General features: G+C 40.9%; 2 protein-coding genes across 2 annotated transcripts in view; one reads left to right on the top strand and one right to left on the bottom strand.

Moving 5' to 3' along the window:
- Positions 1-2,396: 2,396 nt before the first annotated feature.
- mybpc2b (myosin binding protein Cb) lies at positions 2,397-26,942 on the bottom strand (the record flags this gene model as incomplete). The annotated part of the gene is made up of 27 exons (XM_079487954.1): positions 2,397-2,731; positions 3,510-3,696; positions 4,466-4,602; positions 5,064-5,223; positions 5,300-5,439; positions 5,554-5,749; positions 6,304-6,392; positions 6,472-6,639; positions 7,279-7,413; positions 7,486-7,674; positions 7,840-7,944; positions 8,080-8,239; positions 8,411-8,553; positions 8,647-8,676; positions 8,774-8,880; positions 8,962-9,127; positions 9,232-9,401; positions 11,776-11,881; positions 12,178-12,302; positions 12,387-12,519; positions 12,602-12,768; positions 12,851-12,910; positions 13,054-13,102; positions 13,182-13,299; positions 13,806-13,954; positions 14,204-14,263; positions 26,924-26,942. 27 exons carry the CDS (start codon positions 26,940-26,942, stop codon positions 2,706-2,708), a joined length of 3,294 nt encoding a protein of 1,097 aa, XP_079344080.1. The 3' UTR covers positions 2,397-2,705.
- A 29,269-nt stretch (positions 26,943-56,211) lies between these two features.
- Positions 56,212-60,948, top strand: part of LOC306912207 (tripartite motif-containing protein 16) — an 8,528-nt gene continuing 3,791 nt past the window's right edge. Inside the window, exon 1 of the mRNA XM_079488161.1 lies at positions 56,212-56,480. Within this exon, the coding sequence (XP_079344287.1) occupies positions 56,435-56,480 (46 nt within the window). The 5' untranslated portion in view covers positions 56,212-56,434. The remainder of the gene's footprint in view (positions 56,481-60,948) is intronic.

The following is a 60,948-nucleotide window of genomic DNA, read 5'->3' as shown; positions in this document are numbered from 1 at the left end:
TCTTGGTTGCCCTCGTAACATTTATAAACAAACTCTGCACTAACAGACGGATGACGTGAGCTCCACTGCTTTACTTCTATGGTAGTCGCTCCCGGAAGTTGCTCATCATTTGCATAAAGTTGAGCAATGCTCAACTTTGTGGCGTCGCTAGACACGCTAACTTCCTGTCGCCAAAGGTCACTGTCGCTGGCGGTCTCAACGGGGCATTACTCAGCAGCGAAAAGTAAACAAAAGTTCCTAGGAATTTTTTCATCATGAACTGCTTGTTCAACAGTATGAAAATCTCATAGGTTGAAAGAATTTTGTCTTGTTAAACAGATTTCAATACTGATCATTTGGTTGTTATAGTATTTATCTCTCGGCCATAGACCTTAGTGTGACAAAACGCTTTTATCGACCGATACCGATTATTTGCCGACATATCAGTGCATCTCTAATAATGCTAATTAAATGTTTTTTTGTAATTGCAAGGTTTTCTTTGAAATCCTTGTGAGAATATTAGCCAAAGTTCTGAGGACAGGTTCTGTGTTCAATTGACAAGACGTATGTTGCTTACCACTTTGTTTATTTCACATAAAAAGGAAGTGAATAGGGTTGGCCCATAAATGTAAAAAAATCACAGTTTACTCAACAAGATGCAAACGTTATGTCAATCGCTTACTAAGACAATCCACTTTACACTCTTAAAAAAAAAACGGTAGGTAAATTGGCTTGTAATGGTAGGGGAACCACTTTAAGTGCTATATAGAACCGTATCTGGTTGCTTCAGTTGTTCTTCATAGGTTATTTGGGATGACTGAGGTGCTATAGCACTGCATCTGTATGGTTCTTCAGTGGTATCACCTCAATCATCCCAATAAAAACACTGAAGAACCAATATATGGTTCTATACAGCACTAAAAGTAGTTCCCCTATGATTACGAGCCAAGAACCACTTTTCCTGCTGTACAGAGCAGAATTTTCCTTTCATTGTCTGGAAAATGTATTGTCCATCTGTCCAGTGAAAAGCTCATTGCTCATTGTTCACCCCAGTAAACTGACTACAGTACGACCGTGTGAACGAGAGCGAGTCATTACACCCGTTTCATCCGGTTTACTTGTAGGGGTTAGTCCCAGTTCTGCTTTAGCCTCACCTACAGCATCCTCCACACGCAGACTGCGCACACCGCCTGTTCACGTTGCAGCGTTACCATAGCAACTGTGAGATGTGGGAAACCCTCCGTCCTTCAAACCGGCAGTGGGGGGTGATTAAAAACAGTGATTGAGTATTATCACATCATCGTTTAGAGCGTATATGTTTTTTAAAGACGTGACTTACAGAGAGTGTTCATTTTTAGGTTTGTGAATAATGTATTTCAATAGCTTAGATGATTTTAAGCCATCCACATTATTAATCACAGCGATATGATGCTGAAAACTGCTTATTTGAAAGATTTTAGTGGATCGTGGAGGTGTGTTTTCTGGAGGACCCTTTATAACCCATGAGCCAGTAAACTGGTGAACCCTGCTTTCTAAAGGTTCGTATCCGCACATATTGAATGTTTAATGGTGACCTTTTGCATTTACTAATGCACACCCACCAGTTGTTTTGCGTACCGGTTCTTTCTTGTAAAGCAGTTTCTTTACACACTTTGGAGATGTGCCGATGCTGTAATGTTTACACCAGATTGTAATTGTTTATATTGGATGGTTATCCGGGCTATTGCCAGTTGTTCTTAATCAGATTCAAGTGGTGAACATCTGTGAACATTGGACGTCTGCATCAGTAGAGGCCTCTGTTTCCATGACAACCACAGTCTGAAAATAGCCCCCTCTCTCTTTCCCCCTCTCTCTCCAACATGCATGTATTTATTGTCTCTGAAGACATGCCAATGTTTTTCTCCTTTTCCTTGCGGTCCGACTCTCCTCCGTGCTCCGCTCATTGCCGTTCCCCTCCCCTCTGCTTTGCAAAGCTCACCTTTCTGCTCTCCCCTCTCCTCTGCTGTTCTCCCCTCCATCTCGGCAGATATATAGTCGCTCAGTTGCCATGGAAACCTTTAGAAACTATGGTGACGAGTCTTATAGCATCGCCTCAGCAGTGGCGAAATACAACTGCATGCAATGATTTATGCAAATGAATACAGTAAATTGGCCAGGTCAAACTGAAAAGACATTGTTGAGGTGTGTTTCTCTTTGGTTTTTGATAAGGCAACACATACATACAAATTCTGTAATTATTACAGAATCTGTACACAAATGGAGGATCCAAATGATTCTACTTTACAGCAAACTTGTATTTTAGGCAGTACAAAATGTAATGTAGCTGATGGCCATGAGTGATGTGGTGAAAGGGTTGACACCTTTAGAACAGCGAGACCTCTTAATCTAATAAAAAAAACATTTTGGACAATATTTTTGGCAACTAAATCTTTATTTAACAGTCCGGTGTTTTTGTTCCAGTGTTTTGTCCGTTGCACAACATCACTGGTTGCTATAGTTCTGTTAAAAATACATCTCACCGGGGCTGAATGCAGTCAACCAAGCGTTTATTCAAATCCTTCAAAAGCTACAAAACCATAATCAGAGTTAGGCACACATGACCCAGCGTTAGAATTAAGAGATGCTATTTCATGGGGAGTCTGGCAAATACAAACGATTACTTTTAATTCAAATGATGTCATTTCCCTTCCATCTCATCGCCATTGGTGAAGCGGTTTCCATCCGTACTATTCTTTCTTCTCTGTGGGGGCAGCTGAGTTCAACAGAGAGAGAAAAAGAAAGAATGTGTAAAAATAGATCTGATTTTCTCTGGCTTTTTTCAATACAGTAACCAAACCATCCAGGAGTCCTGCAACAGATCTGGAATACGTAATCTATCTTTGATTTGTTAAAGTGCCTCCTCATATGATTACTTGTATTAGTCAGAGTAGGTAAATTCACGTATATTATACAACGTTCTTGTATCAATAACAATAAATAGTCATTTGCTTCCATTTAGCTGTCTGACAGATAAATCAGCATTTTTATGAAAGCTTAACCTAAACATGCAAAAAAATTTTACTTTTTAGTCCTTCATTATAGTACAAGCAGTGTGATAATTTTCAGTGATCCAAATGATTTTCTCATGGATAAAAAACGAGATTCATAACCTCATTACGTCAGAGAGCAGCAAATTTACTTTCTCATATTTAAAGCCATGCAAGGAAATACATCTTTCTTCTTGTTTCCTGTTTGTAGGCTACAGCTTGCAGTCAGAATGACATATAATTCATTTACTAACTTGAAAACCCATTTGCCTAAATATGATTCTTTGCAATGCATTCCTTCTTATTCAAGGTCTGCGTTTATGAAGTAAAGTGCTGATAACGCGTTTTAATATAACACAGAGTATCCTCATCACTCTGCTGGATTGTGACACAGGCCTGCTAGAAAACACGATGCAGCACTTTCTTTAAAGATGAACCATGACTACTTTTAGTTCACGCGCCCTCTAGTGTATAAAGGAAGTACTGCGCTTATGAACACGTTACCTCTGATTTCCAGTTTACATTCCACCACATCTTCTCCGAGTGCATTTACAGCCTTGCAGGAGTATTTTCCGCCGTCAAAGGTGCTGGGTTTACGGATGTTCAGAGTCAAGACTCCCTGGTAATTCTGCATCAGGAACTTTGGATCATCACCTATTATCATCTTGTTCTTCATCCAGATAATCTTTGGCTGTACAGACGGACAGGTGACTTCTTTAAAATGCAATTGTTTTGAACAGATGTGAAGTTAATTGTTTATTAACTTATTTGACTTTCAGTAGCTGATGAATGCAAAAAGAAAGTATTCAATTGTAAAGACTGCATCTTTATAAAATTTCTGAAATGAATTGATGTTAACCTGTTTAATCTCACGGTCTGTGATAAGAAACATTTGCTAAAGTCATTCCATGACAACTCAACTAAAAATATACCAAAAGGCACGTTTATTAAAGAATCTTAAATATTAACACTAAGTATTTGATTAAATAGGTTATTCTTATTGTAAACAATACTTTTTTATGTTGTGTACTTCTAATATTACTAAATCCAGATGTTATTTCTGGGTTTGAGATGGGCACTACTCTAAATCCTAGGTGTTTGTCCCTCCTCTACAACTAAAAACCATATCATATTTGGGCATATTATGTTAGCAACTGACAGTTCTGAGGCACCATTCACTTCCAAAGTAGGACAAATGATTGTAACATTTTTTGTGGGTTCTGTTGAAAACAAAAGAAGATATTTTGAAGAATTTAGGAAAGCAGTCAATTCCAGGCCACCTTTGACTACCATTGTATTTTTTACTAGGGTAGTTAATGATGTCCCAGAAATGTCAGTTGCTAACATTTTTCCAACAATCTTTAATAGAACAAAAACAACTAGAGACATCAATTGAATCCACAAATGAAACCCTTTTCCTGCATACTGTTCGTGTTTTGAGAGGATCGTGTTTTTTTTACCTTGGGGAAGCCTCTGACTGAGCAGCTGATGGCTGTACTGTATCCAGTCGTGACGGATCTGTCCACCAGCGGGGCGGTGAATTTCGGAGCAGAAGTCATATCCTTCTCTTTGTATGGAGGACGTTTATGCTCCAAACCTGACGGCGAATGGGTGATGAATGTAAAAAGAATTACGTATGCCAAACGTAACCCTGGCACTTTAATATAGTATGCTGTATAAAATCTGGTCAACAATAGTAAGTTTTTCTTGTAATTGCTTCTATTCAGATGTCGTTGGCTTTGGCTGATTTTTCATAACCTTCTTAACAACTCTGCATCAAATAATTAAGCGATAAGGTACGAGAGGCTATTATATACTTACTGCTTAAGGCTGTAGTTAGACACAACACTCAGAAGTGCTTTATTACTTATAAAACAATATCTGGATTATAACCATATTGAAGATGCATTCATTAGGTATAGAAGATACAGAAGATATCAACAGGTTAAAATTTGAGTCCCACAATAGATTTTTCTGTATACTATGTATTGGACCACAGAGTTGACCAATCCGAATCTGTGGCCAAAATAATCCATCAATGCAGTTGATGAGACTGACCGGTTTTAGGAATGATGGCTGTGTTCTTGCTCATACAGGGATCTTCACTGAGGCCGCAGAGGTTCTGGCTGTAGACGCGGAACATGTACTCGTTTCCAATGACCAGATCCGAGACCGTGCAGTTGGTACGGCGATTGTGTTCATACACGGTAAACCAATCCTGCGGGAGTAGGATTACAGACATTTCAATGACGGAATAATTCAGTCCAAAATCCTTGTAATGAATCATCGCTCACCTTGGTTTTTTTGTCAGCCTTCTGAATTGTGTATCCGGTGATTTCTGTGTTGCCGTCATCTTTGGGAGGTTTCCATTCCAGAGCGGCGTTGAATCCCCAGATGTCGGTCACGTGGACTTGGGTTGGAGGTCCGGGTTTATCTGAGGACAGATAATTAATTTATTTTATTTGGTTGTTTATATTAAAATAGTCGCTCACATCTGCGTTTCATATCTGGGTGAACTAATACTTGAAGATCTTGTGTTTTGTCTTACCAACGATGCGGATGTCAATATTGGCTGTGTCCTCCATGTTCTCGATTTTCAAGATGAGCGTGTATTTTCCAGAGTGATCTCTTTCAGCAGAGCGGATGAAAAGGATGGAGTCCACGTTTGAGTTCCTGACTCCCACTTTCTTTTCGTCCACGGGCTGTCCGTCCTTTAACCACTGAGCGTTGGGTTTGGGTTTTCCCTGTACACGCACACAAATCCTTTATTTTGTATTATACACTCTTTAAAACAAAAGGTGCTTTATAAAGAACCTTTAACATGTGAAGAACCTTTCTGTTTCACAAAAGGTTCTTTGTGGCCAAAAATGTAAAAAAGAGAGGGTTCTTCAAAGAACCTTTGTATTTTTAAGATTGTACATCATTTTTCAAAGCTGCAATCTAAATATCTAAAAAAAAGTTTAAATGAGTGCAAATTTAATTACGTTCTAAATATGTAAAGGTTAGTGCTTGAAGTAAGTTACAGTTTAATGTTTCAACTATAGATGGTGATATAGAAACAAACGGTTCTGCTTTAAAGTCCCTGTGAAATTAAAAATAACAATTCCAATTTTCTTTTTAAATATTGCAAAAAACATTTGCCCAAAATTGTTTTTTATTTGACATTACGTTTCACTCTGAAATGTGCCCGATAGGGAAGTATACACGATCATAACTTCTGGTTCACTGGGACTTTTATGTAAAAAATTCCATTCTCCAATTGCGCAAGCTTGATACATATATTTAAAACCACGCCCACCTGGAATGGGATGACCAAGTTGATCTTCTCTCCAACTCTTCTGATGTATTTGGTTCTAAGCTCACGAGGCAGACGAATCTTGGGATGTTCTGAAATAGAGAACATTTCTTTGAAGTAACATATCTACTAAAGATACACTTTTTTAATTCATTGCTAAATGTATTTTACCCATAATCTCTCTGATGGTGACAGGCTGACCAAGCAGGGCGGGGGGACTGCGACCCGCGATGTTTACGGCCACCACACGGAAGTTCATCATCTCTCCGGTGGGCAGATTTCTCACCACGAAATTCTGACGGTCAATCACATCTGTGTTAGCAGGATGCCACTCCGTTTCTGATGGATGAAATCAGCATCAGATGAGTTACAGCGTCTGGTTAATCACTTTAGTATCATTGAAATGTTTTAATAAAAATATGTAAAGGTGAATTTTCCTTTGTATTTTCATTGTTATTCTAGTTTATATAAACGAAAGTGATTAAATATCAGAGTGTAATGCATTTTTCATGTTTTTATGTTTAACATAACAAAATATTCTTTATTTTCTTTTTTATTTTCTTTTTTTACTTTTAATATATTTCTGAGCATGATTCTGCTTTATAAAATAATCTATATAAAAAAATATATATAATTCAAAACTTTATTGAAATGTATTTCAGATGTAATAATACAATAATGATATATGTGTTTCAATATACATTTTTAAATATTGAATTTGTTGCACAATATTTGTTGTAGAAATAAAAATAATAAAATATTACATTTTTATATATTCTTTATGGAAAATAAAATACTTCTACTTTACCACTGCTAGTATCTGCGCCGCCCAAATACTTTGACTATACATTACATATGACTGTACCTAACCATGTACAGTATTAAATTCATTGATTGCAAACTGTGTGGAAATAGGAAGAGTTTTACCATGTTTTCCTGTATGATGATGATGAAATGGTTTAAGATTTAAACACCCACCTCCCTCTTTGCAGAATTCTACCATGTATCCATCCAGACCTCCAGCTCCGATCTTCTCAGGTGCCAACCACTTCAGCGAGCACGTAGTGCCTGTGACATCATCCACCGTAAGCTTGGTGGGCTCGCTGGTGGGCGCTAGAGAATAAGACAGAATGAGAATATCAAGAGAAAAAGGCAGAAAACATGACGAAAAGAAAGCATCCTCACCAATGGGCATGAAAGATTTGGAATTGAGACTGGGAGCTGAAATCCCGATTCCGTTGACTGCGAAAACTCTCATCTCGTACAGGACGCCCTCAATCATGCGCTTGGCTTCGTATGTCGTGCTCTCATAGACGTCAAAATTCAGCTTCGTCCATCTCGACGAACCCTTCTTCTTTCTCTCCATCAGATAACCTGAGAAACAGAATCAGCAGATGTTTTCCATTGGTTTTTCGCCTCAGGGGCTTCTTGCAAAGTGTTACTAACTAAAAGAGATTACCTGCAACAGGTATTTTTGACAGGTGTGTGTGTTGGAGATATCAGGTATGTGTTATGTTACCTCTAACAGGTGTGTGTTACCCTTTAAAGGTGCTCCTCCATCAAACTTGGGAGGCTCCCATATGATTGTGGCACAGTCTTCACCAACTTCAGTACACTTCACATTCTCTGGCGGGTCAGGAACATCTGCAACACAACAAGAACACCATCACAGATGTGCATAGTGCAAGTTTGATAAATCGCCCAAATAATTCCTTCCACAAACAAAATGACACATTTGTATGTTTTCGCTCAAACGCGTGGAGAAAGCGATGCACACACCTACGATTTTGATGAAGAGATTTGCTTTGTCTTCTCCAGCTGGGTTGGTGACGGTGATGGTGTAGTTTCCCTCATCTTCTCGTTCAGCGCCCTCAATAACGAAACAGCTCAGATCTTTACGGCTCTCCACGCGCACACGTCCCTCTGATTCTGTCACCGGCTGCAACGCAAGGACAAGAGCTTACAGACGCTTTCCTCAAGGGTCCGGACTTCATTTTAGTTGAACTCTAATTCATTTTTATACTGAATATAAATACTGAGGTCACCTGCTTAAGTCGGGCGTTTACATTATATGTAAGGTAGTGTGTTTTACGTTACATTTTACGAGTACCTTGTCTCCCTTCATCCAGCAGATGGTGGGTGCTGGCTCTCCGGTGATTTCCACATCCAGACGCAGCTTGTTTCCGGCAACAACGATGATGGTGTTCTGGGAAACCATGTTACCGGCTACATCCAGATGAATCTTCGGAGGATCTTTAGAAGATGAAACCAGGTAGTGTTAAAGAGCAAAGCGTCACATCTGTGCTTCTCTTAAAGAGAGACATTCATCACAGAAACAAAACGCACCTTGTCTGGGAACGTAGTCGATCTTGATTTCTGTGTGAAAAATACAGTGCGATTATGAACGTGCCGGAAAGGATGGATCTTGATCATAAAGTATGAGCAGTGAACTGATTTTCGGGTTTCATCTCACCCAGGAAGTTGAGTTTAGCAGATATTGAAAGTGCGTATCCTTCTGGGACAAACGTGTAGTCGCCGGCATCTTCTGGCTTTACATTATCAATAGTCAAACGATGAATCCTGGAATGAATCAGTGAATGTGTTTCAAACATGCAAAACGACATATAGGATCATTCATAACAAATTTATCAGGACGCTAACCTGCCAACATGAGAAATCTTGATGCGATCGCTCGCTTGAACCTCCACGCCGTCTTTAAACCATTTTCCAGTGACCTTTTCATCCGACACCTCGCACTTAAATATCGCCTGCTCCGCAGATTTGACTGTAAGATCTGCGATACTTTGCAAGACCTCCAGTTCCTTCTCTGTGTATTGAAATGAAATAAAGATCATTGTAAAAAGGTTTTTAAAGAGAAACCGAGTTCTGAGGATTGTCTGACTGCTGTGTGGTGATAGATCAAGGTGTTACCTTCAACGATGAGTTCTCCTTTTGAATGGCCTCCATTAGTGTAGACGAAAAACATCCCGTTGTCCTCGAGTTGAGCCTCTTGGATTATAAACCAATGACGTTTGCCATCTTTCTTAAAGCGATACTTCCCACTTTTATCTTCACGTGACAGCTCCACATCTTCAAACATCCTACATGAAGAAATCACAGACAATGTTAAGATTAAGCTAAAGATCCATTCATTAATAACTATATGCGCTAAGAAAGGGTTAAAAAACAAAGAAAGAGCACTATATGGCTCTGACAGACAGATACATCCGACTATTAGACATTTAACTGGCCATTTTGATGCTTTTATATTACTGAATGACAAGAACTTAAAAAATATTGACATACTTTTACATTTGGCTGACGCTTTGACTTACAAGAGGCGAGGAAACAATGAAGCGTTCAATCCTATAGAGGTAAAATGTCAAAGCAAATATGTGGCATTTTTATCACCTAATAATCAAATTTCATATTTATAAAATGTTGTAAATTCAGTACCACTCTTAAATCAACAACTTTCCTGACTCTCGTACTCTATTTAAAACCTTCCCTGCTCTTCTTTGTCCGCCTGCCCCCCCACCTTCATCGGATTTAATAGCTGATGATTTCGCGTCTTTCTTCGTAAAGAAAACTACCACCATCAGCAGTCAGTTCTCTGCACCGCCGCCTCTTCAACACAACCAAACCCCAGACACATGCTTACTCCCCTCTTTCTATCTCCTATCTGAAGATGACGTTTTCAAGGTCATTGCTTCTAGCAGATTCTGTATCTTAAATAATCGACTGACTCTTTCTTCTCTTTCTATCACAAAAATATCCTTAGCTTTGTATACTGTGGTGTACAGCGCACTTCTGCCGCATCATGTCATGTTTCTCTTGGTTTAGTGGCAGGATCATGACAGAGTCTCATGTCTTGTGTGGAGAGAGGCAGTTATGGCCCTTATGGCCTTCCATACACTCTCTCCGGTCTCGGCTCTGTTCCCATCCTCTCGTTTCCTCATTATTGATTCATGCCCTACACCTGTTCCCCTCTTGATTTGGTCCCTTATTTAACTCCCTTGTGTCTTCTGTCTTGGGCTGGTTCATCGTGGTTGTGTGATGAGTTCACGTGTTTGTCAGTTCAGTCAAGTGTAGTTTATGTCAAAAGTTAATTTAAGTTTTGTTTCAGTGTAGTTAGTCTAAGTCCTGACTTGTTATTATATTTCCCTATTTTGTTATGTTACCCCCTTGTGGGTGTTTGTTTTATCATTTATTATTACAAATCTGTTAACCCCTTACCCGCTGTCTGCACCTGGGTCCTCTGTCCGTGTCTCACCCCCGTGATCATTACAGCAGTTGTGCATTTTGTTGTCCTTATGCTGTTCCAATTGCTTCTATTGTTTACCTCATTTGTAAGATGCTTTGGATAAAAGCGTCTGCTAAATGATTAAATGTGAATGTAAATTAAATAAATATGCTTTATTGTCTTTAATACAAGAATGTGGTTTAAAAGTAATATGTAATAGTATGATGCATGCAAAGTCAAACAGTTAAATCTGAGCTTTTATAAAGTTTAATGTGTTTTTTTGAACAGTTCAAAATAAGTAGAACAAATAAATAAAAATATTAAATAAATAACAAAATAAGTTTAAATAATTACGTTTTTGAAGTTGGAAAGTAATACTTTCACATATCATAATATACCTGTTTTTGGTGTGCAAAGATGCTACAAGGCTAAAGCCATTTATTTGTTTTTAAAGCCTTGATCACTAATATTTACAGTATAAATATGACTGATGCCACCTGAAAGGGTCGGTATTGGGGTGGTTTGCTTAATGGCCGCTCTACTAGAGGTCTGCATGCGGGACCCTATAGCAGTATGAATTCTTTCGCCGATTGATTACATTTTCGCATAGAAGGTCGGGTTCTGTGCCTACTTTGAATGGGATGAGAGCTTACTCCTGACATCCTTCTAACTGACCGCATGTACACCTGGATCAGTTCTCCGTTATAAGTTGAATTTGCACGCGTCAGCCCCCCGACAGAGGGGGCACATAGAGAAGTATAATTTGAGTGAAAGGTTGGGTCGGGACATAAATCATTGCGGGTGAACACGAAGTGAATTATCAGCGAGAGCGGGTGAGTGCAGACCAACCCAGTTATCCACACTCAAAAACAGGGGGAGGAGTTTAAACCATCAAATAACAAATAAGTTCACACATGCATTAACAAAGTGACTTTACATTTAGAACATTTCTTTATATTCTCTTTGTTTTATGGTAAATCTGGCAAAGTGCAAGCTATATTGTATATATTGTAAATGCCATGATAGTTTGTATAAATGGGCCTGAAGGACTGTTGCTCCCCCTGTTGGTGACCTTTGCAAGAGTTCATAAAAAACATACTGTAGCTACTGTAGTAATTTTTTACCGTTTTTTACAGATTTATTTACAGTGTAGGTTTAAGGGTGGGGTGATGTTAGGGGGTTAGATTATACAGTTTGTGCGTGTGTGTGTGTGTGCGTGCGTGCGTGTTTACCAGATGACATGCGCCCCCTCCTCAGAAACTTCTATCTCAAACTCCACTCTCTCTCCAACCACAACATGATAATCATCCAACAGTTTGGTGATGGTGATTGGAGGTTCTGTGAGACAATATCAGCAAATCATTCTGTTGATTTCTTCTCATTTTTTAAACATTCTACAATATAATTTCTGTCACCAAATGTCTATAATTCTAAGGCTAAATGAAACCATTTTATCAATGTCCAGATATAATAATTTTTTATGCACATGAAGGACACAAATAGCACCCGATCTCTTGCTAGAATATTCTGCTCAGCCTAATTCTGTCACAGATATCAACTTTCAGATGAGAAGCGTGGTTCTCCTAACCCAGAACCAGATGAATTTCATAATAAAACACTCGATTGAGACGCACCTTTAACAAAGACCTCAGTGAAACATTTATCATTTCCCACCACGCATTCATACGCTGCGTCATCCGCCAGACTGCATTTGTTAATCGTGAGAGTCCGAATGTTGCCGTTGGCCTCCATGATGTATCTGACAAACACAAGACCATTACATCAGTCAATATAACCCATAACAAATGAATGGGTTGGTTGTTTAGTGGTGCGTGTTTCTCACTTAGTGGAAGGTTTGATCTCCTGGCCGTTCTTCAGCCATTTGACCTCTGCGCTAGGATCGGTCACCTCCACAGACAGGACTATCTTTTTTCCCTTATTAACACTGTACGCGGACTCCAACCGTCTCAGGAATTCTGCAGAAACATCCATACAATCACAGAAAGAAGAAACGACACTCTGCTATATTATGTTTTCACGTCTCTTGTGTTTTCGTACCATCGCTGACCTTGGGCTCCACGACCTTCATCTTCTTCAGTCTTTTCAGCATTCCACGCAGGTCAGTGATGCCGTATTTAAACGCAATCTTCTCGTACTCGCTGGGGTGAGCGCTCTTCAGAAGCTCCCAAACATCCACCTCCAGCTCCGGATCAGGCCTCTTTTTTCTAAAATAGAAAGTAATAAAGAAGTGTAAAACCATACCAAAAACAATATATATATATATATTATCTGTAGGTGAGGTTTTACTTTTTGGCGGCTTTGAGAAGAGCGCTGAAGTCCAAATCTCCATCATCTTCTCCAGCATCACTGAACAGAGAATACAACAACATGAACGGAAATGACTATTTCTCTACAAAACTAATTTCTCCAAGCCATTACATCAAAAGGTGATAACAAACATTTACTCAATCAAAAATGATCAAGTAATCTGTTGTTTTACACACACTTACGATCTTTTGAATGCAGACAGAATATCTGTTGTCTGCTCTTGTTCAGCAGCTACAAGAAAGAAAGAACAAATAAATATTCACAGATTCCGAAGAGAGAGAGAGAGAGAGAGAGAGAGAGAGAGACTAACCCTCCATGGTGATCTCAAAGGTAACGCTGTCACATTTATCTTTAGCAGATACTTCACACCTGTATCCACCTGCATCTCCTTCGACCAATTTGACAATCTTCATCTCATAGGTGTAGATCTTAGAGAGAAGGTGTACGTGAATAAAAAATGATTTAAATAATATAAACTCAATAATTATTAGGGATTCATTTTGTTTTCAATAATAATAATAGTTATGATATTATCATTATTACAACAACAATAAAACGTGATCACACTGTCGGTCTTGGACTGTTTCATAGCATCATCAAACCACAAAATCTAATTAAAGACAACATTTAACAAAATAAAAGTTAATTTGAGCACTTATATTACAAATAATATTTACACTGTTATTTTTTCTGTAGAAAATTAAATATTAATAAAAATATAAAATGCTGATTTTTTTGAAGCATTTTTTTAGACAATTGTTATATTTAGAATGATATACCAGCTTTTACTTGCAATGATTAAACGCTAGAACCTAAACAACATTGATGAACATTATAAATTAATTATATTATAAATGCATTTTATAACATTTATATAATATTATAGTTGTTCAATAACGTTTTGTTTCCCTGGCACAGGTTCAGAGCCTCTAACCTTAGTGTTTCTGTCATATGTCTCTTTAAACTGAAAATGTTTTCCTGCTTTACTCCCGAGATCCATCCACTTCCCCTTCAACCACTTCATGGTGGGTTTCCGGGTTAGATTAGTGGAATCCACCTTAACCACAAACGCTACATCTTTACCTATGAACACAACAAATAACACAGAACATTTGATCACAACTCCTGACTGATGAGGCACTGATACAATTTGTTTTGGAAAAAGTTGTAAAACGTATAATTTTATAAATGATCATGCTTGAGATAGAGGATGGAAACGTGGTATAGAAACAATGCAAGTCTATTGTCCTCACTACATAGTCAAACCTATGTGTGCGTGTGTGTCCGTGTCCGTGTGCGTGCCCGTGTGTGTATCCATGTGTGTGGTTTTACCTGCGGTGGCTGTAACACTTTCTGGCTTTTCAACAAACAGTCCTGTTAACTCCTGCGGCACTGCAGACCAAAATATATTTAAACGTTAAACAAACATGTGCAGGAAAACATGAATTGTTTTATCGCATATTCTGAAAAAGAATCTGAATATTCTCTCTTTAAAATAATTGAACGGATCAATTATTTCAACAATCATTTTAAAATATTGGAAAACAAACGCAGTCACAAAAGATGCTACAAAAGGTTCTTCACAGTGCCAGGTGCCAAAGATAAAACCATTTTGGTTCCCCTAAGAACCATTTAACATTCACATAAAAACATTCTTATAAGAACGAAGGTTCCTATAAGGGTTCTTATACAAACTTTCTTATTTTTCATAATCTGATAAACCCTTTTCCACTACAAAGTAACATAATAGTCCATTCTTCCAAAAATGGTTCTTCTATGCCATGGCGAAGATTGTAATTCAAGCATTCAATACATCTACACCACAATACCACATTGCGTTGTTGTGAAAAATGATGATGGAACAACATGAGTAGTGATATCGTGAAACCTGGAATGTCTTTCACATTCCGCTATGAAAACGAAAACATCAAATCAACTGAGAAATAGAGAAAGAACACTCTCAAGTCCTGCAAAACCCATTGACAGATAAAGTGCAAACCTCACTTTAAATATAATCATCATCCAAGTACTCAATCAAACACATTTTATTAAAGGTAAAGGAGCTTCATGCACAAGGAAAGATTCAACGAAACATCTTTCCTCTTCTCATATTAATATCATATTGTTATATTATTGCAAGCAAATGATACTGATACGTTACACCATTACATGTGTAATGTACTTGTCCCATATTATAACACAGAGAAATAATATTATTTCCCATCATGCACTTCTGCTTAGAACATCTGAGTTCTAAGTGATGCATGGTTGAATTGTTAGTTAGTTCAAATCGAAGTATTATAGAATTGTAAGAATGTTACAATAGAGTTTTTTATATTCCATTTAAAATGTTTACCATTTTCTCCTGTTCCTTCTGCAGATAAAAACAAATATAACAGACTAATGAAACCAGCAGACACAGTTGACATTACTGGACGTGTTTGAATATTGAAATATCTGATGCATTTGAGGTGATGCAGGTGGACGGTCACTTACCCTCCGCTGGAGGCAGCTCTGTGAATATAGAGAAGAAAGTTTCACCAGAAAATCATCTACATTTTAAATGAACTTATGAAACAAAACTATTTATAATGAAGGCAAGACATCATTCAAATGACGTCCCAACTCATTCAGTTTCAAAAACATCCAATGATGGTTTTAATATGAATTGTTATATCGTCATATTTTGAACATACATCCCTAGAATAAAATAAGAGAGCTTTCTAAATGTTCATTTAATCAGCATTATTTTATGTTTTTGTTCAGTGTCTGTCGAATGAGTGACAAAGTCATCCAACAGCAACGTAAAAGACCGACAGCATGACAAGACACATAAAAAAGTTTTTCAACTTTTGCTTAATATATTTAAAATATTACTGTTGTACTTAAAGGTTAGTACACTGAACTTGTTTTCTTTGCCGCCTTTGAGGTCCGAAAAATCCAGAACATCTTTTCTGTCTTTTTCATCTATTTCTCCAGAGCAATATTTTTATTTGAAATGTGGGAGAAATAGTATTAGTCGTTCACAGAGTGATATAAAAATGAGCATTTTATCTAAACACATACCTATAAACAGTACATTAAGAAATAAGGAAATCAATTTGAACTTCAAATTTCATTCATTTTCCCAGTACACAATTGTTTTTCGTGGAAATGAGCATGTGAGATTTTGGATTTAATATTTCATGTTTGACGTTTTGACATCATCTGCCCTGATGCCATATTATATTAGCAGCAGATAAATATATTCCAAAGCTGTAAGCCGATCTGATTTAGGAATCTTCAGGCAGTCTTCCATGTGGAAGGTCTACACTCCTATAAATATAACACCCTGTCTTCAAAATACTCTGCCAGAAAATCACCTCTGAAATTTTAAACTATTTTAAACGTTTTTTAAAGATTTGGTGCTGATTTAAAATGACCTAACATTTAAAGTTGTATTGAATTAACACTGCTTATAGGACTTTATAGTCTGTTTAATATTTGACCTGTGTTTCTCTTTACTTATCTTGGGTGTGTGGTTCTAAGTGATGGCACCTGTGCGTGTTCGTCTGTGTGCGCATTTGTGTGTGTGGGTGCGTGTCGTGGGGAGTGTTTTGTGTGTGTGTCTGTGCGCGTTTGTATGTGTGTGGGTGCGTGTTGTGGTGAGTATTTTGTGTGTGTGTCTGTGTGCGCGTTTGTATGTGTGTAGGTGCGTGTTGTGTTTTGTGTGTGTGTCTGAATGTGTGCATGTTTGTATGTGTGTTGGTGCGTGTTGTGGGGAGTGTTTTGTGTGTGTGTCTGTGTGCGCGTTTGTATGTGTGTTGGTGCGTGTTGTGGGGAGTGTTTTGTGTGTGTGTCTGTGTGCATGTTTGTATGTGTGTTGGTGTGTGTTGTGTTTTGTATGTGTGTCTGAATGTGTGTATGTGTGTTGGTGGGTGTTGTGTTTTGTGTGTGTGTCTGAATGTGTGCGCGTTTGTATGTGTGTTGGTGTGTGTTGTGTTTTGTGTGTGTGTCTGAATGTGTGCGCATTTGTATGTGTGTTGGTGCGTGTTGTGGGGAGAGTTCTGTGTGTGTGTCTGTGTGCGCGTTTGTATGTGTGTTGGTGCGTGTTGCGTTTTGTGTGTGTGTCTGAATGTGTGCGTGTTTGTATGTGTGTTGGTGCGTGTTGTGTGTGTCTGTGTCTGAATGTGTGCACATTTTTATGTGTGTTGGTGCGTGTTGTGTGGAGTGTTTTGTTTGTGTGTCTGAATGTGTTCGCGTTTGTATGTGTGTTGGTGCGTGTTGTGTGTGTGTGTCTAAATGTGTGCACGTTTTTATGTGTGTTGGTGCGTGTTGTGTGGAGTGTTTTGTGTGTGTGTGTCTGAATGTGTTCGCGTTTGTATGTGTGTTGGTGCGTGTTGTGTGGATTGTTTTGTGTGTGTGTCTGTCTGTCTGTGTGCGCGTTTGTTTGTGTGTTGGTGCGTGTTGTGTGGATTGTTTTGTGTGTGTGTCTGTCTGTCTGTGTGCGCGTTTGTTTGTGTGTTGGTGCGTGTTGTGTGGAGTGTTTTGTGTGTCTGTCTGTGTGCGCTTTTGTATGTGTGTGGGTGCGTGTTGTGTGGAGTGTTTTGTGTGTCTGTCTGTCTGTGTGCGCGTTTGTATGTGTGTGGGTGCGTGTTGTGTGGAGTGTTTTGTGTGTCTGTCTGTCTGTGTGCGCGTTTGTATGTGTGTGGTTGCGTGTTGTGTGGAGTGTTTTGTGTGTGTGTCTGTGTGCGCGTTTGTATGTGTGTTGGTGCGTGTTGTCTGGAGTGTTTTGTGTGTGTATGCGCGTTTCTATGTGTGTTGGTGCGTGTTGTGTGGAGTGTTTTGTGTGTGTGTGTGTCTATGTGCACTTTTTTATGTGTGTCGGTGCGTGTTGTCTGGAGTGTTTTGTGTGTGTGTGTGTGTGTGTCTGTGTGCGCTTTTGTATGTGTGTTGGTGCGTGTTGTGGGGAGTGTTTTGTGTGTGTGTGTCTGTGTGCGCTTTTGTATGTGTGTTGGTGCGTGTTGTGTGGAGTGTTTTGTGTGTGTGTGTGTGTCTATGTGCGCTTTTTTATGTGTGGCGGTGCGTGTTGTCTGGAGTGTTTTGTGTGTGTGTGTGTGTGTGTGTCTGTGTGCGCTTTTGTAGGTGTGTTGGTGCGTGTTGTGGGGAGTGTTTTGTGTGTGTGTGTCTGTGTGCGCTTTTGTATGTGTGTTGGTGCGTGTTGTGGGGTGTTTTGTGCGTGTGTCTATGTGCGCTTTTGTATGTTTGTTGGTGCGTGTTGTGGGGAGTGTTTTATGTGTGTGTGTGTCTGTCTGTGTGCGCTTTTGTATGTGTGTGGGTGCGTGTTGTGTTTTGTGTGTGTGTCTGTGTGCGCGTTTGTATGTGTGTTGGTGCGTGTTGTGTGTGTGTGTCTGAATGTGTGCATGTTTGTATGTGTGTTGGTGCGTGTTGTGGGGAGTGTTTTGTGTGTGTGTCTGTGTGCGCGTTTGTATGTGTGTTGGTGCGTGTTGTGGGGAGTGTTTTGTGTGTGTGTCTGTGTGCATGTTTGTATGTGTGTTGGTGCGTGTTGTGTTTTGTATGTGTGTCTGAATGTGTGTATGTGTGTTGGTGGGTGTTGTGTTTTGTGTGTGTGTCTGAATGTGTGCGCGTTTGTATGTGTGTTGGTGTGTGTTGTGTTTTGTGTGTGTGTCTGAATGTGTGCGCATTTGTATGTGTGTTGGTGCGTGTTGTGGGGAGAGTTCTGTGTGTGTGTCTGTGTGCGCGTTTGTATGTGTGTTGGTGCGTGTTGCGTTTTGTGTGTGTGTCTGAATGTGTGCGTGTTTGTATGTGTGTTGGTGCGTGTTGTGTGTGTCTGTGTCTGAATGTGTGCACATTTTTATGTGTGTTGGTGCGTGTTGTGTGGAGTGTTTTGTTTGTGTGTCTGAATGTGTTCGCGTTTGTATGTGTGTTGGTGCGTGTTGTGTGTGTGTGTCTGAATGTGTGCACGTTTTTATGTGTGTTGGTGCGTGTTGTGTGGAGTGTTTTGTGTGTGTGTGTCTGAATGTGTTCGCGTTTGTATGTGTGTTGGTGCGTGTTGTGTGGATTGTTTTGTGTGTGTGTCTGTCTGTCTGTGTGCGCGTTTGTTTGTGTGTTGGTGCGTGTTGTGTGGAGTGTTTTGTGTGTCTGTCTGTGTGCGCGTTTGTATGTGTGTGGTTGCGTGTTGTGTGGAGTGTTTTGTGTGTGTGTCTGTGTGCGCGTTTGTATGTGTGTTGGTGCGTGTTGTCTGGAGTGTTTTGTGTGTGTATGCGCGTTTCTATGTGTGTTGGTGCGTGTTGTGTGGAGTGTTTTGTGTGTGTGTGTGTCTATGTGCGCTTTTTTATGTGTGTCGGTGCGTGTTGTCTGGAGTGTTTTGTGTGTGTGTGTGTGTGTGTGTGTCTGTGTGCGCTTTTGTATGTGTGTTGGTGCGTGTTGTGGGGAGTGTTTTGTGTGTGTGTGTCTGTGTGCGCTTTTGTATGTGTGTTGGTGCGTGTTGTGTGGAGTGTTTTGTGTGTGTGTGTGTGTCTATGTGCGCTTTTTTATGTGTGTCGGTGCGTGTTGTCTGGAGTGTTTTGTGTGTGTGTGTGTGTGTGTCTGTGTGCGCTTTTGTAGGTGTGTTGGTGCGTGTTGTGGGGAGTGTTTTGTGTGTGTGTGTCTGTGTGCGCTTTTGTATGTGTGTTGGTGCGTGTTGTGGGGTGTTTTGTGTGTGTGTCTGTGTGCGCTTTTGTATGTTTGTTGGTGCGTGTTGTGGGGAGTGTTTTATGTGTGTGTGTGTCTGTCTGTGTGCGCTTTTGTATGTGTGTGGGTGCGTGTTGTGTTTTGTGTGTGTGTCTGTGTGCGCGTTTGTATGTGTGTTGGTGCGTGTTGTGGGGAGTGTTTTGTGTGTGTGTCTGTCTGTGTGCGCTTTTGTATGTGTGTGGGTGCGTGTTGTGTGGGGTGTTTTGTGTGTGTGTATGTGTGTGTGCGCTTTTGTATGTGTGTTGGTGCGTGTTGTGGGGTGTGTTGTGTGTGTGTGTGTGTGTGTCTGTGTGCGCTTTTGTATGTGTGTTGGTGCGTGTTGTGGGGTGTGTTGTGTGTGTGTGTGTCTGTGTGCGCTTTTGTATGTGTGTTGGTGCGTGTTGTGGGGAGTGTTTTGTGTGTGTGTGTGTGTCTGTGTGCGCTTTTGTATGTGTGTTGGTGCGTGTTGTGGGGTGTGTTGTGTGTGTGTGTGTGTCTGTGTGCGCTTTTGTATGTGTGTTGGTGCGTGTTGTGGGGTGTGTTGTGTGTGTGTGTGTCTGTGTGCGCTTTTGTATGTGTGTTGGTGCGTGTTGTGGGGTGTGTTGTGTGTGTGTGTGTCTGTGTGCGCTTTTGTATGTGTGTTGGTGCGTGTTGTGGGGAGTGTTTTATGTGTGTGTGTGTGTCTGTCTGTGTGCGCTTTTGTATGTGTGTTGGTGCGTGTTGTGGGGAGTGTTTTGTGTATGTGTCTGTCTGTGTGCGCTTTTGTATGTGTGTTGGTGCGTGTTGTGGGGTGTGTTGTGTGTGTGTGTGTGTGTGTCTGTGTGCGCTTTTGTATGTGTGTTGGTGCGTGTTGTGGGGTGTGTTGTGTGTGTGTGTGTCTGTGTGCGCTTTTGTATGTGTGTTGGTGCGTGTTGTGGGGTGTGTTGTGTGTGTGTGTGTCTGTGTGCGCTTTTGTATGTGTGTTGGTGCGTGTTGTGGGGAGTGTTTTGTGTGTGTGTGTGTGTCTGTGTGCGCTTTTGTATGTGTGTTGGTGCGTGTTGTGGGGTGTGTTGTGTGTGTGTGTGTGTCTGTGTGCGCTTTTGTATGTGTGTTGGTGCGTGTTGTGGGGTGTGTTGTGTGTGTGTGTGTCTGTGTGCGCTTTTGTATGTGTGTTGGTGCGTGTTGTGGGGAGTGTTGTGTGTGTGTGTGTGTGTGTCTGTGTGCGCTTTTGTATGTGTGTTGGTGCGTGTTGTGGGGTGTGTTGTGTGTGTGTGTGTCTGTGTGCGCTTTTGTATGTGTGTTGGTGCGTGTTGTGGGGAGTGTTTTGTGTGTGTGTGTGTGTCTGTGTGCGCTTTTGTATGTGTGTTGGTGCGTGTTGTGGGGTGTGTTGTGTGTGTGTGTGTGTCTGTGTGCGCTTTTGTATGTGTGTTGGTGCGTGTTGTGGGGTGTGTTGTGTGTGTGTGTGTCTGTGTGCGCTTTTGTATGTGTGTTGGTGCGTGTTGTGGGGTGTGTTGTGTGTGTGTGTGTCTGTGTGCGCTTTTGTATGTGTGTTGGTGCGTGTTGTGGGGAGTGTTTTATGTGTGTGTGTGTGTCTGTCTGTGTGCGCTTTTGTATGTGTGTTGGTGCGTGTTGTGGGGAGTGTTTTGTGTATGTGTCTGTCTGTGTGCGCTTTTGTATGTGTGTTGGTGCGTGTTGTGGGGAGTGTTGTGTGTGTGTGTCTGTCTGTGTGCGCTTTTGTATGTGTGTTGGTGCGTGTTGTGGGGAGTGTTGTGTGTGTGTGTCTGTCTGTGTGCGCTTTTGTATGTGTGTTGGTGCTCTTTCATCATTTACTAACCCTTCTTTCTTTCATCTGCAGAACACAAAAGAAGATATTTTGAAGAATGTTGGTAGCCCCATTGACTGCCATTGTATTAAGCCAAAGGCACTGAGAAGTTTCTGAAAATATCTTCTTTTGTGTTCCACAGAACCAAGAGTCAGGTGTTCAACCACATGAGTGTGAACAGATGAGTGTTTATTTAAGGTTTTGAAACTTTGCGACAAATGAAAAGACAGAACGATTTTTCCACCCTGCCGATGGTAAATACGATCATGTGGTATGAGAGAGCAGCACACCAAACATCTGCCCCACCTCAATCCCAGCAGGACATGCTGTTGCCATGGCGCCCGCTGAAAGGCCACGGCAACTCATAACATCTCTAATGTCAAGCCAAGAATCTCTTGATGTAGCACATCAATATCACATGACAAAAAACTTAAGATCAGACGGCTGCACAGCCAGACTAATAAAATACAACAAGTGACGCACCTCTCAGTCTAATGCCTTGTGCAGCCGTTTATTTTCAAGCAATCAAGAATGCGCGACATGGGATGCGGGGTTCACGTTAACTGATTTTATACAAATGTCACTGGAAGACTTAATGAGTCATTTCCCCCGTTCTGACTTCATTATACTTTACGTTATTAAAGGCGCAGTTTTTGATTTACAGCGGCCACTAGTGTTATATTATAGATTTGCAACGATTCTCTCAGTCCAAACACGACGGTGGCCACCACAGGACAAAAAGATGTGTCGGTTGCGACAGCGTGTCCTTGCATTTTGACACAGGGAAGAGTACAACAAGCACAACGCTCAAAGCACAACAAGTATAAGTATAAAAAGAGTGATAAAATGCAGTAGCTAGGACCTGCGTTAATATTATAAAGACTTTCCAGCAAAAACAGGTTAAAGGCTTTTTTTAGCGGAGATTCTCATTTAGATATAAATCTAACTCATTACTCATAGATATCTATGGAGATACTTTTCAGCAGAGAGACGTTGGAGAGAAAGATTGTCTAAAAATTTTAATATTAGCTATGTGACAGAGCAGTTTTGACGTCATTGTTTATCTGGAACCGTTATAATATTGTAGTCGTCCAGATACTGGAGAGAGATAGATTTACTCTTTTACTCAATGATGAATAAATGTTGTTTATCCGCGGGTCACATGCATTCTGATCCTGTACACAATCCGTACAGATCATCCGTGATCCGTTTCACCACTATACCACAGGGGAGAGGGAGAGGAAACATGTGTTGTAGAGTTGTTTGTCCGTTTAGAGCCGCTGTGCAAAACATGGCGGCGAAATCAATGTATGTAGGCCCGCTCTGTGTGTAGATATAAATAGCTTATTCTAAGGTATAACAAACATAACAGTTCGTTATGTTTCAAAGGTCTTTATACACCTCTGAAGAAATAGTATATTATATTGCTTTTCTGTGCAGGGAACCTCATAAAAACCCCGTATTGTTCCTTTAACCAAAAAGCATAAAACCTAAATTCTGTTTCCTTTTGAAGCATGGTGTAACTTTATTATGTCTATTTATACACACACACACATGAACCCTTAACCCATGATGTAATACAGTATGTCTGTCATCTCCCTATTTATCAAGCACAATATCACTTTCAAACCTAGCGTTGGATTATAAGATTTAAAAAGGAAAATCACAAATTATTGCGTAAAAACACATTTATCTCAAGAGTCAGAACCGCCAACACAGTTACGTTCAAGCCATGACTGCTTTGATCTGGAATCAACATTTATAACATCTCACTCCATCACAAATAATATCAGCAAATACCTCCTGGCTGTCCGGACAGCAGTAAGCACCTTATTCCCAGTGTTTATGGTTTATATGTTCCTATTGAGTATTAACAGATCACTAGGGGAAACAAGATGACGACATGATGTGCATGTGTGTGTCAGAGAGAGCGGCCACTTGAGGTGATAGTAGACACATCGTGCTACATTCTGGATTTAGCACATTAGGAAAGTAAGCTCCCTGTCTTAACACAATTCCACACATGCACACACAACGCACATCCTCAAGCAAGCTAATGACAGATTCCTTGTATACTGTATAACTTTACATACAACTTAATGGATTCAGGAGACACTTTAAAGACACAGAACTTTTGCGCCAAGACCTAGATTTAACATCTAAAAATGAGAAAAGCCACTGTCGTTTCTTCTAAACCTGTATGGTAGGTTCATGGGCAAATCGGACCTTTGACCTGTAAACCTGTTTGTAATGTAAAGTTCGGGCAGCTGTAGGGTCACATAAGGACATCGCTGACATCTGTGTGTTAGCCATATGCAAACTATACTTAGGTTTCAGATGAGGATTTAATTATGATATGAGATTATTAACTTTGTCAAAAATCTGTCAGAATTTCACATCTAGGAATCTACAGAGGTGTCCAACTGGCTATGTTATATAGATTTTTCAAGCTTCAGGCACTTGACTTCATAATGACAGTGACACCCATCTGCATGTACAGTGACTGTTGCAGGATATCAATGTCATTCACTGCGAGGTGTGATGATTCTGCAGATAACAGATGTCAGTAAAGATGCTGATCACATAAACCTTGCGTTGTTAAAAAAACACTCAACTTACTTAACTATAAAGGCATAAGATGATTATTAAGTTTTAAAATCATTCGCAATTTAAGAGCAGCGTCCACACCACAACTATAATAATAACAATACAGCAACAATGGGGTTGGGATGACTTTCAGATGGAACCTGACGACTGAAAAACACATGGACAGCCGACACAAATCCTTTTGGGCTCGCGCATTTAAAACAGGAAACTGCAGTGTAAAGAAACGTTACTGTGCATGGGTATGGATGCAAATAGCTATAGTGATTTATATAGTGAGTTTCAGTTTATATGCCTGTTTATTGAAACTGTACCGAAAAACAGGCGAACGTACACCTTTAAATAGATACATAGACACATAAACTAACTTTGTGTTTGGAGTTGCTCATCACTTCAGTGTGTTCTTTCACACTAGAGAAGTTTGTGATTCGCAGCATATGACGGTATTTTTAGAGCGTGGCTCTCTGCTGGGGCTCTGTGGTATTACCATATCGGACGACTTCATCGGGAGGAAAGCCTTATATGAGTGCTGATGGGTAAATCAAACTGCGATATCACTGACACGCTGATCAGATTTACTGCTGTCAGAAGACGTGCATTGAATAGGTGGGGCGGTGGAGGTTAAAATGAGAAAGGAGAAATGATTTGCCATGGGAAAAGATGATATTTGATATAAGAGCATACTATTTGCTCTGGTAAGCAGCACTTTAAATACCCGGTCCGTGGCGCTCCCAACAGTTGTCTTCTCCGGTTTGAATCTATTTGTTTTTCTTTCACTTGTTACTCGATCCATGTATGATAAAATGCTGCAATAAAATCTGATATATGGATTGACTCGCGTAGTGGATGAAGAACTGAAAATTGAAAGGGCAGAGGTTCATTATGGGTATTTCTAGAGTACTGGAGGAGCAAACAAATATGAACAACACTAAAAATGTTCATCGAAATATCGTCAGCTTTGCCGTGATTTACTGTCCGTCATAATGTGGAAGCCTCTGGCTGTAGGGACAGATGATCCCCGGCCAAGAATGTTATGGCATGACAGTCAAAGTTTGTCTCCACAAATGTGACCTAATGCTGATGTCTGCGCTTTCAAATCCTCACAAATAAGGTGGTGCCTTCATTTATAATCTTCATTTGAAATCTGCCAATGATCTGTCTCATTTGACACACTTAAAGAAGACATTATCACGGCTGTGAGATGAACATTAGTCAATCCCTGGTGACCGTGGAATCGTGCTAAAACCAAGATATAACCGCAAGACATGCTCACATACCAGTCAGAGACCTACTCTACAGAGAGGAAAATGTTATTGCTCGGATGTCTCAAAGGAGATTTGATGTTGCTGTGTTTAGTTGTGTTTAAGTATCAACTTAATCTCAGATGATTCTGTTTAAATCGTGTAGGAGAAATAAAATGAGTAACAAACAGGAAGATAATGGAGGTGTAAAATGAATTTAGATTGTAGAGGTCATCTACATTTGAGTAGATTTGCAGAGAAATGTTGGAGTTTATATTGACGTTTGACAAATCTGAGCTCAGTTTGTGACATTTGGAGAATAGGATTGTTTTATGGAGACATTTGTGACTTATTCTAATGGGAAATATCTGAGACATGAGATTTAAGCAAACATTTTCATTTGCTCTTCATTTAATCTCATTGATGTAAATTATGTAAATATTCATGTAAATACTCATTGATGTAAATAAAAATGTACATGTATTATTATTTAATTAATGAACAAATAAGCATTTAATTAACTAATTAAATGTTTAATATACACTTAATATATTTGGTGAATTCCAATATAAATGTTTACACAATTTAAACTAATGATATTTCACAGCTTTAATATTTACTCAATTTTTTTGTGTAAATTGTTTCACGTAAAATAGCCGTAATTATGGTCAAATATATATTGTCAATGACAAAAAGAGTTTAAAAATCATTTTAAAAATGTCAAAAATGCTCAGGATTGTCCCCTCGGCAGCAGCTATAACCCCTCGATGCGTGTCTCTACAGAGTAACGTCACCCAAGCAGAGATCCAGAGAGAGAGTCTGTGAGGGCTTGTACCAATATGGGACAGGGCCAAAATAGCTGCCCTGTGGCCCTGCATGCAACCTTTCTCTGGCAGTTCTTTTTATTTTACCATCTGTGTAGTTTAATCTTTCTGCACTGACACATCTGCATATCTGCTCCTCACACTTTCCCTTCATTCATTTACACTCGTACCCCTTTCAACCTCTTAAGTGGCTTCTAGTGTTTATTTGAGATGTTTCCATGTGAACTACTTAAAGCTAAATTACACTACAAGACTTTTACTCAGATTTTCAGTCTGGACTTCTGTGCCAGGCTGCAGATTTTATCAGTTAGTGTGTTTATATCTGAAACTTTCACAAAGTCTGCAAATGTATGATGTCTAGTTAAAAAAAAATCTGTTCCGATTTTAAAAGTCTTGTAGTGTATTCCAGCCATCCGTGTAGACAACACCACAGAAAGCTTCAGGACAGTGAAATATTTTAAACTACAGAGTCTTAAACAACTAGAAACAAGAACAAGATGACAACATGCAAGATTTATAGAAAACAATCATATATTGTTTGTTCACCAATTAAAGTTTTTTCTTTTTACCGTATCAGCATTAAATGTGAATGTTTCTTAAAAAAAGACCTCAATATGCGGCAGTTTTTTTATGAGAGAATTAACTGATCAGATCTGATTCTGTCATTTGATCAATGAATACAAAGGTAATGTACAAAAAACGTTATAATGCAAAGAATAATGTAATATACAATAAATCTATGCAATAGTCAAACATTGTGAGAAACCCTTCAAGCACATAACTCCACAGCCACAATTTTGTATGTATTTCTGTAAAATAAGAAAACGAACAGCAAAATAAATAGTAATGAAATTAAATTTAAAGGTGATACCTTCTGTGGGCTCAGGCATGTCGCTGGCTTCTTGCACGGCTTCCTTGTACTGACAGCTCGTGTCACTTTTTTCCTTTTTATTTCACAGTCCCTCTGTTATTCAAAGCGTCCGGGGAACTCATATTACCCTCCAAGCAAGGAGAGAGAGTGAAGGAGGGAGACACGCTGGGGGGTGAGGAAGACACCTGAAACCTCACTTGGATTCTTCTGGTCTAACAACAGAATTTGGAGAGAGATTGACATGAGCGTCTGACAGACGTGTTAAGGTGTTGTTGTATTAGAGAAAGTTAAACACCGGCTAAATAAAATGCCATGATTCCATTCCATTGACACTCTGCAAGATACAAACACAGACCAAACGCAACTACTAAACATCATTTTTGGTTTGTACCTTTTGACCTTTGTGTTTTACATGAGCACTCTTGACACAAAGGCTTTTATGCAATGATTTATTGTGAAATTGTGGTATTAATTAGTCAAGCCAAGTCAAGTCAGCTTTATTCATATAGCGCTTTTGACAATTTTCATTGTTACAAAGCAGCTGTACATAAAACATTGACTATAAGCAAAACATTTAAGGTTATGTGAGTCAAAACACAGGTCAAATATCAGACAGACTGTAAGTTCTTATATGCAGTGTTAATTAAATAAAACTATAAAATTCTAGCAGCCCCCCCGGCCAGGCAAACAGTGCAAAACAGTATGCAAACGGTGGCGAGGAACCCAAAACTCCATTGGAGGAGAAAGCTCAGCTGCACAAGCTTAACAGGGCTTGCACAACAAGGCAAAATAAAAAATAATTAGATTGAAGATTATCATTAATAATTTAGCAGAGTCGCCACGTCCTTTGTCCAGCTCTATCATCACAGCATTTGTCAGGTCTGGGCATTGACTGCCTCTAGTAACCTTGGAACAATGAGACAAGACTGGCTGAGAGTAGAGGACTGTTCTGCACTCTTTGATGCAACAAATGCATCAGTTGTTATTGGAAGTGTTCCTGGTTCCGGTTGATCTCTAACTAGTGCAGCCTAGATCTTTGCAACTTTAATTGCAAAATTATACTCTGTCATGCCAGTCTATGGTGTGCATTCACAAGAGCACTTCCATGTATGCGCATTCGGTTTGTACGGTTGATCAAAAAAGTGCAAGTCTTCCTCAATATCGAAATCATGAGGCATTTTGCAAGATCAGCTTATATACTGCTTGTAAACACAGAGTTGCGCTTCCGTGTTGTCAGTCAGAACCTCAACATCTGTCACCACCGAATGCGTATGTGTCCAAGTGCTCTTGTGAACGTACACCATAGACTGACATGACAGAGTATAATTTTGCCATTTAAAGTTGTAATTTTGGTTTGGTTTTCACACAACGTCATGTCAAAAAACTTCAATTGAGGCCCTATGAGCGGATAGACCAATTTAGCTGGTATTTATCTTTAGTACTTTTCTGGACCTTGAAAACAACTATGACCATGATGTCTCTGAGGAGGCCTGATCTGTTCAACAGAACAATTGATACTAAAATGAGTCAAGACTAGGATATGAACTAAATCCAATTTGTGAAATCATTAAAATGTCTGCATAATGACTGTAACAAGATTTTAGATTAGATTAGGTTAGATTAGATTAGATTCAGCTTTATTGTCATTACACATATACAAGTACAGTGTAACAAAATGTAGTTTAGGTCTAACCAGAAGTGACATTAGCAAGTGCAGGATATACAGTGTGCATAAATTCAGAATACAATTTTAGAAAAATACTATACAGTAAGCATGGACTAAAAAAATACTTTACAGTAGGTATGTTCTATGAGAATTTGACAGTAGATTTGTACTTTGAACAATATATACAGCTGGCTATATACTAAGAGCAGAAATGTACAGGTGACTATGAGCAGATAATAATTTAGACTAAACAGTAGTGCAAGTGCATAAATTATAGACAATAGCTATTAAAGTTGCAGTACAGTAGATGAGTTAATGCAGTTATTGAAGTTACAGTGCAGTGAATGAGTTATACAGCTATTGAGAATACGGTGCAGTAGATGAGTTAATGCGGTTATTAAAGTTACAGTACAGTAGATGAGTTAAATGCAGTTGGAAGTAGTCCAGTAGTGCAAATGAGCATTCAGTACAATATTTCTGGTGTGCAAGTGAGCAGTATAGAGTGCAAATGATGCTGTGTGTGTATGAACAGTCCGGTAGAGCAGATAAACCAGAAGCAACGGAAGCGCCTACCGGAAGGCAGGAGAAACAGTCTATGAGCGGGGTGAGGGGAGTCCTTGAGAACGTTGCCAGCTCGACGCAGACAGCGTTTTCTCTGGATGTCCTCAATGGAAGAAAGTCCCTGTGATGCGCTGGGCTCTTTTTACCACCCACTGTAGTGCATTGCGCTCAGCAACAGAACAGTTCCTGTACCAGACTGTGACACAGTTGATGGGGGTGCTCTCTATTGTGCAACGATAAAGGTTCACCAGGATAGTTGAAGACAGTTGGTACTTCTTCAGTGTCCTCAGAAAGAAGAGACGCTGGTGTGCGTTCTTGACCAGGCATGAGGTGTTGGTGGTCCAGGACAGGTCCTCCGAAATATGGGTCCCCAAGAACTTAAAACTGGAAACACGTTCAACAGCCATCCCATTAATATGGATGGGGTCGTGTGAACCTCCTTTCACCTTACTGAAGTCCACGATGATCTCTTTTGTCTTGGAGGTGTTAAGGAGCAGGTTGTATAAGTACCATTTGGCCAGATGCTGGACCTCCTCCCTGTATGCAGTCTCATCGTTGTTGCTGATGAGACCAATCACTGTTGTATCGTCTGCAAACTTGATGAAGGAGTTAGATCCCTTCACAGGCCTGCAGTGGAGTGGAACAATGGAGGTGGATTTAAAACATGCTGGAACTGCTGCTGGGCGAGGGACAGGTTGAAGATATCCGTGAAAACCCCAGCGAGCTGGTCCGCACATGCCCTGAGTACGCGACCAGAGATGCCGACTGGGCCAGCAGCCTTGCGTGCGTTGATCCGGCTTAGTGCAGTGTAAACCTCTGTGAAATGTAGTGTGATGATCGGGTGGTCAGTTAAGGGGGTGAGCTTGGTAGCTGTTTCCTTTTTGTCTCTCTCAAAGCGAGCATAAAAGTCATTAAGCTCGTTCAGGAAGACGGAATCAGTGGCTATAGGGGTGGAGTGGTTGGGTTTGTAGTCACTGATGGTCTGGATGCCCTGCCACACCTTGATGGTCTTCACTGATGGCTTCACACGATTAATGGCGGTGAATTCCTGGGGGTGAGGAACAAAGAAAGGTGATCAGATCGACCCAGATGGGGGAGGGGGGTCGCGGGCGTAAGCTTCAGCAATGATGGGATAGACATGATCCAAAGTTTTGTTTCCTCTTGCAGTTAAAAAGTATTTTGCTGTTGATGAGGCAGAGTCGAATCTCATCCATTTTGTTCACTAAGGATCGTACATTAGCGAGGAAAATGCTGGGTAAAGAGAGCTGGTGTAGTTTTAGCTTTAGCTTAGCTCTTAGCCCTCCGCGCTTCCCCCGCCTTTGTTTACGATCTCGACGCCGCCGGCAAGCACTTCCGACCGGCCATGTGGGGTGCGTAGCATTGGGTGTTCTGGCGATCTCAGGGACGAGTTGAATGTTGCTGATAAAACTTCCGGAAATGCGTAAACCGATATCCAAAAGCTCATGCCGGGTGTACGATCTTAATGCACAACTGTTCTGCACGAACAGACCCGAGATGAGCAAGAAAAACACTATAAATGCTAAAACTGGAGAGACGCTGAGCCTTACGATGTTCTCGTGCACGCCATCTTGGTCGTAATTGATCCATAAAAGGAAGGAAGAGAACCGGCGAATGTACAAGACTTTTAATAAAATAAACAAAGAAAATGCCGGCAGCTCCCATACAGTCGACTGCTGGCCATACAAACACAACATAAATTCCAGGCCTGGACCTCTCTCACTGACGGTCCGGTCGCTCGTCCTGTTATGCTCCTGATCTCCTCCGCGCACTGCTGAAGCTCGTTATTAGTCACGCAACAGCCCCGAAGACCAGTGCGCCGGCCTTGAATCCCGGCTCGCGTCCCGCCTACCTCACTACAGGCCGGGGGTACCCCGAGACTGTGCTTGCTCCCCCCCTCCCTCGGGGTTGGGGGGGAGCAAGCAGGACCTATCCCCTAGGAGTATGCATCGACAAGACGAGAGAACGGAGACGGGAGCACTCCGAGCGACCGGAATGAGAAAGGGGAGAGAGGACATTTTTTAATAAATTCTAGTCCGGTTCCCCGACATTCTGCCACTCGGTCCTCAACCAGCCGGGGTACTCTCCTTAGCGGTGCCTTGAGGTGGCCCTGGGCACTGGACCATGCACCCCCTGGCAGCTGGTGGTGGTTCCTCTGGTAGTGAGACAGTAGCGGGCCCCTGTCCCCTGGTCCTCCCCCTCGGGCAGACGAACGCAGGCTCTGGCCTCTGGCAGGCAGTGGCCCCTCCCGGCTCTTCCGCCCCTGCTCCTCCCCCTTGTTCTGGAGCAGAGGAGACCTTGCCGCCTATACAGCACCGCGAGGCAACTCGGCGGCGAGGACTCCCCGACAGCATGTCTCTCCTTCCTCCCGGGTTTCGGCACCACTGTAACAAGATCCATAAAAGGAAGGAAGGAGGCGGGAACCGGCGAACCTAAAAAGACTTTTGATTAAAAAAAACTACGAAAATAGCTGGCAGCTCTCGTACGGTTGACTCCAGCCCATACAAATGCAACATAAATTTCATGCCTGGTCCTCTATCACTGACGGTCTGGTTGCTCGTCCTCTTATGCTCCCGATCTCCTCCGTGATACGAGACCGGTGCGCTGGTCTTGAATCCCGGTCCTCGTCCAGCCTACCTCACTTCAATGACTGTTTACAAAAAACACCTTTCATTGTTTTGGCAAACGTGTAATTCCACCCCAGGCTTAAAGGAATAGTTCACACAAATACAAAATTCTGTCATCGTTCACTAATTCTCAGTGTAACAATCACCAGCTGGAGTGCCCTTGAAAACCACCAGAGGGCACTCCACATCAAACTTATCATTCACTCACAAAACTACATCTCCCATAACACACTTCCCGGACTCATCATCACTGATTACATTCACCTGTATCCCATCACCCTGTTAATCTCACTCTATATATACCATGTGCACTTATTCACACACTGCGAAGTCTTGTTTAGCCTGTCTGACATTTCCGAGCGATTTCCCTGTGTTTGTTCCTGCCGTGTTTTATCTTGGACTGTTTGTTATCTGATTCTATGCTGCCTTCCCCGACCTCTGCCTGTTACTGTTTCTGATTTTGGATATACCCTGACATACCTGACACTGTTGTTGATCACTGCCTGTTTGACCATTCTTTGAAATAAAGCTGCATTTGGATCTGACCTGCCTGTCTCGGAGCAGTTTCATGACACTCAGATTGTTCCAAACCTGTACACATTTCTTTGTTGTGCTAAACACAGGGAAAGATGTTTGGAAGGACGTCAGTAACCAAACAGATCTCATCCCCCATTGACTCCTATATTATTTATTTTTCCTGCCGCTGTATATGGCAGTCAATGGGAGATGAGATCTGTTTGGTTACTGAAAATCCTTCCGAATATCTTTCTCTGTGTTCATCAGAGCAAAGAAATGTATATAGATTTGGAACAGCCTGAGGGTAAGTAGCCTAAATGATGAAAGAATTTTCCTCTTTGGGTGAACTGTCCCTTTAAGAAACATTTCTGTAGAAGGATTTGGAAATGTTGGAATTAGAATACAAACACGGGCCGTGTTTAGATCTTAATAAACGGGATCATTTACAGTGACATGACTATTTTTGCTATTCCTCCATTTCCCTAATCCCATGTGAGTTTAACAGTCAACTCATATTCCCAAACCCACAGTGACTTTATTAATAGAGTTCTCATCTCATGACATTTCTGGTGTGTGCGTGTGTGTGTGTGTGTGTGTGTGTGTGTGTGTGTGTGTGTGTGTGTGGTCATTGCGGGTGGTCCCGGCACTGCAGGGATGGGAGCAGAAAAAGCTCTGGTGGAGAGATATAGAGTAGCATCACAGTCTCAAGCTTCTAATACGCACTGAATTAATAACTAGTCTATCAGATCTGTAACTACAACACAGAGCGCTCTCTATCGGACATACAGATTGTTTTCATGATCAGGGCTGCATGCGTTTCCCGAAACCTTCTTAATGCTACGTCGTTCTTATACCTTAAGATGTGTCTTATCGTTAATACGTGTTTCCCGAAACCTTGTTAGTTAAGTGCCTTCTGTAAGTCATACTTTCCTAAGGTTGGCCTGGAACGCTCTTAGCTTTACCTTATCACTGTTGGAGGTTCATTCTACATCACAGTTTAATTTCACACATACAATTTAATTTAATAATTAAATATAACATTTGATTTATATTACATTTATGTTTTTTACTTTAACTTGAGTATTTTATTTGTAAAATTTAAACTAAGTTGTTATACAACCAGTGTCTTGAAGTGTTTTCATTAATAAAATAAAATCGCCATACTGATGGTTGTTAGCTTTTTTAATTATACCCTATTATCCCAAGGCACGTCAAGCTGGCAACCATTTTACAGAAAAGGTTCAGGAGTCTAAAAGAGAATGAATGTTATGGGGAGTTCGGTCAAACTATGGCAGCGAGACAGCGAATAGTTGTCCTAAATCAAATACAGCGCCGTCCGCGGAGCCAGATAGTGTATGTGCACTATTTCATAAGAGAACTGATATGGTCGCAAAGGGACTAATCTGAAGAGACAATTCTACTAAAATGTCACTTGCCACAGTAGCAAAATTCAGCATAATTATTTTTTAACTATTTAACTTACTCAAGACAAATTAAACGAAGCAGCTTCTAAATTCAGATGTTTTTCATTTAAAATTCATGTGTTTTTTATAGTTACGATTCTGTTACGACCTCTAGGGGTCGGCCGAAACAGGCAAAGAAAACCACACTCGTAAAAACAAGTAACTCAATAAACCAAGTTTATTAACATATGGGAATCTCTTCAGGGGGGCAGACAAGGCCAACATAACAAACAAAACAGTCTTATTTTAGAGTGCTAAATAACCTGTGAGGATAAACAATAAAAAAACAAAACAGAGTATCTTCCCTGACTCCCTGAGGATAAACAAAGTAAAAACCGGTATGTAAATCAAAATGGCACCTTACCCCCCCTACCTCCCCAACTTGGTGAACAAATGTAAAAAGATATGTACAGTGTGAGAGTATACTTAAATATAACACAAAGTCTAACACTACTCATTCTCAAGAATTACAAAACTTCATCCAGTAACATCAAACAACATCCCTCAGCTGAACCATCTACACAAGGCACAAGAGTTCAATGGCACACAAGGAACCCCAGGCCACGATGAGTGTTTGGGGCTGTCCTAATAACCACATGGCACCTGGCGTCGGACCAATGACCATCTCCAAGTGATTAGAAGAGACCACGCCCATCTGGAGTAGTGACGTGTCTGCACACATGAACCATGGACAAAGAAAAACACAGGCAACAATATAGTATTATGCAGAAAGTTCTCCAGGTCATAACACAGCATATACTGTATTATGAAAATATAAACGAATTGTTGCCAAACACGGGTATAATGAACGGTATCTCATTGCAGAAAATTTGGAAAAAACACACATTCACTCCCTTTTAGTATTTGTTTTTGTCTTGACATGAATGAAAACATTTAATTGCAATATCAAATTACCACATTTATAGGGCTGAAGAATTATGGCAAACTTGTTTATATTATTCCTCTTGATATTGTAAGTGTGATTCACAATGTTGATTATATTTTAATGTTTTAATAAACGCGGCCATAAGCTACAGGCCTCATGCTGTGACCATCCAGTGTCCAAGCACAATAAACGTGTGAACTATACAAGTTTAATTGTTGCTGGAATAAACTTTTTTAATGCACCGCCACAGCAAGCAGCTTTGCTTGACCCTCCTTACGACCCAAAGTTTGAGAAGCTTTGTTATTGTGGCGTGTTGAGACATTTGGGCATGAGATTGCGGGTTCGCACATTGATTTCACAATTAAACGGTTGGATTTAGTTTAAAATTTTGTTTATTTTTGTCCCATGGGTCCTAATAAATGCAACTTCAACTATTTATAAAGTGCTTATTTTATAAAGAACGCCGCTATCTCTGTATAGAGTGAATCATTGATTGTCAAGCTATCAATATCCATTAATTCAGCACCACCTCAATGGACAGCACCTGTTATGGTGGCACGTAGGAAAGTTACCTCCTAAGGTTTAGTGCGGAAACACAAGTAGAAAAGCTTTACATGTGGTTAAGACATATATTCGAAGCACGCTAAGAGACAACGTTATCGTTCAGCGTACTAGAATGTTGAGCATACAACGACTAAATATTTGACCCCGACGTGATTTGAACACGCAACCTTCTGATCTGGAGTCAGACGCGCTACCGTTGCGCCACGAGGTCTCGTCTTGTTGCTGTGTGATTGTAAAGTGTGTACAGCTCCCAACATCAATGAGCCGTTCAAAATGAAGACGTGTACGTTCTAATTATTTTGAATTTGATCAACAAACTTCTCTGCTTAAGAACTTCTGCATAAGAAAATTAAGCAGAAAGGACAACGGTACCTTTTCTGTTTATTCTAGCCTGCAATCTGATTATGGAAATAATTCATAATCGTAATAATTTATAATGTATAAATATTAACGAACTCGAGTGCAATTAAACAATAAGTCTACTTTTTCTGGGTTTTATTAATAGATTATTTATTATTAGAACATATTTTGGTTTCATTATTGAAATACCGTGAAACTAGGGAGAAGTACAGGCAGTAGATGGCGACAGAGTTCAAAAGAAGGATCATTATGTCAGGATCTGGGTATCCTCCCTGTCTCTTATTTTACACACACGCTCTCATTACACTCCTTTACACACACATTTGTACATATTTATACATCTCTCTTTGATACACTCGGTAGCATTAACATCTACAGCCATCTGTTGAGGTTGGTCTCATCACTGGACTCTGTACAAGTCTCCTCCTCGGAGGTTCCTTCATCTAAGGGGAATTGTTCCCTGAGCCTTTTGGATTATTTTGTGTTTGCAATTTTTTCTGCTGTGAAGCTGACCTCCTCGGGACTGTATTTGTGTCCTGTTTTTTGCCTGTTGAACATTAAAACATCAGCTTTGAACCTACCTCGCTCTTGGGTCTTCTGTTTCTGACCGCATAACACATTAGCCGTCTTATCCTGAGTAAATACACTTCTATTGACATATCTATAACAACAACAAAAAAAACGGCGACAGAAAGAATTGTGCAGCACCTCGTGGTGCAGGTAGTGCGGTCAGAAGAATGACGTGTTTTAATCTCGTCGGTTTCAGTCATTTAAGAAATGCAGCCATTGATCATGAAATGGTAGGATAAATCTAATTATGCAAATAACAATGTGACCCTAGACAACAAACCTTAAGTTAAGGGTACATTTTTCGAAACTGAGAATTTTACAACATCTGAAAGCCGAATAAATAAGTGTTCTATTAATGTATGGTTTGTTGGGATAGGAGAATATTTGGGCAATCATTTTTTTAAATATCTGTGGGTCCAAATATCTAAACATTGAGGAAATGGCCTTTAAAGCTGTTATTCAGAGGCGCTGTAGTAGGTTGTCGCAAGAAAACGTTTTTTTAAGGAATTGTTCACTTTCAACATTTTCATGATAATTTACTCACCCCTGTGGTCATCCAAGATGTTAATGTATTTTTTTCTTTAGTCGATAAGAAATTAAGGTTATTGATAAAAAACAATCCAGGAATATTCTCCATATAGTGGAAGGTCAAAATTAGCAGTTTAGGGACAATTAGGGACAATGACGGGAAACAAGGGGGCGGGGCAAAAGCATAAACACGTGGTGCAATGTCATAACAAATAGCCACCCGTCTCCACACAAGACATAAAACACACAAGACATGATACTGACAAATCTAGAGAACTAGAGAACTCCGGACAAGAAGGACGTTACACCTGACGCAAGGAACGATCCCCTGACGGCCCATGGGAAGAAGCTAGCGGGGCAAGACAGCCAGGAACGAGGACAGACATGACACTCAAAGCATACAAGGATGGGGAACATAAAGGTTACAATTGGGGGTTGGGGCGTTTCAATACAAATAACATTAATGGGAGGGTAAGAGGAGTAATGGGTTGCCCAAAACTAGGCGTGTGAGGGCCGGACTATGGGAGACGGCTTAGGAGGGACTGGGACTCATCAGGTAGCTTTTGTCGAAACTAGTAACTTTTTATTAGCACCCATTGTATTATTGCTCCTGTATGACATATCGCTTAGTGCTCCCTGTACTCTTTGGATAAAAGCGTCTTCTAAATGACTAAATATAAATATCAAATGCAGAGCAATTGCATATCATTACTCTTGTCCTCTTATAAGGCAATATTTGTTGCGTCGGGGCAAAGATAGTTGCGGTCTAATGGTTTTAGAGAGCCAGAATTAAAACGCATAGGTTGCAATCTTGTTATTTGGCAAATGGGCACATGGAGTTTGGCTGTATGTTAATACATTATGTCTGTTAATATGTTTAGCTGTGGCATGCTGTTTGTTTTGCTAATGAACAGTGGGCGAACACTGCAGTTAGTTTTGTTTTAAAGGTCTCAAATCAATTGTCCTTATTCCCTTTTCACACCATTCTTTGAAAACCCTAGAAATGGTTGTGCGTGAAAATCCCAGTCACTGAGCAGATTGTGAAATACTCAGACCGGCCCGTCTGGCACCAACAACCATGCCACACTCAAAATGGCTTAAATCACCTTTCTCTCCCATTCTGACATTCAGTTTGGAGTTCAGGAGATTGTCTTGACCAGGACCACACCCCTAAATGCATTGAAGCAACTGCCATGCGAAATTGAACAGGTGTTCCTAATAATCCTTTAGGTGAGTGTATATATCTAAACTATCTTTAGATTTACTCGTGTTTATAGTTTTAGATATGTATAAAAATTCACAATATTTACTGGCATAAGTTTGGTTTGACTGGATATTCAATATTTTGAAATTAGGGACCATCTCTTGAGTTAGAACCCCAAGTAAGGACCAAACAAATAAAAAGATGGTTTTTAAACCCAATGGTATTTGAAGGGAATGACTTACAGCCAAAAAACTAACGGAAGAGTGTTCATATGTGCCTCAGCTACAATGCACACCTTTTAGATTTTTGATAGTTATTAAAATAAATCGTCAAATCAAATGCAAATATTGCTATGTGTGTCACTACTCCATGGGCTCATACACAAAAATACAAATTTGAAAGCTGAATTGCATTTAAAGCGAGTGACTTACAGCCACAAACACTTACCGTACAGTGTTCATGTGTGTGTCAGCAGTAATGAACACCTTATAGATTTTTGATATTTATTATAATAAATGGTCATATCCAATTAAACAGAATAAGCAGCATGCATGTCATGACTGGTGGGTCTGTTGGTTTCGTATTACTCTACTACACGTACTAGTAAAATATTTGCCATATAGAAATATAATTTCTATCAAAAACACTTTTGTGGCTGTAAGTAATTTCCTTTAAATGTTGTTGAGTTTCAAAAGTTTATTTTTGTGTATGAGCCCATACAGGAGTGAAATACATAGCTATATTTGATAACATTTTATTTGACGGTTTATTACGATAAATATCAAAACTCTAAAAGATGTGTGTTATAGCTGATGCACACATGTACATTGTACAGTTAGTTTTGTGGCTGTAAGTAATTTCCTTTAAATACTATTGAGCTTTAGAAAATATTTTTGTTTACGAGAACATACAGTAGTGAAACACATAGCAATATTTGCATTTGATTTGACTGTTTATATATCAAAAAGATAAAAAAAGAGATGCCTGTTAAGAATGTTGTCCACTCAAACAGGAGCATTGAATATGTCCTTTGTTTCCACACTTTTTTATATTCAGTTTTTCCATTATTTACAAATGATTATATTCATCTTATTTATTTGGTCTAAATTTGCTAAGTTTACCTTTTCCTCATATCTTTAAATGTGATGTAATTAATGTCATTGTTTAAGGCTGCAGGTACCTTTTCTTATACCTTCAAATGTAACTAAATCTATCTTTTTCACAGTTCATGTGTGATTTTGTATCATTTACTTCTCAAATTATAATGCATGTTAATATTGTCTTCTTAAAGGAGTAATTCACCCCTTGGATGAAAGAATTTCTATTCTCGAAATTAACACATTTCTTTGCAATTACCAAAATCTTTAGTCTGGTACAGATTTTCCTGTGTACAACAAATGCAAATAAGAAAGTCAAAGTGAGGAGACAAAGTCTCATGTTAAAATAAATGCTTACAGATTTGCAACTATACAGCTCTTCTGGAACAGGTGCAATTCAATAGCTTCATCAGGTGTTGTGGGTGGATGAAGATGGTTCTCTTCCATAAGAAGACATGATAAAGTAAAAGTATGTCTCATCACATAAGTATGGCCCTCTTTGAAGACATTTCTCTCTACAGGCAACCACAGCCTCCTAAGAGACAGGTTTCAGGTAATCTCTTGATCCAAAAAGTTGTGTAAAATAACCATTTTAAGGTCATTTGGAGCCACTGCATTTCTCCTCTGGCGAATTCTGTGACTGTTCCACAAATGCTGAACTTGTCGTAGCTCTTCCTATGACCGTGAGGTAAACAAACATACTTTACACTATATAACTAGCAGCTGCAGATAACAGAATGATTTAAATGATTTAAAAAAAGTATAAAAACGAGCTAATACTGAATATTAGGTGGTACTGGGGGTATTTTGGTTTTATTTTTAATATAACCTTACCTCAATGATATTCCGACAGGTGAATGATATCAATTGCCTTGTCCAGAAAACCACCTGTGAAAAAATATTTGTCCTTCAAATCCTAGAAAATTATTAATCCAGTACTGAGCATGGTGTTTTCTCATAAATGCTCACCAGCTCTCAATGTGCTTATTGTGATTGCTTGAACCATAAATAAAGCAGTGTTCAGTTTATTCGTCATTGCGCCACATCGTAGGAACTTTTGCATTTGTTCCAAGTAACAATTCTCTGTTCCCAGGTCTGACCTCAGTCTGGCTGGTGTCCCCATACTCTCTCCATCTTCATTGATAAAGTAGCAGGTGATGACCTTCGGGTTAGAATTAGTAGTATAAGCATGCAGCCAAATTAGCATCCTAGAAAATCCATCGATCTTGATGCAGATACCCAAAGGTTTCATGTTGTCATTGGATTATATGTGCCACATTAAACTGGGGCCATTATTTCTCTTTCTGAGTTGCACTCCATGCGGATTTAGAATATAATTATGTCGAATTACACTTTGACTAACAACAAATCCAGACTGAATACATTTCAGTTGTAGTTTATATCCATAGCTCTCCTAACGTTCTAGATAATAATAATACTGTCAACATGGCTTAATGCTAGTAAAATTAATGCTTTGTGACTCAACCCGAGGAAAAAGTTAAATTAAATCAGTTTAGTTAAATGTGCCATCTCGTCAAAAAACGGAATTAATTTTCCATTCATGCATTCCGTTTCGTTTCGTTGAATGAATGAAACCTTGCGTGCGAAAAATATGTTGAGTTTTACCTTAAACAACATATTATCTCCTTTTAACGAGAAAATGTTTTGTTTTAAAGTCATATTATCTTGTTTTGACGAGAAAACGAGAAATTATTTAGTTTTAACGACATGCGATATCAGACGCATGCGTTAACACATGGCGCAACGGTAACTCGTCTGACTCTAGATCAGAAGGTTTTGCGCGTTCAAATGAAGTCGGTTTCAGTCATTTATTAATAAACAGGAAGTCGGATTATGCAATAAATAAAACGTAATGTGATGACTAGTTAATGCATACAGATCCCAAATGAAATGTCTTTAATAATACATTTGTTTCATAAATAGCAATTACCCTGTTTTGTGGGTATTTGTCAGGTAAGTCTATATTGGCTTATTTAAGAACCCTTATATCGTTAAGATCTAAATATGGTGAAAACATGAATACAATATTAACAGTAGTAAAGGCAGGGGGAGCTCAGAAGAGGGCGATACAACTTCATAGTGGGACCTCGTGGCGCAACGGTAGCGCGTCTGACTCCAGATCAGAAGGTTGCGTGTTCAAATCACGTCGGGGTCACAGATTTTTGTATTAATATTATGTGTTATACCCATGTATAATAACGTTTGCGCAGAATGGAAACGCAACCGATTTAAGAAGGCGTCATTTATAAATCTATAGAAAACATCTTACCAATATTCTTGCCTGTTATTTTGTGTGACCAGTCCATGCTGTGCTTTACATGGCTACTGGTTTCTGTGAATCCAAAAACACCGTGTTACTACATTTATAAAGCTTCCCCAAAAACACATAAAAATAGGTTATGGCCTTTACGTCAAACAATATGGAAACGTCACAAAAGGATAAAAAATAGATAAAATTCTACCACTAGAGGTCCGCATGCGGCAGTAAAACACTTGTTCATCAATTTATTGGGAAATGGCTCAGAACCATCAACTCCCCGAAAAAAAACTTTCACAAATAAAAAAGTTGCTTTTAAAATTTAAAATTGCGAAACGGCAGGACATGTCATTAAGAGACTAACAAGCAGGATGAGTCTTTATTTTCTTGGCTCTTCTACGCATGCGTGGTAGCAATTGCTTCGCTCGCAAGGCAGCTACCTGCACGGAACACCAAATATGTTTCACCACAAATGTTTTATTTGAAACATAATATGTAGCCTATTTATTATATGTACACATTAGGAAGAAAGTCCACAAACAATTAGAGTAGGCCTACAGAATATGACTGGTGTTATAAACTGTGTTCATAGGGGCTGTAGCTCTTCATCGTTCTTCACTCTCTATTAGATGCTCATTTTTAGTATGTTACGACACTCTGTCTTCAGGTTTGTTTATTCTTGCGCTTGTCTTTGCACTGTGAGTTACTATAGCAAGCCGTTTTTGACGGCGTTTTAACAGTATTTTTTTCGCGATTCAAAACGCCGTAAAAACCGTGCAAAAAGCGTTTCATTTGCGCCGATGTCTCGCCATATGCCATATTGCCAGTTTTAGTGCACGGAGTACGCATCATTAACAGTGCTTTTTCTGTTGCGTAATGAGTCCCTCCCACTTATTTCCGCAGCCAATAAGTTTGACCTGTTCTCAACCAATCACTGTTGAGCTGAGTCAGACCAGATCTAATTCACCATGGTCTAGTGCAGGGGTCAGCAACCCAAAATGTTGAAAGAGCCATATTGGACAAAACAAAACGGCTGTCTGGAGCAGCAAAAAATTAATAGCCTTATGTAAGCCTTATAATGAAGGCAACACATGCTGTAAGTGTCTATATTAGCTTTATTACCCCCCTAGTATCAAAATGATAAGTAGGCTACAAATACATAATGAGCATTCATGATTAAATGTTTATTTTCCCCTGCAGCGCATCCTGGAGAGAATGACGCACCACGTGACTACTCTGCTGTACGATGGTGCTTTAAGTTTAACTTCCATTATAATTTTAATGTATTATGTTTCGTTGCATTGATGAAATTGAAGAAATACAATAAAGAAATCAGATTTTTGATGTCATTTTTACTTTAGGATTAAAAAAAACAACAAAATGTGCAACGTGCATATAGGCATCCTGTAATTTCAGACATCCCCATGGAAATAAAATGCAGTCCTCTTCAATCCTCAATAATACAATAAAATCCTCCCCCCGTCATTACAAATATATACTGACAAAAATCAGAAATCACTTTATAAAAAAGCCACTTTGTTACTAAATATGTGCCTATGACAGGATTGTGTTCTTACCGGTTTAATGTGACTTCTGTTTTCGGACATCACTGGACAGCTTCTCAACATCGGGCATGTAAGATGTAACTTTAATCTTCACGCAGGACTGCAAGCTCTCATTTGTGAGGCGGGTGCGGTATTTGGATTTGATGTAATTCATGTTTGAGAATATCTGCTCGCACAGGTATGTTGATCCAAAGATGGATAATACTCCAAATGCATATTTCTTCATGTTCCTATAACTGTCAGGAAGAGCATGCCATGTTTTAAACACAAGTTTCTCGATAGTTGGGAGGCTTTCAATTTCGCTCCATTCGTGGCTTTGGGCAAGCTGGGCTTTCTGGCGAGTGACGTCTTCAAGCTCGGCTGTCAGACTTTTGAACTTGGACACCCACAAATATTTGTCAGCTATATCGGCCATTTACATTTCAAGGTCAGCTTGAATTACTCCTGGGAATGTGGTCAACAAGGACGGGTCAATCTCCAGGGGAGTGACAGGGAAAGATAGTGTCATTTTTTCCTTTTGGAACTCGCTGAATCTGCTCCCAAATGCAGCTTGCATATCTACGATCGCACCTTGTAAATAATCACCGTTGAGTGTGTGATCGTGATGGGCTTCTTTGAACTCTCTCAGGGAGGGGAAGTGAGAGAGCGTGCCTCGCTGTACATCTCTGGCGAATACAGTCAGCTTGCGCTCGAATGACAAAACAGCTTCCAGCATTTGCAGTGCAGTGTTTTCCCGCCCCTGGAGACTTTTATTCAGCATGTTTAGGTGACTTGTCATATCCACCATAAAGTGCAGTTTTTCCAGCCACTCTGTATCTTCCAGATGCGGGTAGTTCAGGTTTTTGCTTTTCAGGAATGTTTTCACATGTTCTAAACAAGCAACAAAGCGACGCAAAACCTCACCTCTGGACAGCCATCAGCCTTTGTTGTGTAGCAGGAGATCGGAATATTCACTGTCAACTTCATCTAGCAATGCACGGAACTGACGGTGGTTTAATGCTTTTGCAATTATCTTGTTCACCATCTCGATGACAAGCTTCATCACCTCCATACACTCCGGTGGGAATGTTTGTGCACACAGTGCTTCTTGGTGCAAGATACAGTGAAATGCAAGCAGATTTTGATCCAACGCTTTCTGTAATAAAGTCACAAACCCCTTTTGTGATCCCCTCATACTGGGCGCCCCATCTGTAGCCACTGAAATCAGGCGGTTGGTGTTTATTCCATTATCATTTAAACACTTCAGCACAGCTTCACATATGTCCTCTCCGCGTGTTTGGCCTTTAAGTGGTATTAATTCGATCATCTCTTCTTGCAGCCCATCAGAGTTAACATACCTGCATAACAGTGCTGCCTGTTCAATATCGCTCACATCACACGACTCATCACAGGCAATTGAGTATGCTGGAGCTGAATTAATGTCCTTGATTTGCTGATTGGTGATGTTGCCTGCCATTTTAATGGCCCGTTCCTTCACTGTCTTTGCGGAGAGAGACATATCTTTTTTAATTTTCTGTATTATCTCGGTTTTGTTTTTGAAGTCTGAAAATAGGTGCTCTGATATTTTAATGAATGAATCCTTCATGTAGTCACCATCTGTGAGCCGCGGGTTGCCGACCCCTGGCCTAGTGGAATGAAGATTTTTATGAAAATCCTTTTAAGTGAATTTAAGGTCAAACATTTACATTCAAAATCTAGAGGTTTTAGATGTAAATAAATTAGAATAAGATACATTGGAAATACATTGCTATGTCATGACTATGCCCATATTAATCTAGAGCGCCATGTAGCCTAATATTAATATAATCGCACTTCTCAAAACCTTTCTTAAACCATATTACTGCATCCAATTCCAGCTAATTTGGCACACACCATCTCAAAACCCCTATCTATATGTAAACTCTATGTTTTTATATATGTTTATTTTATTTATTTGATTGACATCGAGAGTTAAGGCCTTAAGACCTGGATGTATCAAATATTTCACCCAGAAATTCACCAAGCATTCACTTGAGACATAACTATGTTTGGGAGATTTGTGAGACTATGTTTGCGCACTTTTAGTCAGAGTAAGATCATTGTTGTGTCTTAACATCTTTGAATAACCCTTAACATCAATCAAGTTCTGCACTTTATCTTCTCAAGAACAGTATGTCAATTCCTTTAATGCAATAGTGCTTGAAGTGGACACATGCTGTCAGGACTCTGTCCTTCCTGTCTCAAGTTTTCTAGCTCCTTGGGCAGAGTCAGGACATTGCCAGTCTTTCGGGTTTTGTTGTGTTATGTGTGGAGACACGTGGCTTTTGTTGTTACTTGGCACCACGTGTCCTCCTGTCATGTTTAGTCTTGTCACCATCCCCGGTCAATCTTCCCTTTAGTGTTTCATTCCACTCACCTGCTCCGTGCAATCCTCCTGTTAGTTCTCCCTTAGTGTTTCATCCTTGTCACCTGCTACCACTCTCCCTATGTAATCAGCCCACGTAAGTGTGTCCCTTTATATTGCCCCAGTTTCCCCTCAGTGCTTGGTCGGGTCATTGTCTAATTTTGTCTGAGATTTGTTCCTGACTGTGGAATAGGGATGTGGATTACCCTGCTTCAATTTCGAACTTTGTTTCATTTTCTCCCCATGTTTGTCTGCTAGTGTTTTGTTCATGTTTTCCCCCATTGTGTTTTTTTTCATTTAATAAAGTTTTCTAAGTTAACCCTTCGTTTGCCTGCATCTGAGTTCTGTCCTAACAACTTTCTGTCACATGCAGCTTTAACAATAATATGTATGGAATGCGTTTTATTTAGCCTACAATAAATCTGGGGTTAACATGTAGTGTATTTCGATAAAACTATGTTTAACCACAGTAAAATGCGTATAATTAATGGTGATTAGCCAAACCTATTTTATAAATGTTACCTGATGCAGCAGAAATGATAATAGCGACAAACTAAATGCACTCATCCAGCAAGTGATAAGAAGATTGTATATTAACTCTAAGAGCATTGTTTTTCCAGGAAAGTAATATTTCACTGTAGTGCAGTACCACTTCAACAGCAGTTTTCGTGACGTTAAGATGTGATCAATAAACAGAAGCAATTGGATCGCACTGGATCGTGGGCGATCCAATGTAATGAGATGATTTTGGGGCGCGAAAACATGTTTCTTTGTCTGGCTCATTTGCATCTATGGTCGCCTGGAAGTTTAGAGCTGTAGTAGTCTCGGACTAAAATAAAATGATTATGGTATATAATACATTAATGTGCTACACACCATTTAAGAAAATGAAGAGGTAAACATTTAGATATGCAACATGAAAGGGTTATAAGTAACATGGGGACAAGTGTCATGATTCCGCTATCATGTCATGTTTATTCTTTGTCTTGCAGCGGAGTCATAGCATAGCCTTAGGTTTTGTGTGAGAAAGACATGGCTTTGTTTTGATTCTGACTTGCCATGTGCTTTCTCGTGTCTCGTCAGTGTTCCCTCCCTTTTGTCTCGTTAACCTTCCCTGAGTGTTTCAGTACCCGCACCTGACCCTTGTTAATTATCCTTTGTCTGTCTCCCTTTAAAGCATCCTCGTGTTCATTGTCCTGTGCTCGTTCATTGTGTTTTGTACCTTGTACGTGAATGCTGTTTTCCCAGAAAGCCTGGTTAAGTCTTGCTTCGTGTCTAGTTCTTGTTAGTTTAGTCTTGTCCTTAGTGTTTATGTTCCTAGGTTAGTTAGTCCGTGTCCTGTTTGTAACTATTGTTTATCCTGTCTTGTTTTACCCCCTCGTGGGTTTTTGTTTTCTGTTTTATCGTATATTAAAGTATATCTGTTAACCCCTCCATCCGTGTCTGCCTGCACTTGGGTTCTTCCACCACGTCCACCCTCCACGTTCATGACAGAATGAACGAGCCAATATTGAACCCAGCAGGCAGATTGGAGGCAAGGCGAGCGACCCAGGCTCGTCGCCTCTTGTGTTCACGTCAGGGGCACTCTGACGTTTTAGAGTTTGCGGACCATTTTTTTGAGGTGGCAGGGGAGATGGTCCACAGTGAGCAGGAACGGATGGTCCTGTTCAATGGCGGCCTCAACCAACCTCTAGCGGGGTGGGAGATGCAAATGCTGAGACCGCTGGGCTTCACTGACCTGATCAGGTATACCATGAATCGGCCGGAGCCCAGTGTCTCAGCTCAACCCAGTCTTTCCCTCCCGCTGGCCGCCATCCCCGAGGGTCGTACCCCTGGGTTGTGGGCCTCTCCTCACCCTCTGCGACCTCCACCTCGTCCACCGCACCACCTCCTACAGTCTCCCCACCGGCAGTCAGGCTTGGTGGCAAGAGGGGAAGGCGAGAATCCTGGGGGTCCTCGTCAGACCCGGAGGCAGCCACGCCATTCACCTCCTTCCTCCAGCCGACCACCAGACGGGTGGCTCGGCTGAAGAAGAAGAGGCAACGGAGGGCGGCTCGAAGTCCGGTGGTCCCAAGTCCGGTGGTCCCAAGTCCCAAGTCCTGGTACCGTTAAGCCTTGTACAGACTGTGCTGGCCTCTACCACCTCAGGGCCAACCAACCCCCTTCACCTAACTGCGCATGTGTACCCTGACCAGAGACATCCATTAACATTACCCCAGTAAGCCTTTCCTCTGGAACAACACAGAGGGAATCTGTGGGATGCACCCCATGAGGAGTGACGTCTGCTGCCCTGCGGAGGCTAAACCCTGTGTCCAAGTCACCTACACTCATGCTGAAATTGTGGGAGAACGCTGGCTAGTCAACACCCCAGCCCAGGTAGCAACTTTTACCTATGACCAGCATGATACTGCCAAATGCATCAGCCTACTCAAACTATGTGGATTCAAGTCCCAAATGATGCAATCATGCACATAGATGACCTGGCACTATAACATTTACCCAGTGAGGAGTAACACATCGAGCTGGAAATCTCTAACTTTTTTAGGGACTATAACTGCACAAAAAGGGGGTTCTTGGGTGAGGACAGGGCTGTTCACCAAAGTGAGAAAATCCATGTGGCCGCCAGAGACTGAGAACATTAAATTCTTCCAAAAGAATGGCTCTTTCTCCTTAGCCACAAAATAATGGTCTAAAGTGTATATACATGTATCTCCACATTGTATGCTTGTCTGTCATGAACGTGGAGGGTGGACGTGGTGGAAGAACCCAAGTGCAGGCAGACACGGATGAAGGGGTTAACAGATATACTTTAATATACGATAAAACGGAAAACAAAAAACCCACGAGGGGGTAAAACAAGACAGGATAAACAATAGTTACAAACAGGACACGGACTAACTAACCTAGGAACATAAACACTAAGGACAAGACTAAACTAACAAGGACAAGACTAAACTGATGTCATTCACAAGGTTGAACAGTGTTCCCACTGAGGCGGCGGCCCCCAGTGGGTCTCCCAGGAAACGTTTGGTGTGCCGGTTTTGCCCACTCAGGTCGGCTTGTGTGACAGTTACCTTCTGAATTTGCGTGAGCATGTGGCTAATGTCGGATTCTGCATGGTCCAGAGCAGTTTGTGTCCATCGTCCGCCAGCTCAGCCAACTTGTGGTGCTGCAATGAGGTAGTGTGCTCTGTTGACGTCCTGTTGAGTCGGACATACACGTCATGTTGAGTCTGACATACACTTTCTGGGTGTGTTCGGCAGTTGGTGACCAGGAGGCCCGGTTGTTCCCTCAAGAGGATGCCTGATGTAGGGCCTGGCGACACGACGTCTGGTTGGAGCAGTCCTCCAGGCAGAGACTCAGGGTGGCGAGCCACAGCAATATCCTGGTGACAGAAGAGATGGAAAGCAGTGGATAAGCGGTGATGTTCTTTAGCTGATCAGTCTTTCATTCGTAGCTTTCCCTAGCGGTGAGTTGGCGAGTTCGGCGTTGATTCAGAAAGAAGGGCGTTCAATCTAGTTAGTGTTTGCCCCCCCCCTTTTCTCTCTCGCCCAGAGGCTAATTATCTTTTAATCTGGTTGAGATGGACCCACTTGAGGATTGGTTCTGTCTGCCCCCTGCTAATCCTGATCCTGAAGGCAAAAAGGAAGAGTTTGTCGACAATCTCATAGGGTCACACCCAGTGTGGCAAAAACGTATTGGATAGCCGATGTGCGGTTATCAGCAGTGGCTGGATGAAACTGTAATATCAGACCCTGTTACCCACATCCAGTGCTTCTTGTGATGCTTTCTGATCGTAGTGTGCTTTCGACCCTTCCGCACTTTTCTGGAGTTGTTGTTGGGCGAAAGCAAACTCTGTACTCCAGAAAATTCCTCTGCGTTGCAGTGGGGCTCTGTGGTTTGGGTTTGCCGTATTGAGTATTGTGGCAAGGGGGGTGTGGTTTAGTGAGGTCTGCACCGAGGGGAAGAGGCGCGGGAAAGACGGTGAGTAAGTAGGTCAAGTGCATATTAAGATCACCTGCGTCTCGTTACAGTGTTTGGTGAGGAGACCCTTTAAAATGCCAGCGAGAAGCTGACAACTCCGGGAGAGAGACCGGCTGAGAGACATCTGTCAACTTCGTTCCTGGAGTGAAAGAATCCCACAGAGGCAGCTACAAGTGAACCTGCTTCTATAAAATTTATTTTGAGTTATCGAATGTTGAGAAGCACAGTGGCGCTACGTTTTCTTTTTGTGAATAAAGACGCATCTTGTCTCTCAGCCACGCCGACCTGCCTCCTTTCTTCCACCCATCTACTAAATATAATACAAGTGTGCCATCTTTTTTAGTGTCTCATAGGTGGCTCTGATACCATGGTGTCTGACACACGGTTCGTCGTGGGCATTCATTAGCATAATCCGCCTTTGGCACTGGGGAACCACAAGCTTTGGTGTTGTGTGGTCATTAGGGACGTACCAGAGGATGTTGTCTGACACACGCAGCATGTGGTTGATGTCATTAAGCCACTTGAGGCCGGGAACATCAGCTAGGTCAGAAGTTTGCGAGACAGCTTGAACGTCTGAAGTATATTAGAGCAGATGCGACAGAGCTACTATTGGCCCTCAATGGCCAATGATGTGCAGACATAGGTGACCCAGTGTTCCCGTGTTCCTGTGTTCCCCAAGATTCGTGCTCCTATGACCTGCACTAACATAACCGCACCTCTAGAAGTACTTGCCATGGATTACATTGAGCTTGAGAGATCAGCAGGGGGCTATGAGAATGTTCTAATACTTACAGACATGTTTACAAGATTTACTGTGGCAGTCCTGACTAAAAATCATAAAGCACTTACTACCGCCAAAGCTCTTGTACGACATTGGTTTGTCTGCTATGATGTCCTGCCCGGCTGCACTCGGATCAAGGGAGGTGTTTTAAAGCAAGTGTAATCAAGGAGCTCCAGTCCTTATTATCCGCACGGGAATGAGCAGTGCAAAAGGTTCAATCTCACAATAAACGGTGTGATTTATGCACTTGATATGCCTGTGGACTGGAGGGCGCTCTAGCTCACTCCCTTGTATGTGGTGTTAGCAATCGTCTCCACGTATCATTGTGTTATATAAAGCACCAAAGATATAACATATTGGTGAGGAGGATAATCCTTATTGAACCCAAGTCTAGTGAGAACTGGCTACTGAATGCTGCAGATCTGATGAATGTAGTGGACTCGTAGAACAACACCCGACGAAATGGCTGTGTTTATCGGTCATATGGATGCCTTTGATGAGTCGGCTGAACAGTGGGCTACCAATATAGAAAGGTTTGAACAATTTGTTGCTGCCAATGACATTGCAGATGAGAAACAAGTCGCGGTGTTATTAAGTGTAATGGGTGCATCTACATACGGACTGCTGCATTGTTTAATTGCTCCGGATACACCGGGTGGGAATTAATTTGAAGATATTGTGAGCGTTTTGAAAGACCATTTCTCGCCCAAACCGATTGTGATTGCAGAAAGATTTAGGTTTCATAACCGCAATCAACAGGAGACAGAAACAGTAGCACAGTATAATGCAGTTTTAAAAAAGATGAATGAGCACTGCGAATTTGGGACACATTTGCTCGATGCATTAAGAGATCGCTTTGTGTGTGGGGTGAAAACGGAGTCTATACAGAAAAGGTTAGTGACGGAAGCAGCGCTCACATTTCAAAAGGCAGTGGAGATTGTGGTGTATATGGAAACGGCCATGAGGGAATCTCAACAGTTAAGTGGCTCTTTGAAAGTGAATGCGATGTCCCTGCTAGAGCACGGAGGCAGCACTTGCTACCATTGTGGAAGAACGAACCACACTGAGAAAGATTGTTATTTCAAAGAGCAACAGTGTCACAACTGTGGTAAAAATGGTCACATTTCCAAAGTTTGTAGAATTAAAGCAAAACACCCGACAGCATATAAAAAGTTAAAGTCAGTGAGGATGAAAAGTACCCAACAGAAAAAGAAAGTTCATCAGATGAATGTGAAAGACTCGTCGAGTGACGACACTACTGATAAGGAACTGGCACTGGATGTGATGTCTAGAAAGGAGAAATTGTCACACATCTGTCTGAAGCCAAATGTGGAGGGTGAAATGCATGACTAGCCCATAAACCATTGGAATCGATAGATGTGATTCTGAAAACCTACTGAGGCTGTGTCTCCAGTAGGAGTCATCGTAGTCAACGTGACAATGAACAAACAGAAGGCTCTATGTCGTGGAAGGAGATGCCCCACCACTATGCGGGAGAGAGTGGCTCAGGTAAATTAAGTCGAACTGGCGTGAAATTAAGAGTGTGGGTAAAGGATCAATGGACACGATGTTATCAAAGCAAAACTATTTTTCAGAGAAGGACTGGGCTTGCTAAAAGGTATTGAGGCTACTGTGTCACTTAAACCACAGTTCCAGCCACGATTTTGTCAAGCACGTAATGTACCCTATGCGATGAAACTGAAAGTGGAGGCAGAAATATATCGCCTATTGGAGTTGGAGGTCATCTCCCCTGTGACGTGCAGCGAATGAGCTACCCCTATCGTACCAGGAATGGGGATGTGAGGATTTGTGAAGATTTTAAGATAACAGTGAATCCTGCCCTTTGTGTTGAGCGTTACCCAATTCCACGGATAGAGGACTTATTATCATCATTAGCAGGGGGCCAACGCTTCACCGAACCGGACCTCTCAAATGCCTACTTACAAGTGCCTTTGGCAGACAGCTGATGCAAATGTCTCACTATCACCATGTCAAAAGGGCTGTTCTGTTAGAATCGCTTACCATTTGGTATTGCGTCAGCTCCTGCAATTTTTCAAAGGGCGATGTATCAGATCTTACAAGGCCTTCCCAATGTTCATTGCTATCTAGATGATATATTAGTGACTGGGTCAGATGACGAGCAGCATCTCAAAAATGTAGACGCAGTCCTCAGCCATCTAGATGAGTTTGGACTGTGTGTCTAACGTTAGAAATGTGAATTCTTTAAAGATTTGCTGGAGTATTTGGGGCACATCATAGATGCTCAGGGTCTTCATAAGTACCAGAATAGCTCAGGGGAATTAGGGAGGCGCCTGCACCGAAGGATGTTAGTCAACATCGATCGTTTCTGGGACTTATAAATAATTACAGTTGATTCATCCCTAATCTTGCATCAGTGTAAGCACCCCCCAATGCTCTTCTGTGTAAAGGAAAGCAGTGGCTGTGGTCTCTTGAGTGTGAGGATGCATTCGACAAGGTACAATTATTTTGCTGTCTTAGAGCGTATTGACACATTATAATCCACAGTTACCAATCAGACTGGCCTGTGATGCATGGCCATACGGTGTGGGCACCGTCATCTCACACATCCTACCAGATGGGCTGGAAAAACCAATAGCCTTTGCCTCGAGAACATTGAGCAAAGCTTGTTACGACTTTTACTTCCTCTAGATGATCAAGTTCGATCGTCTTCTCGGCGCTCAGCCAGGGCCCGCGAGGAGCCCCGACGAGGCCGATCCGAGGACCTCGCTAAACCATCCGATCGGTAGTAGCGACGGGCGGTGTGTACAAAGGGCAGGGACTTAATCGACGCGGGCTCGTGACCCGCGCCTACTGGGAATTCCTCGTTCGGAGCAAAACTATGCTAAAATTGAAAGGAAGGCACTTTGGAGTCACAGATGCAAATAATGTACTCGCCCTGTACGTGAATAGGAAAGTGGAGTTGACTACGCAACAGGGCTATCTCACGTGGGGCTGGAGAGTGGTCATCCCACCTAAGCTCAGATCCAGGGTACTGGCAGAGCTGCACATGGGACATCCGGGTGTCGTAAGGATGAAGGCAGTTGCTCGTAGCTATGTCTGGTGGCCTGGTATTGATGCCCAAATTGAACATTTGTCAAAAACCTGTCACTCATGCCAGCAGACGCAAAAAGCTCCTGGTCCCTCACCATTACACCCTTGGAAGTGGCCAGAATCACCGTGGCAACGGATAGTTCTGGACTTTGCAGGTCCATTTGAAGGACACATGTACTTGGTAGTGGTGAATGCTCACTCCAAGTGGCCAGAGGTGTGTGTGACGAAGTCAACGACATCTACCAAAACCATTCAGGTGCTGAGGGGATTATTTAGTCATTATGGACTCCCAGAAGTGCTGTTTAGTGATAACGGGCTTCAGTTCACCTCGGAGTTCCAGACATTTCTCAAGACTAATGGAGTGACCCACACACGTTCTGCACCTTTTCATCCTGCTATGAAACGCCTTTGCTGAACGCTTGGTTCAGACATTTAAGCAGGCACTACGTTGTAAGGGACCAACTTTAATTCAACAATGGCTGGACACCTTTCTACTGGCATCACGCCACCTCACGCCAAACAACCCTCACGCCACGACAAAGGAATCGCCTGCCATGTTGTTTCTGCACTGGAGGTTGCGATCTTGCTTGGATATGTTAAAGCCTAACGTTGCTTCTGTGGTGAAAAAAGCAAAAAATCAAACTGTCCCAGCAACGTCAAGGGCGTGCTAAAGATTTTCTGTGGGTGACAAAGTATTGGTTTGTGGTTATCGGAGGGGAAAGAAAAGGACGCCTGGTGTTGTTTCAGCAAAGACAGGCCCTGTATCATACACTGTCGATGTGGGACTTTCAGTTCACTGGAGACGTCACTCTTTGGAAGGGAGCCTTGGTTGGTGCCTCCAGGTAGCATGTCTGTGGATACAAGTGCGCTCGTGCCATGAGAGGATGCTCTTCCTGGGATACCGACATGCCGAAGGGGGCTTTCCTGGTAGCCGGGAGCTGAAGGGAGTCCTCAGCGTCTGATGTCAGGAAATCGCCAGCCGATGTTGCAGCCGAAATCCTATCATCTGCACGCCGTAGCGTGGATCCGCTATGAGACTGTCTGGCGACGCCCATAGGAGACAGGTTCCGTGAGCGTGACGGGGCAATAATGTGACGGAGTTACGCGCACCGGGAGTCCCATATCACCACCGCTGCAGCTATCGGGCAGGAAGCAAACGGTGTCGTGGCCGTGTCCAATGAACACGGCCAGCCGTGACCGCAATACCGTTACTGGCGACAGGTGCACGCTGCAGGAGAAATTGCTCTTTTAGAAATATTAGACACCTCCGACCAGCTACAGAAACGCCCAGGGGAATCGCAAATGTCAGGACGAGTTCCGCTGCTCTCCGTCGTAGATCCAGTAGGAAGAATCGAAGATCCCTCAGCATAAGCCTTGCAGGTTCTGAAGAACAAACAGGTGAATGAATGAGTCTGGCGTGCCGTCCCATTCGTCAAGTTCACTAGCCTTTTCAAAGAGTCGGAGATGACTGGTTCTCAAGTCAAAACCCATTCTGTCAGTCTCGACACAACATCGAGAGACCGACAAAAAGGGAACTGTAATTACAGCCTGTCTTACAAAGTGTTAGTACTGATATAATTCAAAACAAAGCATTTGTCTTTGTTTTGGAGCTTGTAAGATTGGTAACCATTGGTCACAATATTACAACTATATCACAAAAATATTACAGCAGTAAAATGTGACATGCAGGTTCCATAAGACTTGTCATAATATAAACAGGTTCTTAACATTAAAACTTTTTTAAAAGGTTGAATTATTTATTCTTTGCGTGTAGTAGCCAGCGTTACAATGTTGAAGTTGTTATTAATGAGGTCAGAGGCAGAGCATGTGAGTACTGACAGCAGGTGATGTTTCTGTCCTTGCTGTCTCGCTGTTTCTCATGCTGTCTGCTCGGCACATGATTTTAAAGGCGGGTGTTATTTTATTACACACAGTCCTCAAGCACACTAGCCATGTGCTATCCATTGACCTGCTTTAGAGTGGGATCATTCATCTTGTGCCGCTTTACATTGAAATCTATAGTGCGAGGTAGTGTTGATGGATGATTTTTTGGGTGGTCTTGTTTAAATTGAATCATGTCATGAATTGCAGTTGGGTTGGAGCAATGAATTAGCCATTTGACATTGTGAAAATATGTTTTTTTGGTCATTTTGTGGAATAGTCATTTATTTAATGCTATACTTTTTTAATTTAATTTAACTTAATCATTATTTGCACCTGTCTTCAAAAGACGAAAGAAAGTGAACACTGGATATACAATATTAAAGGTCAATTTCAGGTAAAAGCTATAAAGCATTATAAAATTATATTTTCCCTACTATCTTCACTTCTGTCAGTATTACAAACACACAAACATCCTTATGTAGGTTAGAGAAGGTCATTTTGGCTGTGAGACACTTTATCACATTGGCATTTTGACTTTTGCACACACTCAGCAGACACATAGCTAAAGGATTTATGTGTTGTCGGATGCTTACTTGTTTCAGTAAAGACAGCTCAATGACATATAACACGCACACACACACACACACACACACGCACACATTATAAACACACACACACACTCACATTTGTGCACGTGTAAAAAAAGTTATACCTAAACTACATTTATTCTAAATGGACAGTTGATGCAAAAACAGATTATTTACTCATGCTTTTACAATCTATTAGAGCTATTATACCATGACAAAAGGACTTCCTTCAGTCCTAAATGAGTGAGGAAAGCCTGGCCGTCTCTTTACAAGCATCTTAAGAATCTGGCCAGAGGGTCGCGACATTACTCAATACACCTTCCTGTCATAGAAAAGTACAATACGTACAATCCAGGTGAAATAAATATCATCCCGGCAGTTATGTAAGGATGCTCATTGACCTATTTCAGGTTTAGAGTGAGGACAGGCTCATATATTGTGAGTTGTGCTTTCTTAACTATGTAACATGTATTTTAAACCTGTTAATCAAGGATCATGTGTCGTACATAGTTGTGTCCACTGCTAGGCAACAGTATACTCAACATCACACACACAAGTTTCTGTTCAGTGTCAGAACGTGTTTGTCACATGACTTAGGTGGGAGTCAATCTGCAGTAATTTGCCTATTAATGGCTTCATTTAAAAGCTGTTTATTGTCCTGATTTTGATAGCTATGTCAGGTGTGTGTGTGTGTATGTGTCACACTTTGTGTTACTAAACCCTGCTTATGTTATGTGTCCCTGTCTTTATTTGGCTAAAGTTTGGCATTGGTAACACCCTCCTCACCGTTTCTGATAGCCACGTAGCCATCTGTCAACACTATGTCATCTATATAAACGCCACAGCATCTAACGCACCATCACATCCATACACACTCTACATAAAGACAAACTCAAGCGCCTAACATAACCATTGAAATGCCTTCAAGCAAAAGAATTAAGAAGCCCCAAGCCAAGAAACCAGGTAAAGATTTACTCTTATCAATTCATCTCTAAGTGCATTTAGCTTTTTATGTATGCTGTGAGTTTGTGGATGTATAACATGAAATTTACTAGTCTGCATGTTTTAAAAAATATATAACACTTACTGTAACTTAATTCAGTCAGTGACCTTAAAATATAACAGTATCCATCATCCCATTACAATTAATGAATTGGTTGTTTTCTATTAAGGTTCTAGTTTTATTCATATTTTAGAAGAGCTTTTATTTAAATTATTTTAGTTAAACTTTTACTTGTTTTGTTATAGGTTTTTTCATTTGATAACTATTATGTAAATATCTCTTACTGTATAAATGTTTTTCATTTTAGTTAAGTTTTTGTTTATTATTTTAATTGTACTATCTTAAACCTATTTCAGTTTATTTCTTAGGCAACATTTCAGTTTGTCATATAGTTTACATTTTTACAATAATTGTTGGGCCAATAATTTATTTGATTTCAATAAACAGAAATGCTTTCAAAGTTTAAACTTTACTGAACTATATGAATAACTTTCAAATATACTGCATTCAATCAAAAGCCACACGAGCAATGGCAATTTTAGTTGTTCTTAAAGGATGTAGTGTTTTCTTGTACATTAAATCTAATCATATCAGTAGTAATATCAATAACAGATATGATACACTCACCAATTTGGTGAAACAAACCTATTAGTGTGTTTTTTTTATAAATCAAATAGCTCAGCTGACAAGGGAAGTACAAACAGTCCAGGGGCCTCATTTATAAAACTGTGCGTAGGAACCTTACTAAAAGTGTACGTACGCACAAAAGCCAAAAATGGCGTACGCAAAAAAAAAATCAGATTTATAAAACCGTGCGTACGCACACCTGCACGCAATTTTCACTTTATAAATCACAGCCTACCTGATAATTTGCGCACGCAAAAAAAATCATTTACCGCCCACCTTCAACCATATATAGACAATGCAAATTACCTCATTAGCCATGCATATATTAAAGGAGCAAGGAAATTTGTGTGTTTTAAAAACAAAATCATGGCAGCAATGGAGAGCAAGGACAAGAAGCGAAATTATATATACATATAATTTGCACATTTTTTGAATGCACATGTTTGCGATTCACATAAATGAATTCATCTACATATGGAGCCCTTTACATATGGAGCAATATGAGTGCAGTCGATTGCGCCGATTACATTTGGGAAACCGGACATTGCTGCAAATTGCCTTTTGATATTGGCCCTCTAACAGTGTAAGGAAACTTTATGTATCGATTGGTCATTTGAATAATCCCTTTCAAAACTGCAGGCATAAAGGAGCTCAGTGATGGCTGTGAAATCCCAGACCTATGACAAAGTAATAGGAATGGTAAAATCACTAAGGTTTTGCTTAAAAAAAAAGGTACACTTAGTTACCTGTCGCCTATTTCCTGCTGATATGTCCCGGTTGCCAAAAATCCTAAAACTGAAAGTACTTGGGTTGGTACCGGGATGGCGCGGTTCCGTGTTATTGGTCTTTGTAATGCTGGGCCAAGTTCAGCACACAGATCCAAGATCATGGCTCTAGGAAATCTAAAGCGGCTTATTAGCCAGTCATCATCATGGGCTAGGAAATCCTCACGGTCCCTGAATACTCTTTCCCTCCGAAGTCTGCCATTGGCATAGTCTTCCAGCAGTGCCAGCGCATCCATCATACAATATGCACTTAAATGTTGCTGCAGTAGGCAATTTATGTTTTCAGCGATCAGATTTAATCATTTACACCTTATCACATTAATCACATAATGAGTGATAGGCCTACATCCATTTAAGAATGGAAGTGAAAGAAATTAAGAAATTAAATTTACGTACTTTCAGCATATAGTTCCTTTTATGTCTTTAAACTAAAAATGCATGTATGTATCTTTAGGACCCATAATGGTGATTTAATGTTATTAAGTTGGCTTGAGAAAGCCAATTTACTGAAATCCTATGTAAACTTATTATTCCTCTTCTTCTTCTTTTTCTTCTTTTTCTGACCCAAAATTTTTCAACTGTAACTCCTCCTAGAGCTTTAACTCCAAACTCGGGTCAGACCTTCAGACTGTTCTGACTTGGTGTGCTATATCTTTTCAAACTGATTTGATTAAAAATTAATATTAAAAATCATAAAAATCCCATAGACTTACATTGCAGAGTGCTCAAATTGAGCCAAAACTACGGTGGGCCATTAGTGTACAAGCCAAAAACTAAAATCTAAAAACTCCCTGAAGCCCTAGACTCAATTAAACTACCATTCTAAATCTATCTAATCTATCTATCTTTCTAACTAACTAACTAACTTATCTATCTTTCTTTCTTTCTTACTAATCCATCTATCTATCAAACTTTAACCTACTTTAAACATCAAACTACTTTAAACTTCTTCAAACTCTCTTGTCCGGCTTTCTCAAGCCAACTTAAAGTTTGTCTCAACAAACAATTTTTCTGGTTTGTATTTTTTGTTGTAACTGGGACCTATGAGCAACTTGTAAATATTGTAAATATAGGAATATGTCAAACTTAATTTTGCCATTTTGCAAAGGGTTAATTCCCTTTATCCGCAGTCAGTTCCTCAACTCACCATCAGTGTCGCCAAACTGCTTTGTCTTTAAAATGTGCGTACGCATGGGTCAGAGTTTGCGTGGAGGTGCGCATATTTTCACGTCAAGTTTTTCTTTATAAATCCCACCTTTTGCGCAGGAACTGGCGTACGCATGTTTTCAGCCCCGTTTTGTGCGTACGCAAGCTTTATAAATGAGGCCCCAGGTGCTTATTTGCAATTTTTGGGCAGATGTGGCGTAGATGTCAGCTTTATTTATATAACGCTTTTTACAATTTTCATTGTTACAAAGCAGCTGTACAAGAAAACATTGACTATAAGTAAAACATAAAAGGTTATGGAAGTCAAATATCAGACACACAATACATTCCTATATGCAGTGTTAATTAATTAAGACTATCAAATTCGAGCAGCCCCCTCGGCCAGGCAAACAGTGCAAAACAGTATGCAAACGGTGGCGAGGAACCCAAAACTCCATTGGAGGAGAAAAAAATTTCAGAGGGAAACCAGGCCTAACCAGGGGATTCCAGTTCCAGATGTAACCTCAGTTCCCCGATGGACGGAACGAGACATTGTGTCCGTCATGCTACAATGCTTCGCTGTCCGCTGCTACTCTAGAGGCGAGATAGCCACCTGGACCCAACGGTATAGAGCCAGGGATTGGGAAATGCTAGTTGATTCAAACTACAGATTTACTATCCCCTTGGAAATCGTAGCGACTAACCTGCATCCAGACATCGTTCTGTGGTCCAGCTCCAGAGAGACATTCCTCATAGTTGGGATGACTGTACCTTGGGAAGAGGCCATTAACGAAGCTTTTGAAAGAAAGAATCTCCGGTATTATAAATTGGCAGCGGAGGCTAAAGATTGGGAATAGACATCGAAAGTTTTCCGGGTGGAAGTGGGCTGCAGGGGCTTTGTTTCCAATACCACTACAAGGCTGCTTAAGGAAGTGGGGATCAGAGGACAGGCCCAACAGACGGTAGTCAAAGGACTTGCCACTGTTGCTGAGAGAAGTCTTTGAAGACGTGAATCAGAAGGACACAATATGGGCTGCCAAATGACCATGTACTAAAATGGTGTTGTGTGTTGGAATGTTAAGCTATACAGAAACTGGGGGCACTGAGCATGCATTAACAATGTGGGTAGTCGTGACCTCATGGTTAGAGATTCAGACTCAGCTGCCCACTGCTCTGGGTGTATGTGTGTTCACGACATGCAGTGCGAGAGTTCATTGCTCAATGGACGGGTTAAATGCAGAGGTCCCCATAGCTGACAAATAGGTCACCTTCAGAGGACAGGGCCAGTTGAGGATAATCAAGAACTGGACAGTGGTGCGGAAAAAAGAAGTCAATGGCTGTGCTTGAGGCGAACAGACACAGCATGGGCTGCCAGATGACCTTCTAGCAATGCGACACACACCTAGGTTTGATCAACCTGTGGTAGGCCTCCCTTGGCTGAGGGTGTCTAGTGATAAAGGGCCGAAAACCCCCAAGGAGGCTGAGGTGCACAACTGACAATGTGTCACATTGATGGGAACCATGTAAAGGGCATTACCACCAGAACCTCACCAAAAGGTATCTTTCACCCAGGATAATGGTGAAAGTGATGAAAGTGGGACACACGACTTGTGAGATGTCTCTCTGAAAATAGCAAAGAACGTTAAATATGCTATGTATTTCTTTAATCATTTATCCCTAAACACAGAGCATGCCTACCCGACGAACCCAGTGAGACCTCAGACCACCTTTCCTCTATTCACATTCTTGACTGCTTCACCCTATCATGTGTAACCGGCCTAATTCTGGCGACTGTTCAAGATCTGTGCAATCGCTTTAACTTCAGCCAGAGCTTGTGCACATGCACTTTCATCAACCTCCTTAATATTTC

The sequence above is a fragment of the Barbatula barbatula genome, assembly GCF_947034865.1.
Source record: "Barbatula barbatula genome assembly, chromosome: 23".
NCBI lineage: Eukaryota > Metazoa > Chordata > Actinopteri > Cypriniformes > Nemacheilidae > Barbatula > Barbatula barbatula.
The sequence above is the reverse complement of the archived record's forward strand: the minus strand, read 5'-3'. Positions and strand labels throughout refer to the sequence as shown.